Here is a 72,089-nt window from a genome sequence, read left to right on the forward strand (position 1 = left end):
GCATTGCCGACAATACACATAGAAGTTCATTGATAAAAACGGCATGGGAATTCCCCAAAGGGGAACCCCGAACCAAAATTAAAAAAAAAAAATGACGTGGGAGTCCCCCTAAATTCCATACCAGGCCCTTCAGGTCTGGTATGGATTTTAAGGGGAACCCCGTGCCAAAAAAAAAAAAAAAAAACGGCGTGGGGTCCCCCCAAAAATCCATACCAGACCCTTATCCGAGCACGCAACCTGGCAGGCCGCAGGAAAAGAGGGGGGACGAGGCCACATGCCCTCAACATTGGGAGGGTGCTTTGGGGTAGCCCCCCAAAACACCTTGTCCCCATGTTGATGAGGACAAGGGCCTCATCCCCACAACCCTGGCCGGTGGTTGTGGGGGTCTGCGGGCGGGGGGCTTATCGGAATCTGGAAGCCCCCTTTAACAAGGGGACCCCCAGATTCCGACCCCCCCCCCTGTGTGAAATGGTAAGGGGGTACAAAAGTACCCCTACCATTTCACTAAAAAACTGTCAAAAATGTTAAAAATGACAAGAGACAGTTTTTGACAATTCCTTTATTTAAATACTTCTTCTTTCTTCTATCTTCCTTCATCTTCTGGTTCTTCTGGCTCTTCTGGTTCTTCCTCCGGCGTTCTCGTCCAGCATCTCCTCCGCGGCGTCTTCTATCTTCTTTCTCCTCAGGCCGCTCCGCACCCATGGCATGGGGGGGGAGGCTCCCGCTCTTCTCTTCATCTTCTTCATCTTCTTCTCTTCTTCTTTTCTTCTCTTCTTCTCTTTTTCTCTTCTTCATTTTCTTCTCCGGGCCGCTCCGCACCCATGCTGGCATGGAGGGAGGCTCCCGCTGTGTGACGGCGCTCCTCGTTTGACAGTTCTTAAATAACGGGGGGGCGGGGCCACCCGGTGACCCCGCCCCCCTCTGACGCACGGGACATGACGGGACTTCCCTGTGGCATTCCCCGTGACGTCACAGGGAAGTCCCGTCAAGTCACCATGCGTCAGAGGGGGGCAGGGTCACCGGGTGGCCCCGCCCCCCGTTATTTAAGAACTGTCAGACGAGGAGCGCCGTCACACAGCGGGAGCCTCCCTCCATGCCAGCATGGGTGCGGAGCGGCCCAGAGAAGAAAATGAAGAAGAGAAGAAAAGAAGAAGAGAAGAAGAGAAGAAGATGAAGAAGAAGAGAAGAGCGGGAGCCTTCCCCCATGCCATGGGTGCGGAGCGGCCCGAGGAGAAGAAGATAGAAGACGCCGCGGAGGAGATGCTGGACGAGAACGCCGGAGGAAGAACCAGAAGAGCCAGAAGAACCAGAAGAACCAGAAGATGAAGGAAGATAGAAGAAAGAAGAAGTATTTAAATAAAGGAATTGTCAAAAACTGTCTCTTGTCATTTTTAACATTTTTGACAGTTTTTTAGTGAAATGGTAGGGGTACTTTTGTACCCCCTTACCATTTCACACAGGGGGGGGCCGGGATCTGGGGGTCCCCTTGTTAAAGGGGGCTTCCAGATTCCGATAAGCCCCCCGCCCGCAGACCCCCACAACCACCGGCCAGGGTTGTGGGGATGAGGCCCTTGTCCTCATCAACATGGGGACAAGGTGTTTTGGGGGGCTACCCCAAAGCACCCTCCCAATGTTGAGGGCATGTGGCCTGGTACGGTTCAGGAGGGGGGGGCCGCACTCTCGTCCCCCCCTCTTTTCCTGCGGCCTGCCAGGTTGCGTGCTCGGATAAGGGTCTGGTATGGATTTTTGGGGGGACCCCACGCCGTTTTTTTTTTTTTTTTGGCGCGGGGTGCTCATGTAAACATACATGAGACGAATGCAGCTGGCGTTGATGTCTTTTATTTCAAAGCTGTACCTGACAAGCGCAATTTAAAAATTGCCCACTTTTCATCTCACTTCATGTGCCACATTCTTTTTTCTTTAGGAATGCTTAGGGCCCACTTTTGATCTTGCACACGGGCCCACTGATGATGCGCCCCTGGCAAAATGGCTCGGTTCCCCCATCAACACAGCCAGGAGCTATTGTGTTCTCCTGGCAGGAGGCAGGGAAAGCTGTCCCCACCGGGAGAATACAATGAATATTGTTAGCAGCTACAGCTAGAAATAATTGCATGTAAAATCTGACAGGCTGGTTGTACCCAAGTTGATCAATCGATGTGAGTGCATTCAGCCTGTCCATACATGAGAAATGACCCTTCTGAAACAGGATTTTGTGCTAAACCTGTAAGTATGTAAGTAAATAGGGGAACCAGAACCTTCACTTAGTGGAAGAGTGGGTTTGATAATAAAGTTGGCAGTGCCTCCACCCAGGACATGGCCTCTGTGAGGCGGATTCCCTTCCTGGAAAATTAATCAGTAATTTAAACAAAGTAATTGGAAGCAGAAGAACTACTGCAACCAGCATATAACATTAACCATAAATAATCATAAATAGATATACACCAGCATAGAATTAATACAAGCTATATATAAGAGGCAAATACATACATCCAATGAACAAAAAGCTTTATCAGCAAAGGGCCCAACATAAGTCCTGATGGAATAGTTTACATATATGTGGGTAGTATAAATTGTTATTAATAGAGATACCTCCAGATGAATGTTGCAGCAAAGTCCAGTTGCAGGGGCCCCTGAGGATGATTCATCATCTACCTTTGTGTTGCAGCCCTGAAGACAAGTAGCTTAGATTCAGAGGGAACAAACATTTTAGGGCACCACATCCAATTTACATCAATTTACATCTGAGCTTGGAGCACTGGATCAGACATTATTGGCAAAGTGGATATGGACCCAATGGGAGCAAAGCTTAGATCTAATGACTAAATCCCAGTAAAATTGTTTGTGGAACTGAAATGAGGTTGCCTTTGGGAGAATGTAGGGTCCATTTTTGGAATGATTTGAAGAACCCACTAAATTGTATCTATGTATCTATGATGAACATTTCAGGCTCTTATTTCCAGTGCCAAACATGTTAATTATACTTGCATTATAACATAGCTGGTCTTGTGGAGGTCCCCTGTACCACCCCACCCCCCCCCCCGGCAAAGATTCTTTAGTGTTGGATGCTCCCCTCCTCCTTTCTTCCACCTGGGAGATTTTTTTAGGCGGAATTTGCCACTCTAAGGAGAGGAACAGAATCTGATGATTATTACGCCTTGCAGTCCTCCTTCCTGAGGAAGCGGGTTGTTTTCCCATTCAAATGCGCAGAGAGAGCAACAAAGTGGACAAAGAACACCACAGTTACCAATCATGGCATTGATCAGCCTTTGGGGAGCCCTTTATATCAAATAGAGTTTTTATATCATTTTAATCCTTATGTATCAATGTATTTAACTTCATATTTGTCAAAAAATCTGGTAAAGATATTTTTAGTTTGTTGTGCCTATACACCCAAAAAAGTCTACAGTGTCTGCCATTTTTCTCCTCTCCCTTCCAGCTTAGGAGTGGGGATTGCTTCATTTTGACCTGAAAGCAAGATCAGAGGTCCCGGGGGTGGGTGGGGGAATCCTCCAACTGTTGTCCAACCAGCCTGGAATGGAGTTTCTTCCCTGCAGGAACTGTGGTGTGGCACTGGAATTTAGAGTCAGTCTACTACTCTGCTCTTTAGTCCCTCCCTAGTAGTTTCTAATCTCACATTCAACGGAACCTCTAATTACCAGAAGTGGCCTTTGTATACCTAACCTGGCTCCAGCCTATGCTGGTTATTGAGCCCTAAGCTCTGTAGACCTCTGTATTCCCCAGCCAGTATGGAGGGAGTGGGGCCGGGAGCACAAATGACGTGCCCACTCTGATCACCGCTATAACTACAGCCGCTCTGTTCCGACAGGCTACATGGGGTGGGGTCAGCGCGTCAGTGGAGCTCCCGGCACCACCCCCTCTCTGCTGGCTAGATCGGGAATACAGTCTCCCGTGTCCTCTGTGCACTCTGCAAAGCTGTCATCAGGGCCCCAATTCACGGGTAGCGTGGCCCCCTTAAAAAGATTGGGCCCAGGGCAGGTGCCCCGTTTGCCCTGCGCTAAAGACGGCCCTGGATTCTGTAATGAATCACGATTACTGCCCATGGTTTTCATCTAAACATTCAAGCAGTCAGAAGAACTTCATTTTTTTATTTTCATCTGCGCTTAAAAAAAGGACACTGCCCTGCATATAGCAAAGTCTGAACACAGCAGACAACAACAGTATTTGTTTAGAACAGTAAATACTATCATCAAACTGTTGTAGTAGTGTAGTTTACTTCTTAATAAAAGAAAACATTTAATTGTAAACATTAACATAAATGTCTAAACCTTAAATTAAAACCAAGATAGAGGCCAAGCTTACCACCTATATTATTCTTGTGAAAATGGTCAGCCTCACAAAACAAGACATATATCCCTTACGTGGTATAATAAATCCCAGGTGTGCTGCCTATAACCTGTAAATAAACAACCTCTACAAAACAGAGCACTTCCTGACTGGCAAACACATCACAGTGCACCTGGAACAGAGTGGGGGTTATTTACGAAAGGCAAATCCACTTTGCACTACAAGTGCAAACTACAAGTGCAAAGTGCACTTGAAATTGCAATGAAAGTGCAGTTGGAAGTGCAGTCGCTGTAGATCCGAGGGGGACATGCAAGGGAAATAAAAAACAGCATTTTAGCTTGCACATGATTGGATAATAAAATCTGTAGAGCTTCCCCTCATTTCATGTCTACCCCTCAGATTTACAGTGACTGCACTTCTGAGTGCACTTTCAGTGCAATTTCAAGTGCACTTTGCACTTGTATTTTGCACTTGTAGTGCAAAGTGAATTTGCCTCTCGTAAATAACTCCCAGTGTGTTGACACTAGAGCGGCGTTATAAGCTCCTGTCACTCAATCACTTTACAGAAAACGTTACCTGCACTCTACCACGATTACACTTTTAACTAAAGCCAAGCAAGCCATGGTAGAGGAAGGAAAATCCTTGACAGAATAAATCCTCAATTGAAGCTTAAAACCTAGAGTAAATCTTTTTGGGATCAATATACACATACATACAAACACAATACCAGAAAAAAACACAAGCACAAGGGAATCAGAATCATGAGAAATAGTTTGCAGTGGCACATGAGGTCATGTCAGGTGTATGTTTTTTTTTTTAGTGTGTGTATTTGTGATCCAATAAAGATTTACTCAAGGTTTTAAGCTTCAATTTACAATGTATTCTTTCAAGGATGTTCCTTGCTCTACCGTGACTTGGCTTCAGTTGTCTGGAATACACTTTTAGTATTTATTTGGTTGAGGGTTAAATTAACCCCTAGACTAGGGTGATCAGATGTTCCCGATTTCCGGGGACAGTCCCTGGATTGAGCCAACTTTCCCCGGAGATGGTCTGTCCCAGGATTTGTCCCCGGATGGGAGGGGTGGCGGGGGGGCCCAAGACCCAGCATCTCCCCCTTCACCTCTGCCTGTCAGTTCACTATGCAGTGGGGGAGGTGGGAGGTGGCAATCGGCAGCTACGTGGTGTCTGTGGGCGGCAGGATCTCCCTGGGGCTTTTAGTTCTCTTTCTGGGTCTGTACAGTGGAGATGGGAGGGCCTCTGACCCGGGCATGTATCAGTTTCACTCTTCAGTGTAAAAGTGAATCGCTCTGCTTGTACACTCTTGCTGATACATGCCTGGGTCAGAGGCCCCTCCCCTCTCCACTGTATAGACTCAGGAAGAGATCTACAAGCCCCAGGGAGATCCCACCACCCATGGACACCACAGCGCTGCCGATCGCCCCCTCCCACCTCCCCCACTGCACAAGAAAATGAGGTGCAGGGGAGATGCTGACCAGAGACTGTCATCAGCATTGATTGGTGAGTGACCATGGGGTGAAAGTGTGGGGTGGAGTACAGAGATGTGCTGGGGGTTGGGGGTGGAGTGGGTACGCAGCACAGATGTGTTAGGTTCTTTCTCACTGGACTGATCAGGTCCCCCTGTCAGTTTTTCAGGCAGACCCGATCAGACCATCCATTGCTCTCTATGGAGTGGTAGATGTCAGACCTGTGTCTGCTGACACCCGCCTATATCCAGTCCAGTCCACTAAAAACAGACAGATGGGAGATCCATTCCCCATCCATCTGGCAGATCAGATTGGATGGTCTGTTTCCATCCAAAAGCCCCATAGAGAGCAGCGTGCTGTGTCCATGTCCACTCTACATCAGCGGACCGGACACAGACATGTCATCGGTTTGCTCAGCGGTAATCAGGGGAGAGATCCCCCACTGAGCAAACGGATTCCGCTGTGTCAACTTTAATTTAATTCGCCAGGTGCCTGCCATCACACAAGTCCCGCCTCCTGGTTTTCTCCTTTGACAGACAGCACACTTGACCAATGCCAGGGCATCATAGGTAGGAGCCGTTCAGGAGGCGGGACATGTTTGATGGTCCGGGAAATCAAATTAAAGTTGTCACAGCAGAGAGCGAATGCACGGACAGCCGGAGCGGATGCATTCCTGAGCTGCTCTGCACACTCCTGGCAAATACAGCCACAATTAGTGGCCCTGCACTCCTAAGCTTTCTGGCCCTGGAAGCCAGAAGATGGGCTCCTCCATAACCTCTCCAGCTAAAGACGAGCCCATAAATGAACGCTGCTCACTATCCAGCCCTGCAAAGTCTCCCTCGCAAGTTACAGCTCTATCACCTGGCCAGGACTCACATACCTCCTCAGTTTTAGATAGGGAGATGGCAGACATCCTATGTAGCCAATCCAGCAGCCAAGAGCTTGGTCCTGACAGCCCTGCAGACCTTCCTGCTACCCCATCAGCCCAGCCACAATATTCTGGGGACCCAATACTTTTGGTCCGCTTTGCAGATTTCCTACAAAGGGAGCTGGCGAAAGCTACTGACGAATTAGCCTTAGACATAAAACAAGATTTCCAGGAGTTGGGGAACCGACTAGAGAGCATTGAATCAAAGGTGGATGACACTGTTCACAGAGTATCCCAAAACTCGACAATGATAACTGACCTGCAAGACCACCTTGAGGAGGCCTATTGAAAAATTGATGACCTTGAAAACCCCGCTAGGCGCTGTAACTTTCATATAAAGCCATTCCGGAAAATGTGAAAGATATCACTTCCATCACTTATTCACTAATGCAAGCTGCAGAACCTGACATTGATGAAATCCATATAGAAATAGATCGTATTCATAGAGCCCTGGTCCCTTCAAAACCTGACGGCCCCCCCCAGGGATGTTATCGTGAAACCACATTTTTTCAGAGTCAAAGAGGCAGTGATGCACCATGCTAGAGAGTATTCAGATCTGGAAATAGATGGTCACAAAGTTCAAGTGTTTGCAGATATCTCCCAGGCCACCATCCAAAAAAGGCGACCATTCAAGCCCTTGTTGTCACTGTTAATTCAACAAAATATTCGCTATAGATGGAACTACCCCTTCAAGCTCCAGTTCAATTTTAACAGCAAGTCTTACTCCTTTTCTACATTCACTGAAGGTGAAACTATTTTACTGAAGTTGGGCTTCATCTCTCACAGTCCTTCATCCCAGAATCGGCCCGGACCCAGCGGTCCTCCTCCTCCACTCTCCCCTCTCTGGTCACCTTTGCCGACGAAGAAGTCATCTTTTTCCTATCATACATCCTGAGAACTTGTTGCATATTACCAGATGATCCCTTCGTTTGGGGAGGCAGCTTCTCAGTGGTCCAGTTATAGGACATTAGCGGCTGCTCATATCTTTTCTACGAAATTATGTAACATATGACTAATGCCTAACAGTCCTAACCAAGTTGTGTGTTTTGTGTATTGTTGATGTTAACATATCTTGTCTTTAGGTTGGACACTTTAACTCTAACTTGCGTATTGCTAAACCGGTTTTTGGTTATTTCACTGTGTTGCTCTACAAGTTTTCCTGGATGGTGCTATTGGGCCTTAAGTCTTCTATATGTGACTTCACTGCCGGGAGGAGTCTATGCACTCTCCTAATGCCCCGTACACACGGTCGGAATTTCCAACAGAAAAAGTCTGATGGGAGCTTTTCATTGTATATTCCGACCGTGTGTATGCCCCATCGGACTTTTAACGTCGAAAATTCAGACGGACTGAGATAGAGAACATGTTCTATATTTTTCCAATGGAACAAATTCCTATCGGGAAAACCGCTCATCTGTATGCTGTTCTGACGTACCAAAAATGACGCATGCTCTGAAGCAAGTACGAGACGGAAGCGCTCAGTGTGGTAAAACTAACGTTCGTAATGGAGATAGCACATTCCTCACACTGCAAATTCTGTGATCTTTTAATGCAGCACATTCTTTTGTTCCTTATAATGCTAGAATAATGAAGTTGTTTTGCTGCTGATATTCACACAGAGTTCTCATAAACTTATTTCTTTATTATTTCTCGTGATCTCATGAAAAATCTTTTATTTTTTAAAAGCCAGATCTCCATAATAATGTTTAGAATTATTTTTTATAGCCAAATTTTTTTTTTTATCAAGATCTCCTTTTTTTTGCATTATTGCAAATTTTTTTCCTAGTGATCTCCATATATAATTATTTTTTTGCGTGTCAAGTTGGTGAAACCATTGGTGAAACCAGTCAGGACCAGCACTGCTGCAGCTGAGGGACTCTCCTAGCTGCCGGGGGAAGAACTCCTCCAGTGAGAGTGGGGGGGCAGCAAAGGGAAAGGAAAGACAGATTGTTGTCTATTTTGTCTACCGGGCGCTCGAGTTCGGCACATCACGGATCTTGTGGACAGATTACTGGGAGGGGCTGGGGAAGACCCGGCTGTCATGGTGCACGTTGGCACCAATGACAAAGTCAGAGGCAGATGGCGTGTCCTAAAGAACGATTTTAGGGACTTAGGAGCTAAATTGAGGAAAAGGACCTCCAAGGTAGTATTCTCAGGAATACTATTGGTACATCGAGCCACACCAGAAAGGCAGAGGAAGATTAGGGAAGTAAACAAGTGGCTGAAGAGCTGGTGTAGTAAGGAGGGGTTTGGGTTCCTGGAGGACTGGGCCGACTTCTCAGTCGGTAATTGGTACTATAGAAGGGACGGACTGCACCTAAATGAGGAGGGTGCAGATCTGCTGGGAATGAAGATGGCCAAAAAGTTAGAGGGGTTTTTAAACTAGGCGATGGGGGGGAGGGTCCAGAGACAGAGATAGCCAGCGCGGAAGATATTCCAGAGGGTAGTATTGGGGGCATTAGTGGTAGGTTAATCAAAGCACAAAAACACAAGGTGAGTATAGTAGCAAGTCCTAGTTGCAATCTCGAAACACCCAATACGAGGACAATATGCGACCGGTCTAAACTATATGGCATGTTCACCAATGCCAGGAGCATGGCGGACAAGATGGGTGAACAAGAGATACTGTTGTACAAGGAGGATTTGGATTTTGTGGGAATTTCAGAGACCTGGTTCAACAGCTCTCATGATTGGCTGGCAAACATTCAAGGGTATACCCTATACCACAAGGATAGAGAGGGTAAAAATGGGGGAGGGGTATGCCTATATATCAAGAATAATGTACAAGTGAATGTGAGAGATAACATCACCGAGGGAGCTAGAGAGGAGGTGGAATCCTTATAGGTAGAGCTCCAAAGGGATGAAGCTAAGGGGAAAATAATACTGGGAGTATGCTATAGGCCCTCTAACCTGAGGGAGGAAGTGGAGACAGATCTCCTATCACAAATTAGATTAGTAGCAAGGATGGGAAGTGTTATCATAATGGGGGATTTTAATTATTAAGACATAGACTGGGCGGAGGGAGCCGCGCATTCATTTAAGGCTTGCCAGTTCCTTAATGTCTTGCAGGACAATTTTATGGGTCAGATGGTAGATGCACCAACTAGAAATAAAACATTACTGGATCTACTGATTACCAACAATACAGACCTGATCACGGATGTGGAAATATGGGGCAATTTAGGTAACGGCGATCACAGGTCAATTAGTTTCAGTATAAATCACACAAATAGGAAACATAAAGGGAATACAAAGACACTGAATTTCAAAAGAGCCAACTTCCCTAAACTACAAACCTTGCTAAAAGGCATAAATTGGGATAAAATATTGGGAACAAAGAATACGGAGGAGAGATGGGTTTGGTTTAAGAGCATATTAAATAAGGGCATTAGCCAATGTATCCCATTGGGTAATAAATTTAAAAGACCGAACAAAAATCCTGGATGGCTTAACTCCAATGTAAAAATGCATATAAAAGCAAAGGAGAAGGCCTTCAAAAAATACAAGGTTGAGGGATCATCCTTAGCATTCAGACTTTATAAAGAATGTAACAAGAAATGTAAGGGTGCAATTAGGACGGCTAAGATAGAACATGAAAGACACATAGCGGAGGAGAGCAAAAGAAATCCCAAGAAATTCTTTAAGTATGTAAACAGTAAAAAAGGGAGGACAGACCATATTGGCCCCATAAAGAATGAAGAAGGACATCTGGTTACAAAGGATGGGGAGATGGCGAAGGTATTGAATTTATTCTTCTCCTCAGTCTTCACGAGTGAATCGGGGGGCTTCAGTAACCAAAACTGCAGTGTTTATCCTCATGACACAACACAGGAAGCACCTCCATGGTTAACAGAGGACAGAATTAAAATTAGACTTGAGAAACTTAACATTAATAAATCACCGGGACCAGATGGCTTGCATCCGAGGGTACTTAGGGAACTCAGTCAAGTGATTGCCAGACCGTTGTTCCTAATTTTTACAGATAGTCTACTAACTGGAATGGTACCAGCTGATTGGAGAAAAGCCAATGTAGCAACAATATTTAAAAAGGGCCCAAAATACATCCCTGAGAATTACAGACCAGTTAGCCTAACATCAATAGTATGTAAACTCTTGGAGGGGATGATAATGGACTATATACAAGATTTTAGTAATAAGAACGGTATCATTAGCAGTAATCAGCATGGATTCATGAAGAATCGTTCTTGCCAAACCAATCTATTAACCTTCTATGAGGAGGTGAGTTGCCATCTAGATAAAGGAAGGCCCGTAGACGTGGTGTATCTGGATTTTGCAAAAGCGTTTGACACAGTTCCCCATAAACGTTTACTGTACAAAATAAGGTCCGTTGGCATGGACCATAGGGTGAGTACGTGGATTGAAAACTGGCTACAAGGGCGAATTCAGAGGGTGGTGATAAATGGGGAGTACTCAGAATGGTCAGGGGTGGGTAGTGGGGTTCCCCAGGGTTCTGTGCTGGGACCAATTCTATTTAATTTGTTCATAAACGACCTGGAGGATGGGATAAACAGCTTAATCTCTGTATTTGCAGACGATACTAAGCTAAGCAGGGCAATAACTTCTCCACAGGATGTGGAAACCTTGCAAAAAGACCTGAACAAATTAATGGGGTGGGCGACTACATGGCAAATGAGGTTCAATGTAGAAAAATGTAAAATAATGCATTTGGGTGGCAAAAATATGAATGCAATCTATACACTGGGGGGAGAACCTCTGGGGGAATCTAGGATGGAAAAGGACCTGGGGGTCCTAGTAGATGATAGGCTCAGCAATGGCATGCAATGCCAAGCTGCTGCTAACAAAGCAAACAGAATATTGGCATGCATTAAAAGGGGGATCAACTCCAGAGATAAAACGATAATTCTCCCACTCTACAAGGCTCTGGTCCGGCCGCACCTGGAGTATGCTTTCCAGTTCTGGGCACCAGTCCTCAGGAAGGATGTACTGGAAATGGAGCGAGTACAAAGAAGGGCAACAAAGCTAATAAAGGGTCTGGAGGATCTTAGTTATGAGGAAAGGTTGCGAGCACTGAACTTATTCTCTCTGGAGAAGAGACGCTTGAGAGGGGATATGATTTCAATTTTCAAATACCGTACTGGTGACCCCACAATAGGGATAAAACTTTTTCACAGAAGAGAGTTTAATAAGACTCGTGGCCACTCATTACAATTAGAAGAAAAGAGGTTTAACCTTAAACTACGTAGAGGGTTCTTTACTGTAAGAGCGGCAAGGATGTGGAATTCCCTTCCACAGGCGGTGATCTCAGCGGGGAGCATTGATAGCTTCAAGAAACTATTAGATAATCACCTGAATGACCGCAACATACAGGGATATACAATGTAATACTGACACATAATCACACACATAGGTTGGACTTGATGGACTTGTGTCTTTTTTCAACCTCACCTACTATGTAACTATGTAACTATGTAAGTTACCACAATAACATTATTATTTATTTTTTAACCTCAAGGAGGTTGGTGCCCCTTGTTAATTTGACATTGTCATTTTGAAATGTACCTGCCTACTCACAAACAAACTGTCCCTTTTGTAGAAAAACACATAGGCAAGTATTTTCAGAAAATAAAATATCCATTTATTCTGGGTAACAAAATAAAGAGGAAGGCGATGCTGGAGAAACTTTTGGATTTTGCAAAGCCTTTTGGCCCCCAGGGCAGACATCAAGTCTGTGGAAAATAAAATTGTTAGCTTGAGTGCATATAATTTTGAGCCCAATCTGATCCTGGACTCCCAGAGATTAGGACCAGCAGCAGGTGACATGTATGTTCCCAGGCTGTGGTACTACACCAGCCTGCGTCTTCTGTCAGACCAGACTGAACCCAGGCCATCAATTTCTTCTCTTGACTGCAGCCTTCCCTCCACACTTCCCTGCAGCCTTCCTTGGAGGCTGTGACTCTGGAGGTGGACTTGTGGCAGGAGGAGGAGGAGGATGGGCGAGATCACATACCTGGCTGTTCTCACAGAGGAGGCATTGGCCCTCCTCCAATATCTGCAATTTAGTGGCTAGATAGCAGCCATAGGCCTCTTCAGCATCGGGGGGGGGGGGGCTTCTGAGGATATCACTTGCTTCCCTAATGAGGCTCAGTGCTGCCTCCTCCATCATCCTCCTCTTCCTGGGTCTTTTTGTTGTAAGGCAGAGGGGAGGCACCTGTGATTGGGTGAGGCCACTAGGCCCGCCCACCTCCTGGCTGACACTGGGCCTGCCCAACTCCTGGTTGACACTGGGCCTGCCCAACTCCTGGCTGACACGGGGCACGGCCACCTCCTGGCTGACACTTTCCAGACCCTCCTCCTGGCTGAGCTCATCCTGTGAATAAAAAAGGGACCTAGTTTTAGTTTTTGGTTCATCAATCACACACAATTTACAGCTTACGACTTGCAAATTGAATGTTAATAAATAGAAAAGACTATCATTCTGACCCCAGCATTTTTCATTCTTTTCCTAAACATTTTTGGCCCCTACTGTCTATTGATATGTAAATCCCTTTTTTTTAAATCATTAATTTGTTATCAATTATAACATCTAGTTAACATCATTAATATTAGGACAATACATATGTATAAAAATAATATACCTGCATCCACTTCTTCCAGGATGGAAGGCCCAGGTTGTTCCTTGTCAGCCTCGGCTGGGGTTAAGGGAAGGGTGGAGGGAAGAGTAGAAAGTGATTCCCTGGCTTCAGTCTGGTCATCCAGAAACCGCAGTTTGAGTATCTGGAAGTACCACAGCCTGGGTACATACACTTGCCCTGCTGCTGCTCCTGATCTGAGTGATTTCTGGATCTTTTTATGCTCCTTCTTATACATGTTCCTCAAGATCCCAATTTTCTTTTCCAAGAATACGATGGTTGCATCGGGGACCCGAGTCTTCACAAATTCCAGAAGTTTCTCCTAGCTTGTTTATTATAATATAAGCTGTGTTTCACCTCCCACAAATTCCTCATCTCCCTGTATTTGTCTATGCCATGAATTCTGGGTCCTTAAAGTGATTCATATTTGCTGTAAGACAATAAACAAGACAAAAACACTAATATCAGCCTAAACTCTCATAATCTTATCCCAATATAGGCCTCAATCTTGAAGCAGTATAGGCCACTGATGTACCAAAGTTAAGATGTTACCTTAGTTAGAACGTTTGTCGTCCTTCTTCAGCACACCTAACGTACGTATGACACATGCGTGTTAACTTTATATATACTGCGCATGCGTGAAACTCCGCTCGTGTCGCCCGCCCCTGACGTTCTTTCTAGTTTATTCCCCGCCCCTTCTCTTCAGCGCGCAGTAGGAGTGACATGGCGGAGACACAGCAGGTGTGTGTTACTAATTCCAGTAACGAGTATGAAAGCCCAGAGGCAGAAACATTCGATCCCGGAGGCGAAGATTTAAGACCTCAAATATGTCCTTTGGTGAGATGGTGGAGATGGTGGACATCTTGAAGAGGGCCGACTATGATGGGAAGTATGGACCGTGCCTAAACCCAAATGTGAGAAAGGCCAAGATCATGACTAAAGTTGTGAAGAGTCTGCACAGGAATTTTGGGGTACGATGATCAAAGGAGCAATTGAGGAAACGCTGGTCAGACCTGAAACTGAGGGAGCTGGATCAGTACAGAAGGATCAAGAAAGTGCTTCGAAAAAGTAATTATTTCTCCTGTGTTCTTCTTCTTATTATTATTACTTGCATGCTGCTCCATGTGCTTTTATTTACTGTAGGAGATTTTAAAATGGCGACTTTCATGTTCGCGGGCACAGTAATCAGTCGTAGTAAACATTGTTCGCTCATTAAATACGATGTTTTAGGCAGATACAGGTTAAATACATTTGGTCATGCCTATTTGTATGAAAATAAGTTTTGTACATTGCTGTCTAGATGTGTTTGTAAGTAGAGTGAAATGTAAGCTGGATTCAGAGTAAGGAGGGGACACTCAGCAGGTGTTTACACATTTGGACTCAGGAGCAATAGTGTGGGACACCAGAAGAAACTTTTTAGGGTGTCCCACACAGATGCTACAGTGGATACTTGGTGTGTCTCCATGTGTGAAAATTGTCACAAAAAGGTAAATATTCCAGCTTTGGTAACGTAAAAAATCATGTCTTCAGCTTGGAACTCTGCCAAAACAGAGAATTGTACCCCACTTCCAAGCAATGTTTCATATTCCTATTTCTGGACTCAAATATCTGTGTGCTAAGTATACCTTTTGTTTCATTCTCATAGGGGAGCAAAGACTCGGAGGACACCCCATACCTCAAAAAGAAGGGGAACTCAGCACAAAACCACACCCTGAGGATCTGGAGGAAGGAGAGGTGGAGGAAGTGGGTGAACTTCTCACCACAACAGGTGGGTGTCTGACATCCCAGCTTCAGGTAAAATATGTATGCCTGCATATTTATAATACGTGTTTTTCCTAAAATTTTTAGGTGATTTGCTGGTTGTGGAAGAGCAAGCTCAACATTTCACAAGTGCAAGTGCACAAGTCCTAATCCAGGACATCATGATGTGGAATCGTGAAATAGACATCATAAGGAATAAACTCAATGTTCTTGAACAACAAATGAAGAACATGATTGATGTGTTGGGGAGAATCTAAAGATCTTCAAAATGCAACCATTTTAACATTTGTTGTACTAAACAAAAATATTTTTTCTACATTTTAAAAGCCAAATTTTGAAGATGCACACAGTGTGTCAACATGTGCTATCTGCCATCAGGGGAGATCAATGTACGCATTTTTTGGGTGCAACCCCTTCCTCCCAACTGAAGTAGGTGAGAGGAAGGGGTTGCACCCCAAAAACACATCCATTGATCCCCCATGATGGGAGATAGCACATGTTGACATTAGGCATGGGATTAGGAGGGAAATACCCATTTTGACTCCCAAATTGTGTGCATCTTCAAAATTTGGCTTTTACAGGGGTGACATCACCCCATCTGATGAAGGCAATATCAAGACATTTTGGACATACTATAATGTCTGATATTGCCTTCAGTTTTTCTACATTGAACTTTGTAAGTTGCAGAGTTGTGTATGTCATGTTTTTAAACATGCCTGTTTATAACAAAAAAAATTGTAAAAAACTTGAGGAAAAAAAAATATGATTTATTTTACACAAAAATTTTAGAACACACATGTGAATGTGCACAGAGTAAAAAGTTTGCTAATCAACAATGTGTGGCTTCTTCTTTCAATGCTTGGAGGACTGGTTTCAGGCTGTGAAAAGTTAGTGACTCATATAAAAATTTGCATAATTTAATTTACATAATACTCTATAGACAGGCAATGTTATCATACATGCTGTTATATAAGCTGTGTCAGTGAACTCAGAACATATCGGATTTGTTATTCAGTGCTATTTAGTGCCATCTAGTGTTACCCTGGAGAGCACTCTGAAAACTCTGAAAACTCTGAAATTTATTTCAACAGCATTATAAAGCACTATATGGTGTTTTGTATGTTATATTGCTCTAGCAACAACTTGACCATACAAGAATCCAGTTATATCCAGGATCTCAAAAGCTCAGCTCTGTGGTACTATATTATACAATTATACTATCAGCAAATTAAGGAGTTATGCTAAGTATATGAAACTTGCTTCCAGTCCAGATATTTGTTATAATAACCATTACAACTGCTTGTCGGTTTGCTGAACTGTGTGGCTGACTATAGTTCAGTTGTTTTATGAATAGTACGTCAACAGGGGGACACCAAGACCTCCCGCAAGGCAGCGAGGAATAGTGATACACAGCCGGGAATCAAACAACATTTCTCAGCCTTACAGGAACAGAAACAAGATACCAGATTAGCAAGCCTGAAGGGAGTGGGGCCACTAAGAGTGGAACAAGTAAGAGCGGACAAAGCCGTCCCGGGAGAAGGAGGCGGGGGAATGGCGAGTACACCATAAGCACGGTGGGTCAGAGGAGCCCCTGAAATTGTACTTCCCCGGCAGGAGCAGCATGTTATCGAGGAGGATTTAAGGTCCCTAATACAGGCCCTCCCTACGAAAATAGACATCGAGGTCCTCATCCACAAAGTGGAAGAAGCACACCGCATGGAGATGCAACAGGTACACACCGAGATACAACAGATAACAGACCGCCTTACAATAGGTGAGGAAACAGTTTCCTCTTTAGAGGAAAGAGTGGAGGCATTGGAGAGGGAAAGAGAGGCGACGGTGGCACATATGCAGCTGCAGGTTGAAGATCTTGAGGACTGAAGCCGCCGATGCAATTTACGGCTCAGAGGGGTCCCAGAAGCCATAGAACAGGAGAACCTCCAGGAGAAGGTAATGGGTATTTTCCATAAAATATTAGAGGGTAAAATCCCTGCCAACATGGACTTGGATAGGGTGCATAGGGCGATGGGCCCAAGATCATCAGACCCTCAGAGACCCCGAGAAATTATTTGCCGCCTCCACCGATATACACATAGGGAGACCCTGCTCCGGAGGGCATGGGAGGCAGGTACTATTGAAATAGAAGGGACTGTGGTGAAGATATTACCTGATCTATCTCGAGCGACACTGCGACGCAGAGCTCTGCTCTGTCCTGTGTTAAACAGTGTATGGAAAGAAGGGGGCACGTATAGATGGAAGTATCCTTTGGCAGTAGCAATAAGGAAGGGCCTGCTAACATTTACCTTACGAGTACATAGTGACCTCCCAAAATTGTTTGCTTTCTTAAATGTGGAACCGTTTGAGGTACCGAATTGGCGATAACCATTGCCGCAGACAGACATAAAACTAATGCCATATTGATGCCATACAGGAAGACCAGTGGTGAGAGACAATAGTATGTTTGTTTTTTCTGGCATTAGTATGAGAAGGTAGAAGCTTTAGGTACTCCAGGTACTCCAGAAGAAACTGCAAGAACCACCCACATCTTTGTTTTCTTCCTTTTATCCCCGGACATATATACACTTTTTCCTTTTTCCTTTTTTTTTTGGTAGAGAAAGGAAGTGTGTATCCTGAATATTTTGAACACCCCATTTTTTTTGTTTTTTTTTCCATATATTTGGGTTAGTGGGCTGATTGAATTAACAAATCAATTAGAGACTAAGCCAAGGCTACCCATGAAGAGAATGGGGAAGATATATGGACACATGGACATGAAAATAATATAAATATAATTAAAAATACAGGGAATATAAGTAGTATGAAAGGTGAAAGAAGGTGATTGGAAGATTAAGTGAGGAATAAAAGAAATAGGTAGAATCATTGGGAATAATTAATTGAAGGAAGTAGATAAATGGATGTAAGTGAATGGAGGTTGGTTTGGGAAAGGGAGATGGTGTAGGAGGGAGTAGATTAATTAAAAGGGGGGGTAGATAGGTATGGAAGTGAGAGAGGGTAAAAAATGAATTGGTGAAGAGATAGAACAATTAATGGGGGGAATTGGTGGAGTGGTGAGGGTGGGGAATTTAGGGAACATACCCCTTTTTTCCTTTTTTTTAAATTTATCTTAACACATAAGGGGTAAGGGATAATTAGCAAGGTGTGATTTGATTAGGCCGATTTGGAATGTTTTATATTACTGTTTTATTACTGTTTAGGCACTTTTTTTTACTGTTATATCACTGTTATGTCACTGTTTTTTTTCTCACTGTATTCACTGTATGTACAGTACGTACAGTGTTCGTACTTAGGGGAATCAGAACAATAGAAAGGATAGGAGGTAGTTATAACAGTAAGAGGAGGAGATGGGATCAATACACGAGGGGAATGAAACACAGGGGTAGACAATAGTATAAATGGAAGAGAGGGGAAGGGAAGGGAGGGTAGGGAATGGAAGTAGAGGCTGGGAGTATTGGGGGGGAGGGTAAGGGGGGTCAAGAAATTAATTTAATATTTCATTTGGGTAACTGGTGTTTTTTTTTTTGTGTTAGTGGTACACAATGAATAGAATATATAAAAGAATACATAATAATACACACTTGTAGCGGGGGGGGGGGGGGGTACCTGTGCCCTACTCCCTCAACCCCTACTTAATTAAGAGAGTGGTGGGACTAAATGGTCCTCCCATCTTCTTTTTATTGAGCACCCCACTGTAATGTAATTAGGTGAATGTTGAATATAATGGAAGGGAAGGAATGAACAGATAATAAAGAGTCCATGTGCCCATATTGTATAATGGACATATAACATAAGGGGGTAAAATAAGACGTGAGCTGATGTACAAGAGAGAGGGGTGGAGGAATACAGAGGATGTAAGGAATTATTGAATTGGTGAATTGTTACTTTTCTTCCGCTCTGGCCTCACCGCCCCCCTTTTTTTTTGACTCACTAGGAAGTTATAATGGAAATGGTACAGAGAATAAGCAAAGTGCGCTATTTTAATATTGGTGGAGTCGCTCAGAAGGCTCGGACTGGAGCAGCTGTGCTCAACCATAACCTCCTAATAGGCCAGCATTCAAAGTGCCGTAGATCCGGCAATTGAGTGCTAAAAGCAGTAGTGCTTTAGGGATCTTCGGGAGAGTCGAAGGTAAACGACCGTCTCGAGGCCCTTTAGTGGGTAGGGAATTGTTTAAAATTGGGTACAAGTATTGTGGAGTTGGTGGTGGAGTAGGAGAAAATTGAAAACCTTTCTGTAATATCCTTTAACGTTAAGGGACTAAATATCCCAGAAAATAGACGTACATTACTTCAGGATTTAAGGAGACTGCATATAGATATTGCATTAATACAAGAAACACACTTTAGAGAAAATAACCTTCCTCTGTTAAGAAGTAGAGATTATTCTATGGTGTACCACGCTTGTAACGCTGAATCCAAAACCAAGGGAGTATCTATTATAATATTGAATACAGTGGCCTGGAAATATAAAGATTCCATGATAGATGTAAAAGGAAGATATTTGTTCATAAAGGAAACTATTGGTAGGGAGGCAGTGACGCTGGCTTCATACTATGCCCCAAACTCCCAGCAAGATATTTTTGTTAAAAATATATTAGAAAAACTCATGGGGTTCAAAGAAGGACAGTTGATCGTGGGAGGAGATCTAAATGTGCCCCTGATACCCAAAGAAGATACTTCATCAGGAGAATCTTCAGTGACACCTAAAGTAAGGAAGGGGATTTCCCAAGCAATGGCAGAGGCAAGAATGGTAGATGTGTGGCGATTATTCCATCCAAGGGAAAAAGATTATACTTTCTTTTCCAACCCACATAGAGTATACTCACGTATTGATTTTTTTTTGTACCACACAAACAATTACACTCAGTAAGTGAGGCCTCTATTGGTTTCATCACATGGTCAGATCATGCACCAATCTTTTTAAAATACAACTTGACAGACAGACACCATACATCCACAAGGCTATGGAAACTTAATGAGAGCCCTCTTCAGGATCCCATAGTAAGGGAGGACGTCCAGAGGGAAATAGAATGGTTTTTCCAGATGAACGATAATTCAGATAGCCACCTGGGAGTAATCTGGGAAACACATAAAGCAGTAATACGGGGAGTACTGATAAAACATGGAGCAAGAATAAAGAAGGAGAGGGAAGCCAAATTAACTACGCTACTGTCCAAAATCCAAGGCTTAGAGGCACAAGTGGAACGAGAATTATTAAATGCCCGTAGACAAGTAACTGACCTATTACAATATAGAGCCAAAATGGCATTACAATTAGGACTTAAATGTAGCTACGAGTCGGGCAATAAATGTGGCAGGCAACTTGCAGGCGCATTATGTGAAATGCATGCAAGGACGTTTATTTCCTCAGTGAGGAAAAGAGATAGGGAGGAGGCTGGGATGCCTGGACAGATAGCCGAGGTGTTTGGCGAGTTCTACTCTTCACTTTACAATTTGAATATAGACGCACCAGATCGAACAGTAATGGAGGAGTATCTAAAAGCAAGTGGAATGCCGTGCCTGACAACTTATGTGCAGGAGGAGTTGGACTCGCCAACTACTTTAGAAGAGGTACAGAGAGGAATAAGATTAGCAAAAATGGGGAAGGCACCAGGACCAGATGGGCTCTCGGCCCAGTACTTATTCTCATCAATATTGGGACCCTATCTGGTTAAAATTTTTAATGAGCTGGGGGAGGGAGCCTCTTTCCATCCAGAGACATTAAGAGCTATGATAGCGGTGATTCCAAAAGAAGGAAAGGATCCAAAGCAATGTGGAAGTTATAGGCCAATATCCTTATTGAATGCGGATCTAAAGCTATTAAGTAAGATTATAGCCTTAAGACTACAACAGCAATTACCCTTCGTGATCCATCAGGATCAGGTAGGGTTTTTTCCAACAAGAGAAGCAAGGGATAATACCATCAAAACCCTGAATCTGATGCATATAGCAAACTCAACTAAGACTCCATGTGTGTTCCTAGGAACAGACGCGGAGAAGACATTTGATAGGGTGGGATAAGGGTTCATGTTTGCAGTCCTTCGTCACATAAAACTGGGAGGGAAAATGATTAGATGGATTGCAGGCATGTATAAAGAACCTAAAGCTCAAGTGAATGTAAATGGATTAGTCTCCCCCCCATTTGGGATAAGGAATCGGACAAGGCAGGGATGCCCATTGTCCCCTTTATTGTTTGCACTGATATTGGAACCTCTGTTATGTATAATTTGGCTTAATAAGGATATTTGGGGAATAACGGTAGGAGGAACCCAACATAAAGTTGCAGCATATACAGATGATTTGCTCTTCTCAATGACCAATCCCATAATCTCGCTCCCAAACTTATTTAGAGAAATTGAGACCTACAGTACACTATCCTTTTTCAAGATAAATGACTCTAAATCAGAGGCATTGGCGGTAGCTGTCTCGAAAGAAATGATGATGTCATTAAAACCAAATTATAAATTTAAATGGGCAGATCAATTCCTGAAGTACCTAGAGACTTGTGTAGCAGTGGACCCTTCTAAAACATATGAGCTTAATTTCCCGCCAGCGTTAAAAAAGGTGCAAGGTTTATTGGAGAGATGGCATAAGGGATTACATTCCTGGTTTGGAAGAAGCAATATAATTAAGATGAATATTCTACCAAAGATTCTGTACCTCCTTCAGGCAGTCCCAATTGCAATCCCTAGGAAGTTCTTTAGAAATACACAAATATTATTTACAAAATTCATCTGGGCACACAAACATCCTAAGATTAGGAGGACTCTGTTGTCCCTACCAAAACAAAAGGGGGGCTGGCGGTCCCAGCAATATATAAATATTACCAGGCAGTACATCTGGGCCGCCTCTTGGATTGGTGCTGACATGGAGAACTTAAAATCTGGCCAAGATTGGAGCAAGCGCAGAGTGGGGAGTTACTGTATAGGGCCCCTTGGTGTTTCAAGGACTTGGCATCTAAAACTAAGACACACCCAACAATAGGACCTACCCTCCGTGTTTGTTATAACCTCTTATTTAAGGGTAAGTTATCAACACAGAAATCATCCTTAGTACCTATATTGGGCAATCCGCAATTCATATTAGGAACACAAAAAGGACCTTTTGACATCCTGATCAAACGGGGACTGTATCAGGCATCGCATTTTTTGAGATCTGGTAGATGGCCAACAGTGCAGGAATTGGTAGACATAAATGGCCCCTTCCAGTTAGATTTTTGGTCGGCGGTACAACTACGGCATTATCTATGTACTAGGGTACCGCCAAGTCCTCTGGATCGGAATCTGTTACCACTCGAGAAATATTGTATGGAGACTGAACCAATAAAGCATGCTGTCTCCAGAATGTATGCGTTGTTGATTAAACCATCTGAGAACTATCAGTTACCTTTCCTCCGGAAATGGGAAACAGTTTTGTGGAGGACCTTTTCGGAGGAACAAAAAAATATTATGATACATTCAATATTTAAGACAGCAATATGTACCAAAATACAGGAAACTAATTATAAAATCATTTCACAATGGTACAGAACCCCAGATAAACTTCAAAAATGTTTCCCAAATGCATCAGATAGATGCTGGCGATGCCAGGTAGAACAGGGGACTTTGTTACATGTTTTTTGGTCTTGTCCCAGAGTGAGGACATTTTGGAGGGAGGTCCGGGAGATAATTAAAAAATTTAGCGATGTGGAAATACAGGAAGACCCAGCTTTTTTCCTTTTGCATCTGTCAGAGATTCCGGGGAAAATATATAGGAACTCTATTTTGTGTCATTTGGTGAATGCAGCTAAAGCATGCATCCCACTTAAGTGGAAACAGGCACAACCCCCTACAGTGAGTATGTGGCTTAGGAAAGTAAACAGGATGGAAGATCTAGTCTGGACAACTAGAAAAAAAAAGGGAAATTTATTGAAAAACGTGGTTGCAATGGAACTGTTTTATTTCTTCAGAGGAAGGGAAAAAACAAACTGATACAAATTAAAGAGGGGGGGGGGGCAGGGGTAGGGAGGGGGGAAGGAGGAAAGTTAAATGGGTTTTTTTTTTTTTTTTTGGGAGGGGGGTAAGGAAAGGAGGAGGAAATGGACTATAAATAGGAACTGCAGTCGGAATACTGAGAGGTAGTTGCAGTATTAAGGCCGGGTCTGGGGGAAGCGCCCCCTCCTGACGAGGCAAGTAGTAACAATATGGAGGGCGGAAATGAGAGAGGAAGATTACTCTTCTTATTTCTTTGTCTTCTTTGCCTCTTTTGTGACTTCTTTATGTTTATTTGGGTTCATTATTTTATCCATCTTTATTGGATAATATATTAGAAACAGACAGGAGTAGATGGAATGGAATGTAACGAGTTATTATCATGTTTTTTTTATTTATTATTTCTTGTCTGGCTGTATGTGCAGAAATAGAATGTAATATACAGAAGGATTGTTAATGTTTCTCCTGTTATATAAAAGAAAAATAAATAAATTATAAAAAAAAAAAAGTTTGCTAATCAACAATGTGTGGCTTCTTCTTTCAATGCTCAATACCAGTTTTTGAAGTAATTTTGTGTTTACGGTGACAATGGGGCTTATTTACTAAAGGAAAATCCACTTGGCACTACACGGCACTAGGAGAACCTATAGGAGACAGCTAAAAAGAAACACAAGCAATAAAGAAAATTCTAGATGTTATCAGATATTTTTTTTTTTATTAAAAAAAATATTTAGACATTGTCTGGCAAAGCAATGGCCCCCCTACCCGTAAAATAATTGACATATTTCTGGCGAACTTCACAACGCTTTGGGGTGCCAAGCCAGTACGGCCAGTATCCAGGCCCGTCAGGGGATTAGCAGGAAGTCTGGCCTCTGGCCCAACTGAAGCAAGATAATTTTGGGCATTTTTCCTTAAAAAATTGTGCAATATGCAGCAGGATAATATGATGTGGTTGATTTTGTAGTCCACCATATGTACTGCTGTCAGAAACAGGCGGAACTGGCTAGCCATTATCCCGAAGGTATTCTCAGCGACTCTTCTCGCTCTGGCCAGCCGATAGTTAAAAACCCTCCTCTCCAGGGTGAGGGTCCTCTGGGGGAATGGCCTCATCAGGTGCTTGCCCAGACCGAATGCTTCATCAGCAAGAAAGACAAACGGGAGTCCTTCCACGTTGTCCACATCGGGTGGCAATGCCAGGCCACCAGTCTGGAGAAGTCAGGAAAACTCTGTCTGGGCAAAGACTCCTCCATCCGACATCCGGCCATTCTTCCCCATGTCCACATAGAGGAACTCATATTGTGCCGACACCACCGCCATCAACACTATACTATTAAACCCCTTATAATTATAATAGTATGACCCCGAATGGGGTGGTGGCACGATGTGGACATGCTTCCCATCTATAGCCCCTCCACAGTTAGGAAAGTCCCAACGGTCGACAAAATGGGAGGCCACAGTTTGTCATTCCTGTGGCGTTGAAGGAAACTGTGGAGTCAAAGCATGAAAAAAAAATTAGTACTTTTGCACATAAGCATTGCAAGCAGATTACACAAAAACATTCTTGCCCAACATCAGTATGACATTTATTTGAAGGAGTATTTAAATACAAAAATATAAGGCCCACTTATCAGATTCCTTACCCCCTCTGATGGCCCATTGTAAAAATTTTAGGGGGGGGAAGGTTCAAGCTGAGTTTGGGACCCAAAAAAAAGCCTCTGGCACTCTGCCTGAATTTAAGCACACACATAACTTTTGTACACATTTTAGGAGGTGTTTTGGGTGAAGCACTACAATGGAGCTGACAAAATACATTGTTAAGTGACTAGGCTAGGTGTATATGGGCCCGGGATAGCATGCTGGGGAGGTTAGTGAAGGCAAATATGCATGTAGGCCAAAAAAGGAGCATTAAAAGCTTACAGCATGCATGGGGACAAAGGGGACATTCACAGCATATTACAATCATGGTAATTAGGGAATGATGTAAGAAATACAATACATTAGCAAACAATAAATACATAGAATGTGATGTTAAAGGATAAAACTTACCTTAATATAGTCCTTCTGCAGGACCTGAATAATGGCAGAACAGGTCTCTGGAATAATGATCCTCAGAGCCTGGGGGAGATGCCTGTCGAGAACTTCATGTCCTGTAGACTTTTCCCAGTCGCCAAGTACTGCAACGTGGCAACTAGCCTCTGTTCTGGAGTGATGGCTTGCCGCATGCAGGTGTCCTGCCTGCTAATATAAGGGGTGAGCAAAGTCAACAAACGGTGAAAAACGGAGTCCGTCAACCTGAGAAAGTTCCTGAAATCATCAGGATTATTCTCCTGGATCTCACGCAGCAAAGGTATATGAGAGAATTGGTCACGCTGGAGTAACCAATTCTTGGTCCATGAACTCCTTGCCCTGTTCATGGACTGGGCTTGGGTCCAACTATGAACCCCAACACCAAGCCCCCACACAGCACAAACTCTACAACGAGTACGTTCCCGCAACATGGCTGGTCAGAACGAACTAACAGAACGCACTGAAAAACAGCAAGGCCTGTGAAGAGCGAGCTGAAAATCAGAAACGAGCAGACAAGAACGCACTGAAAAACAGATACGAACTGACTGCATGCACTGAAGAACAGATACAAACCCACAAGCACAAACTGAAGAGCAGTAACGATCGGAAAAGCAGTCTGAAAAGCGCGAATCGTCTCTCACCAAACTTCTACTAACTTCTACTAACACGAGATAAACACGAGATTAGCAGAAGGAGCCCAAAGGGCGGCACACTGGGTATTGAACTTCCTTTTTCTAGTGCCATCATACCTGTTGTACGTCACTGCGTTCTTGATGGTCGAAATTTGGTGTGACCGTGTGTATGCAACACAGCTTGAGCGGAATTCCGTCGGAAAAACCTTCAGAGTTTATTCCGATGGCAAAACCGGTCATGTGTACAGGGCATTATTCGAAGGAATCTTCCCATTACCAGGTTTTGGTGAAGACTCCACCGCACTCTGAGCTTTGGCTCTGAGACACTTAACTGTTTGTTGGTTCTTGTTTATGATTTTCTGCATTTCTGTGCTACATTACTTAGAGCTGGGGGTTTCCTGGCCCGCTCATCTCATTCTTATTTCTTTTCTTCTATATCTCTGCTTTAACCTCTTTTATTGTTTCTTTTTGAGGGTCACCCGGAGATTGCCTTCGTTCCTCTGGATTCGGAATTTCGCAGACTGGTGGGTGAGTTTATATACCAATAATTGTACTGACTGTCTCTTATGCCTAGTGTAACAACTGCTTCCCAAAACACCACAGAGGGGGTGTTTTTGGATAGCGCCACATTTTTAATTCTTCACGTGGGTTGTAATACACCATTGTCACGTCACAAGATTTGAAAATATTATTCCCAAAACATCCGCCTGCTCTCCCATAACATTCAAGTTTTTGGGTCACCCTCTAAATGGATTAATAAAGGCCTTCACACATTATCGATCCCTAGGGGTGGACATTGTGGCTCTTCAGGAGACGCACTTTGCTCCCCTATTTACCCTCCTCACTATCTCCGTAAAGACTATCCTTTTTAGACCTTATTAGGGACAAATCTCACTCCATCGTGGTCTGATCCCCTCCTAAGCAAAGTCGCAAATTTGCACAGTTGCTTTATCATTATAATATAGTAGATGCCTGGAGGAAATCTAACCCCACCTCTAGAGATTATTCACATTATTCGAGAGCACATGGACACTACTCTTGTATAGACCATGTGTTTCTCCTCTCAGGACTATTGCCAAAATTAAATTCCGCTAAAATACTATCTACCTCCTGGTCAGACCACGATCACGAGCGAAGACACACTGGCATCTAAATTAATCCCTCCTCAGTGATGAATCTTACTGTTTCGAGATTTCTACTCATTTGAAGACCTATTTCGATATTAATATATCAGAGGACACCTCCCCTGCAAATAGTTGGGCTGCACACAAGGCTTCTATCAGAGTTTTTTTTATTCAATTGTCCTCCAGATTCAAAAAGGCTCGCGGTGAGTTGATATCTGCCAAAACCAAAGAATACGAAGCTCTAGCTACACAACATAAACGCTCCCCATCCCCTAATCTATTCACTAAACTGGAACAATCCCTTTTAGAACTCAACATTTGTCTCACCACGAGGGCCGAGAAACAATTATGTTGGACGAATCATAAGCTCTTTACCTGGCATGATCGCCCATGTTCCTTGCTAGCAAACAAGCTTACCCCTAGACACTCGCACTTGGCACTCCCTAAAATGAGACTTTCAGGAGGCCATCTCTCTCAAGACCCCCAAAAGATTCTTCAGGAGTTTCACATTTTTTATGCTGAATTATATGGGCATCCCCGGGATGCTTCTCTTCCATCCATCAGGGAATTTTTGGGGAATCTCCCCCCCATCAATTGTGAAAGCTCATAAAGACCTTATGGACCAGCTTTTTACATGTGAGGAGATCTGTAATACTATCAAAACATTATCACTTCATAAATCTCCTGGCCCTGATGGCCTTCCTAACCCTTACTACAAAAAATTCTAAGAACAGCTGGCTCCACACATGGCTCTTTACTTAAATTCTCTATGGGATGGAGGTGTTGCCCCTTTGGATGAAAATAAGGCTATTCTGACTCCGATTTTTGTGAAGCGATTTATCCCTTGTGAGACCTCTATGCCTGGCCTGTATAAGATATAATCACTGAGGAGAGTCCTCATCAGATAGCTTGAACTCACCAAATACTGATTCCATCCACAAAGGTGCTTTTATTCTGAATATCAGGTTACAGCAGACGACAGGATACAACAGATGAATAGGTTGCTGTATTTATGCGGTCAAAAGATGATATTGTCTGTAGCTTACTATGAAGAATACATGTGGCATGTTAGCTGCATCCATGACACAGGAAGTACAATCTCAGGAAGAAGGGTGGAGCATTACATACAAAGAAAGTGTGTCATAACATGAGGGAAAAAGAACATGGGAAAACAAGTGCATTACCACAAAAGGTCACTAAATGGCAGCATGTGAACTAAATATAAACGTCCAAAGAAAATGGTTAGGAAAACAATCTATAAATTATATGCCCCGTTGGGACGCACACTCCCCGTTTGGCATGGTAAATGTCACTATATGTATCAGAACGGTAGTTATGCAACTGTAAATAACAAACAGTGCAATTTGCTAGATGTCTTAAAGACCTGAAACACATAAAAAGAACATGCATATAATGCAATAACAATAACTCTTAATTTAAGGCTTCAAGTTATGTCGACTAAAGTTCAAGACACTTTCTTCTTGAAGTCACAGGTAGGATCCAGCAGCGTATGCAAACAAGTTAATTCTCCAAAGGGTAAGAGCAGAATAAGTTCCGTGATAGGTGTGATGAAAGTCTTTATAGTCCCTTGTCTTGAAACCTTCACCTCCACCTTACGCACCTTACCGTCATCACTAGGAACACTCTTTACAATAAGTCCCATGGGTCATTCGATTCTTTCAGCTTGCTGGTCCTTAAGCAGAACAAGATCTCCAACTTGTATGTTAGGGTTCAGCCATTGCCATTTCCTGCGTCCTTGCAGAATAGAAAGATACTCCATCTTCCAAAGATTCCAGAAGCAGTTGGTGAGGTGTTGTACTCATTTCCACTGGTCATAGCACATATTTCCTGTTTTAAAGTTTCCAGGTGGAACAGGCAGACCCAAGCTTCTGGGTAAGAAGAGTAGCTGGGGTAAGGATAGTTGGGGTCTCTCGATCTTTGTTAGGTTCTAGAAGACTGAAAACATCAGCTGTGGTTTCTTCTGGATGATCCAGCAGGAATTCAGGATTCAGGAACCAAGAAGAATTTGCCAAGACACTTGCAGACATTGGCCTGGTGGCATGATCTGCATGGTTAATTTCAGATGGAACATAATGCCATTGTTCAGGTTTAGATTTCCTGATTCTCTCTACATGGTTGCTGACATAGACATAAAAACATTTAGTCTGGTTGTATATGTAGCCCAGAACAACTTTGCTGTCTGTGTAGAATCTGATGTCATTTATCTGAAAGTCTAGCTCACGCAGTATGAAATCTGCTATTTCTACAGATAGCACAGTCCCACAAAGTTCAAGCCTGGGAATCGTGTGTTCAGGCTTAGGTGCTAACTTAGCTTTCCCAAACAGAAACCCTATGTGGGCTTGATTAGAAGAATCTCTTACCTTGAGGTAAGCGACAGCTGCTATGGCCTCAGTAGATGCATCTGAAAAGATGTGAAGCTCTTTCCTCTGACTTGTGGCAAGGGATTCAGAAGTGTAGCAGCGTGGTATACAGATTCCATCTAAGGCATGTAGAGATTGTTTCCAGGATTCCCACTTTGAAAGCTGGTCTATTGGTAGTGGAGCATCCCAATCTTTGAGAACTATCTAAGTAAGGATTTACCTTGTATGGTGATGGGAGCTACGAATCCCACTGGATCGTATAGGCTGTTCACCACTGACAGAACACTACGTTTGGTAAATGGTTTGTCTGCAGCGCTGACTTGAAAACTGAAGGTGTCTTTTAATAAGTCCCACCGTAGGCCCAGACTTCTCTGTACAAGTGGTTTGTCCATTCCCAGATTCAAGTCTTTAAACCCTGTGGCATGATCGCTAGGTTGAAAGGCTTTTATAACAGCAACACTATTTGAGACAACTGGCTCTCTTCTAAACCTCATAAGTACACCTACAAGGTTGTTGGTTAGGTTCGGGCCAGTGAGAAGAACATTGTTCAGGGATACGCCTTGATGCTTGGCACAGGAGTCAAATACTACCCTGATTTGCTTTGGCTTGCGTGGATGATACACTCCGAAGAAAGGCAGGTACCAGCACTCATCGTGTCTTTGAAATGGTGGAGTTGGTTCAGCGTGATCATTGTCAAAGATCCTTTTCATAAAGGTGATGAAATGGTCCTTCATTTCAGGCCTGTTCTTAGTGTTCGTTGAAGTGAGTTGAATCTGGATGGAGCTCGTTCACGATTGGTTGGGAGTTTAACCCTTGCAGCACAAAGAGGTAATGGTGCAACCCAGCTGTTAGACTCATCCTGGAAGAATTCTTTGTCCATTATTTTGATGAACCCTTTGTCTTCGACTGACAAGGCTATATTTGTTGTCATCGCTTGTAGTACAAAACACTGTGGTACCTAGGTTGTCATCACAAAGGTTAGGAGTGACATCAGGTACTTGGATAATGTCAAGAGGCTTTTCCTTTACATCATAATGGCGAGGGCACTGTTTGAAGTGGGATGCACGTCCGTTTCTTAACATGTAAGTTTTGAAGGAGTGGATCTCGGATGACGAACGCATTCTATCCAAGCATATGTCGCCCACGATTACCCAGCCTAGATCAAGTTTTTGTGCATAAGGGGCATCATCGGGTCCATTGCACTGCTTGCATACTTTGTGTACTCTGAGAATGTCTCTTCCTAGCAAGATCAAGATTTCAGCATTCATGTCCATTGCAGGAATTTCATTAACAAGGTGCCTCAAATGAGGATGGTAATATACAGCCTCTGAAGTAGGAATTTCTTCCCTTTCGTCTGGTATCTGGTCACACTTGACTAATGTTGGTAGGGGTATGCCCTCTCCCTTATTGATATGAGAGACCATGAACCCATTGGCCCTTCTGCGGAAGGCCTCTTCATGACCAGGTTCTGAGAGTATATACGGTGATGCGTGTCCCTCTATACCAAAGATCTCAAAGAATTTAGGCTTAACCAGGGATCTGTTGCTCTGTTCATCTAATAAGGCATACATCCTAATAGCTTCCTCAGGTTGACCCTTTGGGTTTATCTTGACTAGGCATATCTTAGCACAGCATTTGTAATCTAAGTCTTCTCCACAGACTTCTGTGCATGAAGAAGAAACGTTAGCTATGGCTGGAGCATGACCTTGTTGCTCCCCACCATGACTTGAGATGGAGCTGGAGGTAGGAGGCTGCTGTAAATTGTCTAAGGGTGGGCCCAGATGCATAGAAGTAATATGTCTGTCGCTACTGCATTCTGTGCACTTGATGACAACTTTAGTCTTTAGCAAAATGTCCATAACAAGCACAGCACCTGTAGCATATTCCAAGTTTCTGAAGAATCTCCCTGTACTCTTGTAGCGTCTTTTCCCTAAGCTCACAACATTTCTTTAGGGGGTGAGGCTTCTTGTGAATAGGGTACTGATGATTAGGGTCTTTATCTCTGTCACCCGAATCACTCTGGTGAGCAGAAGAGGAAACGGGTGGTGAGATGTCTGTCCTTTTAACAGATATTGCTCTATTAAATATTAGCTCTATTGGGCTACGCTTACTGCTCCCCACATTGCTTTTTATTTTATTTTATTGTGATCATTTTTTATTCATATGTCATTGTGGTTTTAATAAACCTACCTTTTTGACCCGCACTATCGGAGCCCCTTCTTCTCTTCCTTTTATATACCGTTGTTGTTAATGAGAGTTGCTGGTGAGGTTCCTTCTAAAATGTCCTTTTCCTGGTCGGGTTGAGTTCACTGAGATTCTTTGGAGCTATCTGTAGAGGACCCTGGACCCCTACTCCCATCGGAGAGTGCCACAGATTCAATCCTTAAGCTTTTATGATTCGGTGTCGCTGACATTCGGGTCCACCTGCTCTGGTAAGAGTATCCATTTTTCCATTTCCCTGGATTCACCAGTGTTGATGTTTCACATTATTCCCTGCACATCAAAGAAGATCCTTACTTTATTGTTTGAGGACTCACATCAGTTTGCCTTCCCATTTCCTGGCTAGGATTGGGTGGCTAGAGACTCGCTGTCACACTTTATACATGTTGGATTTTACACGTATCATGTTAATTATATTGCATTTATTATTTGTGCACATATTGTGTTAAGCGCTACATTTTTTCAAATTGCTCTATTAAAGTCTCTACGATTAGCTGCTATGTTATCATACCTTGATGAAGATGATGATGAAGCAGACAAGTTGGGTTCACTGAAGCTGAAGCTGGGATAATTTCTCATCCATGCTTGATCACTGATGAACCTGCAAAAATATGCGAATGGAGGAAAAGATACGTTAGTCTTTTTGTACCTTGAGCCTTGTTGTGCCCATTTCTCTTGCAGGCCGAATGGCAGTTTAGACACCACTGGATTGACACCATGAGCGGTGTCCAGGAAGTTTAGTCGAGGTAGACGTGGGTCTGTCTTTGCCAACTCCAGCTCCATGAGAAGATCACTCGTATCTTGGAGCTTGCGATAGTCTTTGTTCCCTAATTTTGGGAAGTTTTGCAGTCTCTTGAATAGAGCGCTTTCTATGGCTTCAGGGCTACCATGGGCTTGCTCGAGTCTTGCCAATGCAGCAACAAGACCTGCATCTGGGTGGTCAACGTGCACTGTTCTCAGTCTTTTAACGAGATCTGCAGATTCTGGCCCCAGCCACTTTATGAGCAAATCAAGTTCATCCTTGGTAGTAAGGTTGAGATCAGCAATGTGTCAGAAACCATGAATCAGACCGAGACAGAAGTACAGTTAATCACACTTGTTTAATAATAATAAAAAGGTAAACAGAGTAAGCATAGTCAATACATAGCCAGAGTCCAGTAACCAGATTGGGTAGTCAGCCAATGCCAATGTCAGAGAGCCAGAGATCAACGTAGTAGTACAGCAAGCAGGATCAGAAGCCAGAAGGGACATCAGCCAAGCAAGTCTTCAACAGGAATGCAGGAGAAAGTCTCAGAGATGTGACCAAAGGTGAAGGCAGAGATGAAGTGAGCTGGACGACTTTAAGTAGGCAGGACTGATGAGCAGATCATCAACAGCTGAGTCACTGTGGAGAGAAAGGAGCTGGCAATTAGCCGACAGCTGAGCAGCCAGCTCAGAGAAGAAAGGGCTGAGCCCAGCCCTGACAGTACCCCCTCTTCAATGACCCTTCTCCCTCGGAGGGGAAAATGTCTATGGAAATTACGGAGGAGGACAGGGGCATGTACATCCGAGGATGAGACCCAAGAGCGCTCCTCCGGACCGTACCCCTTCCAATGCACCCGGTACTGTATGCGCCCATGGAACCTATGGGAGTCAACAATGGATTGTACTTCATACTCCTCATGGTTCTCAACCTGTATAGGGTGAGGACGTGGCACCAAGGTGGTAAAGCGTCTGCAGACCAAAGGTTTCAATAAGGAGAAATGAAACACATTAGAGATATGCATACTAGGAGGAAGGTCCAACGCGTAAGCCACTGGGTTAATCCTGCAAAGGATATGGAAAGGCCCAATAAACCAAGGTGCGAACTTCAAAGAAGGAACACGTCGGAGGTTGTGAGATGACAGCCAGACTCTGTCTTCAACCTGGTAGGTAGGGGCAGGCAGGCTTCTGTGGTCAGCATGGAGTCTGTACCTATCGTTAGCATGTCGCAAAGCCTCCTGGACTCGTGCCCAAGTGGAACGAAGACCACGGGGATGCTCTTCTAATGCAGGAATGCTCTACGGAACAAACGAGGCAGGCAACACGGAAGGTTGGAAACCATAATTCGCCATAAACAAGGACAAACGGGAAGCTGAATTCAAGGCACTATTGTGAGCAAACTCTGCCCATGGTAAGAGGTCTGACCAGTTGTTATGATGGTCAGAAATATAGCAACGTAGGAATTGCTCCAAGGACTGATTGGCTCATTCTGTGGCCCCATTAGACTGCGGGTGATATGCAGAGGAGAAAGCAAGCTGAATACCCAACTGTGCACTAAAGGCTCTCCAGACTCAGGACACAAACTGACTACCCCTGTCTGAGACAATCACCTTGGGTAGCCCATGTAAGTGGAAGATCTCCTGAGCAAAAATAGAAGCCAGTTCCTTAGAAGTAGGCAACTTCTTGGCTGGAATACAATGCAACATTTTTAAGAACCGGTCAACCACCATAAGGATAACTGTGTTGCCCTGGGAGTTGGGTAATTCCACAATGAAATCCATAGACAGGTGGGTCCAGGGCCTCTCTCAATTGGTTATGGGTTGTAGGAGGCTGTCACGTACCTGGTAGGAGTCTGAAGGCACTATTGTGAGCAAACTCCGCCCACGGTAAGAGGTCTGACCAGTTGTTATGATGGTCAGAAATATAGCAACGTAGGAATTGCTCCAAGGACTGATTGGCTCTTTCTGTGGCCCCATTAGACTGCGGGTGATACGCAGAGGAGAAAGCAAGCTGAATACCCAACTGTGCACTAACGGCTCTCCAGAATCGGGACACAAACTGACTACCCCTGTCTGAGACAACCACCTTGGGTCAACCACCATAAGGATAACTGTGTTGCCCTGGGAGTTGGGTAACTCCACAATGAAATCCATAGACAGGTGGGTCCAGGGCCTCTCTCAATTGGGTATGGGTTGTAGGAGGCTGTCACGTACCTGGTAGGAGTCTGAAATGACGAGGTCAGCCTCTCTTGTATCTCCAATCCAAGCCCCACTGGAGGTGGAACAGATGGTGGCAAGGATCAGGAGGAACACGAGTGCCTGTGAATGCTCCGTGCAGAACTTGCAGGAAGTGTTGCAGACTGGGAAGTGCAGGCAGGGTTTCTGGTGAAGAACTGGAACCAGCAAAGCTGAGAGGATGGACGGCCAGCACAGGTACTCGGAAACAGCATGGAGCCAAACAGGAGACAGGAGCGAGGTCATCAGGTAAGCCGGGTTCAGCAACGGGCAGGCAGTGAGGTACCAAGGCATAAACAGGAGCAAAGTCAAACAGGAAGCCAGGATCAGGAACCGGTAATCGGAGTAATCAGAGTCCAGAAACAGGGTAAGGAAGGCCAGGGTTCAGCAACAGTAAGTCAAGTCAAACAAACAGGGTTTCAGAATCTCAGGACACAGCTGAAGATCAAGCAGCACTTGTCAGAAGTCAGAGCATCCCTTAAATAGGCTGTCTGGTGCCAATTGTGGCCAGAGGTGTGCTCCTGCGCATGCACGCAGTGCGACGCGCACTGCGCATTGGTGCACAAGGAAATCTGCCGATGCCTGTGAATGCGTGCATGCGCATGTGTGCGCGCCGGGTGCATTCTGACAGTTCTCTTACATTGCCCCCCCCCCTTAAGGGCAGCCTCCGGATGCCCTTCAAGTGTCTTTTCTCTGGGTGGCGTTGAAAAAAGGCTTGCACTAGTTTGGGAGCATGCACATCTGAAGCTAGTTCCCAGGAATTCTCTTCCGACCCATAGCCTTTCCATTTAATGAGGAACTGTGTTTGGTTATGCCTCTTTCTACAGTCCAACACGGCTTCCACCTCAGATTCCTCATTCCCTTCGATGAGCAGCGGAGGAGGAATTTTAGAAACCTGACCTGGAAATGGATTTGGTAATCGGAGTAATCAGAGTCCAGAAACAGGGTAAGGAAGGCCAGGGTTCAGCAACAGTAAGTCAAGTCAAACAAACAGGGTTTCAGAATCTCAGGACACAGCTGAAGATCAAGCAGCACTTGTCAGAAGTCAGAGCATCCCTTAAATAGGCTGTCTGGTGCCAATTGTGGCCAGAGGTGTGCTTCTGCGCATGCACGCAGTGCGACGCGCACGCGCATGCGCATTGGTGCACAAGGAAATCTGCCGATGCCTGTGAATGCGTGCATGCGCATGTGTGCGCGCCGGGTGCATTCTGACAGTTCTCATACATTGCCCCCCCCCTTAAGGGCAGCCTCCGGATGCCCTTCAAGTGTCTTTTCTCTGGGTGGCGTTGAAAAAAGGCTTGCACTAGTTTGGGAGCATGCACATCTGAAGCTAGTTCCCAGGAATTCTCTTCCGACCCATAGCCTTTCCATTTAATGAGGAACTGTGTTTGGTTATGCCTCTTTCTACAGTCCAACACGGCTTCCACCTCAAATTCCTCATTCCCTTCGATGAGCAGCGGAGGAGGAATTTTAGAAACCTGACCTGGAAATGGATTTGGTACAGCTGGTTTCAACAAAGAGACATGGCATACAGGGTGGATCTTTAGACTCTTGGGTAACACCAATTCGAATGCTACTGAATTAATTTTCCTTTTGACTGGGAAGGGTCCCAAAAATTTTGGGCCAAGTTTTCTTGAAGGACAGCTCAGTTTCAAGTTTGTTGTGGAAAGCCAGACCTTGTCTCCAGATTTAAGGTTCAGATTACCTCTCTTCTTCTTGTCGAAGAACTTTTTATTGCTTGCTTGAGTCTTGGAGATTGTATCTTGCAGTAATTGGTTATTAGTACTGAGGAAGTTTAATCTGTTTTGTACAGCAGGTACAGATGATTCAATGGCCAGCTCAGGGAAGAAAGAGGGTTGGTACCCATAATTGGCAAAAAAGGGTGATTGCTTGGTTGCAGAGTGGATGGAATTATTGTATGAAAATTCTGCCAGTGGGAGAAGTGATAGCCAGTCATCTTGTGCAAAAGAGGAAAAACACCGTAAGTACTGCTCGAGGGTTTGATTGGTTCTTTCAGTTTGTCCATTAGTTTGTGGATGGTAGGCTGTGGATAGGCGGAGTTCAATGTTCAGTGCTTGGCATAATGCCCTCCAAAATCTAGACGTAAACTGCACCCCACGATCAGAGATGATGCTATCAGGGACACCATGTAATCTTACAATCTCCTTGATGAAAGCTGAGGTGGTCTCTGTGGCCGAAGGAGTTCCTTGTAGGGGTACAAAATGGGCCATCTTGGTCAGGCGATCCACCACAACAAACACGGTGGTGAAGTCTTCAGATGGGTAAGGAAGGCCAGGGTTCAGCAACAGTAATTCAAGTCAAACAAACAGGGTTTCAGAATCTCAGGACACAGCTGAAGATCAAGCAGCACTTGTCAGAAGTCAGAGCATCCCTTAAATAGGCTGTCTGGTGCCAATTGTGGCCAGAGGTGTGCTCCTGCGCATGCACGCAGTGCGACGCGCACGCGCATGGTGCGCAAGGAAATCTGCCGATGCCCGTGAATGCGTGCATGCGCATGTGTGCGTGTTGGGTGCATTCTGACAGTTCTCTTACATTGCTCCCCCTTAAGGGCAGCCTCCGGATGCCCTTCAAGTGTCTTTTCTCTGGGTGGCTTTGAAAAAAGGCTTGCACTAGTTTGGGAGCATGCACATCTGAAGCTAGTTCCCGGGAATTCTCTTCCGACCCATAGCCTTTCCATTTAATGAGGAACTGTGTTTGGTTATGCCTCTTTCTACAGTCCAACACGGCTTCCACCTCAAATTCCTCATTCCCTTCGATGAGCAGCGGAGGAGGAATTTTAGAAAACTGACCTGGAAATGGATTTGGTACAGCTGGTTTCAACAAAGAGACATGGAATACAGGGTGGATCTTTAGATTCTTGGGTAACACCAACTCGAATGCTACTGCATTAATTTTCCTTTTGACTGGGAAGGGTCCCAAAAATTTTGGGCCAAGTTTTCTTGAAGGACAGCTCAGTTTCAAGTTTGTTGTGGAAAGCCAGACCTTGTCTCCAGGTTTAAGGTTCAGATTACCTCTCTTCTTCTTGTCGAAGAACTTTTTATTGCTTGCTTGAGTCTTGGAAATTGTATCTTGCAGTAATTGGTTATTAGTACTGACGAAGTTTAATCTGTTTTGTACAGCAGGTACAGGTGATTCAATGGCCACCTCAGGTAAGAAAGAGGGGTGGTACCCATAATTGGCAAAAAAGGGTGATTGCTTGGTTGCAGAGTGGATGGAATTATTGTATGAAAATTCTGCCAGTGGGAGAAGTGATAGCCAGTCATCTTGTGCAAAAGAGGAAAAACACCGTAAGTACTGCTCGAGGGTTTGATTGGTTATTTCAGTTTGTCCATTCATTTGTGGATGGTAGGCTGTGGATAGGCGGAGTTCAATGTTCAGTGCTTGGCATAATGCCCTCCAAAATCTAGACGTAAACTGCACCCCACGATCAGAGATGATGCTATCAGGGACACCATGTAATCTTACAATCTCCTTGATGAAAGCTGAGGAGGTCTCTGTGGCCGAAGGAGTTCCTTGTAGGGGTACAAAATGGGCCATCTTGGTCAGGCGATCCACCACAACAAACACGGTGGTGAAGTCTTCAGATGGGTAAGGAAGGCCAGGGTTCAGCAACAGTAATTCAAGTCAAACAAACAGGGTTTCAGAATCTCAGGACACAGCTGAAGATCAAGCAGCACTTGTCAGAAGTCAGAGCATCCCTTAAATAGGCTGTCTGGTGCCAATTGTGGCCAGAGGTGTGCTCCTGCGCATGCACGCAGTGCGACGCGCACGCGCATTGGTGCGCAAGGAAATCTGCCGATGCCCGTGAATGCGTGCATGCGCATGTGTGCGTGTTGGGTGCATTCTGACAGTTCTCTTACATGGCCCCTCCCTTAAGGGCAGCCTCCGGATGCCCTTCAAGTGTCTTTTCTCTGGGTGGCATTGAAAAAAGGCTTGCACTAGTTTGGGAGCATGCACATCTGAAGCTAGTTCCCAGGAATTCTCTTCCGACCCATAGCCTTTCCATTTAATGAGGAACTGTGTTTGGTTATGCCTCTTTCTACAGTCCAACACGGCTTCCACCTCAAATTCCTCATTCCCTTCGATGAGCAGCGGAGGAGGAATTTTAGAAAACTGACCTGGAAATGGATTTGGTACAGCTGGTTTCAACAAAGAGACATGGAATACAGGGTGGATCTTTAGATTCTTGGGTAACACCAACTCGAATGCTACTGCATTAATTTTCCTTTTGACTGGGAAGGGTCCCAAAAATTTTGGGCCAAGTTTTCTTGAAGGACAGCTCAGTTTCCAGTTTGTTGTGGAAAGCCAGACCTTGTCTCCAGGTTTAAGGTTCAGATTACCTCTCTTCTGCTTGTCGAAGAACTTTTTATTGCTTGCTTGAGTCTTGGAGATTGTATCTTGCAGTAATTGGTTATTAGTACTGAGGAAGTTTAATCTGTTTTGTACAGCAGGTACAGATGATTCAATGGCCAGCTCAGGGAAGAAAGAGGGTTGGTACCCATAATTGGCAAAAAAGGGTGATTGCTTGGTTGCAGAGTGGATGGAATTATTGTATGAAAATTCTGCCAGTGGGAGAAGTGATAGCCAGTCATCTTGTGCAAAAGAGGAAAAACACCGTAAGTACTGCTTGAGGGTTTGATTGGTTCTTTCAGTTTGTCCATTAGTTTGTGGATGGTAGGCTGTGGATAGGCGGAGTTCAATGTTCAGTGCTTGGCATAATGCCCTCCACAATCTAGACGTAAACTGCACCCCACGATCAGAGATGATGCTATCAGGGACACCATGTAATCATACAATCTCCTTGATGAAAGCTGAGGCGGTCTCTGTGGCCAAAGGAGTTCCTTGTAGGGGTACAAAATGGGCCATCTTGGTCAGGCGATCCACCACAACAAACACGGTGGTGAAGTCTTTGGATGGGGGGAGCTCCATGATGAAATCCATGGAGATCATGCTCCATGGTTTCTCAGGTACAGGGAGTGGCTCAAGTAGGACCCAAGTTCTGGCTCTGTCCATCTTATTCCGAAGGCATGTTACACAAGAGTTAACATATCTTTTGCAGTCTTGCATCAAGTCTGGCCACCAAAATGCACAAGAGATCAGATCAGCCGTTTTGCGAATTCCAAAGTGGCCCGCTAATGGGTGGTCATGACATCGCCTCAGGACAGCAACTCTGAATTGCTCAGGGATAAAGATTTGCTTCTTATGAAAGTACAGACCATCCCTCAATTGAAGAGCCAGATCTTTGGAAGGTGGTTGGTTTACCACATCTGCTTTTATCTGAGACATCAAATCCGCCTGAAGAAGCAAAACATTTTTGTCTGGAAGAATAGTATCAGGTTCTGAGGATACCACTGGGTTGCTGAACATGCGGGACAAGGCATCCGGTTTACCATTCTTTGAGCCAGGATGATAAGTTATATGGAACATAAAACAAGAGAAGAAAAGTGCCCACCTTGTCTGCCGGGGTCTTAGTCGTCTAGCCGTCCTCATGTATTAGAGATTTTTATGGTCTGTGAAGATGAGGATGGGGCGAGCTGCTTCTTCCAGGAGGTAGCGCCATTCTTCAAGCGCAGCCTTGATAGCCAGCAATTCTCGGTCTCCAACATCATAGTTCCTTTCAGAAGGATTTAATTTCTTAGAGAAAAAGGCCACAGGATGGAGCAAAGATTTGGGACCTTGGCGTTGAGACAAAATAGCCCCCAGTGCACTCTCAGAGGCATCCACCTCCAAAACGTAGGCTAAGGATGGATCAGGATGTTTCAAGAGAGGAGCTGACGTGAATAAAGTTTTTAACTGGTCAAAAACTGTTTGAGCTTCAGGGGTCCATCGGAAAGGAACATGCTGCTTTGTTAACTGAGTGATGGGAGTGATGATGCCAGAAAAGTTCTTGATAAATTTTCTGTAAAAGTTGGCGAATCCCACAAATCTCTGAACAGCTTTCCTCTCGACAGGGGCAGGCCATTTCAGGACGGAAGTGACTTTGTGTGGATCCATGGAGATACCGTCAGCAGAGATGACAAGTGCTAGGAAATGTATGGTTGGTTTTTCAAAGTCACATTTCTCAGCCTTTGTGTAAAGGCGGTGTTCCCTCAGCCGACCCAGTACTTTCTTTACATGAGTCCTATGGGATTCTAGAGTTTCAGAGAATATAAGGATGTCATCCAGATACACGATGACGAATAAATCAAGGAAGTCCCGAAAAACGTCATTAACCAGATGTTGGAATGTGGCAGGGGCGTTGCAGAGTCCGAATGGCATGACTTGATATTCAAAATGACCGAAGCGTGTTCGGAAGCACGTCTTCCATTCATCTCCCTCCCTGATTCTGACAAGATTATATGCACCTCTCAGATCCAATTTGGAGAACACTCGTGCCCCACGCAGCCTTTGAAAAAGCTCAGGGATCAGAGGCAGAGGGTACCGTTTTTTAACAGTGACCCTGTTAAGGTCACGATACTCCACACAGGGCCTCAGGGTATGGTCTTTCTTTTCAACAAAGAAAATACCGGCCCCTGCTGGTGAAGTGGAGGGCCAGATGAACTTTTTTTCAAGGCTTTCATCAATATAAATCCGCAGGGCTTCTAGTTCAGGCTCAGAGAGGGGATAAATTCCCTCCAAATGGGATCTCGGCCCCTGGTAAAAGTTCAATAGGACAATCATATGTTCTATGGGGAGGAAGAGTGTCCGCTCCTTTCTTGTTAATACATCCAGATATTCGTGGTAGGCAGCAGGGACCAGATTAGAGGTTTCATGGTCAGGGAGGATACCCAGGAGGGGTGTGGTATTGAAAGTCTTTTTAGGTAGGCAGTGAATTTGGCAGTAGTCAGAGGAGAAGGAGATGTCTGTGGTAAGCCAATTAATGTGAGGATTATGTGCCTTCAACCATGGAATGCCAAGGATGACCGGGAACATGGGAGAGGCTATGATATCCAAACGGAGGAATTCATGGTGGCTGGAAGAAGTACGGCAGGAAATAGGTAAAGTCTCTTGGGTAACTGGGCCTGATTTAATGCCGGAACTGTCAGCCCGATGAACATGGAATTCCTGATTCTTGGCACATAGAGGCAGCTGATGGAGAGAAGCAAATGCAGAGTCCATAAATCAACTACAGGCCCCAGAGTCTATGATTGCAAGTACAGGAACAGTCTTTTCAGAAAACTGGAGCATAATGGAAAGAGAGACATGAGACCGGTACTTCCCTGAGAGATGCATCATGTGAGGCTGACGGGAGAAAGACCTGCGGGTCTTTGCTGGGCAAGTCTGTATAAAGTGACCCGCCTCCCCACAATAGAGACACAGATTGTCCTGTAATCGATGAAGGCGTTCATCAGGAGGAAGGGATGTTCTTTGAAAACACCTATGAGTAGTGTTATGTCGTTCACTCCTTCTGGGGGATGCAACAGATGAGGATGCAGGGATGTCAGACCTTGAAGCCACAGAAAAGGTTCCTTTGGACCTTTCGGATTGCCATTCACGTAATCGCCGGTCGATCTGAATGGTTAGATCGATCAGGTCTTCCAGGAATGCTGGAACTCCCACTCTGGCAAGCTCATCCTTTAAGGTGTCAGACAGCCCTAGTCGAAACTGGTGACGAAGTGCGGAATGATTCCATTGGGTATCTGCACTCCATACACGAAAGTCAGTTACGTATTCCTCAGCAGGTCTTGGACCTTGCTGTAATTTGCCAAGCATGAATTCGGCAGTCTGCAGGTAGAAGGGGTCTGCATAAAGCTGAGCCATGGCTGAGAAGAAAGAATCCGTAGTTGTCAGGACAGGGTCATGTTGTTCCCGGAGATGATGAGCCCAGGAAAGTAGTTCATCCAATAGTAACGTAATGATAAACCCAACCTTAATGTTTTCAGACGTGAAGGTCCGGGGTAACAGGGAGAAATATAGTTCACAGGAATTCCGGAATGTGCGAAACTTCTTGCGATTTCCGGAGAATCGTTCAGGCATAGGAACCCTGGGTTCAGGAGCGGAAGCAACCTCATAGAAAAAGCCGGGCTCTGTTTGGGTAAATGAATCAGAGACCAAAAGCGGAGCACAGGCCAATGCGACATTCTCATCATGGGGAAATCGCTCTTCCATGTGACTCAGATTTTCTTGTAACTTCTGCACAATATTGGATAATACAGAAATAGATCTGTAAATGTCCTCTGGTGGAGAGGCCTCCCTTTCAGACTCCATTTGTGGCTGCTTGATACTGTCACGTACCTGGTAGGAGTCTGAAATGATGAGGTCAGCCTCTCTTGTATCTCCAATCCAAGCCCCACTGGAGGTGGAACAGATGGTGGCAAGGATCAGGAGGAACACGAGTGCCTGTGAATGCTGCGTGCAGAACTTGCAGGAAGTGTTGCAGACTGGGAAGTGCAGGCAGGGTTTCTGGTGAAGAACTGGAACCAGCAAAGCTGAGAGGATGGACGGCCAGCACAGGTACTCGGAAACAGCGTGGAGCCAAACAGGAGACAGGAGCGAGGTCATCAGGTAAGCCAGGTTCAGCAATGGGCGGGCAGCGAGGTACCAAGGCATAAACAGGAGCAAGGTCAAACAGGAAGCCAGGATCAGGAACCGGTAATCGGAGTAATCAGAGTCCAGAAACAGGGTAAGGAAGGCCAGGGTTCAGCAACAGTAAGTCAAGTCAAACAAACAGGGTTTCAGAATCTCAGGACACAGCTGAACATCAAGCAGCACTTGTCAGAAGTCAGAGCAACCCTTAAATATGCTGTCTGGTGCCAATTGTGGCCAGAGGTGTGCTCCTGCGTGTGCACGCAGTGCTACCCGCCTGCACATGCGCATTGGTGCGCGAGGAAATCTGCCGATACCCGTGAATGCGCGCATGCGCACATGTGTGCGCCGGGCGCATTCTGACAGTTCTCTTACAGAGGCCCACTGGAAGGTGTCGTTGAGTCTTACTCTGAGCACACACAGAACAGGCAGCTACGAAGGCGGTTACATCAGCACGTAGACTAGGCCACCAGAATTGTTGGGAAATGGCCCAAAAGAGTTGATTCTTCCCAGGGTTGCCAGCAGCCTTGGGAGAATGGTAAGTCTGGAGCACGGCAGTACAGACACTCTCGGGAACAAAGCAGCTGTCACAAGGTTTCTCAGGAGGAGCATCGACCTGAGCAGCAAGAATTTTGCCACCCAAAGGAGAAGTAAGACTGGTGCGAACCATAGCCAGAATATGATCAGGAGGAATCACAGGAGCCAGAACCGACTCCATCTTGGAAGTGGAGGAAAATTGTCGTGACAAGGTGTCAGCCCTTACATTCTTAGTACCGGGTAAGAATGAGACAATGTAATTAAAACTCGACGAGAAAAGAGCCCTTCTGGGAGAGAGGTGCTTAGCCTCAGACAAGAATGTGAGATTCTTATGGTCAGTAAGAATGAGAACCGGCACCGTGGTACCTTCAAGGAGACGTCTATTCTTTCACGGCTAAAATGATCGGCAACAGCTCTCTGTCACCAATCTCGTAATTGCACTCTGCCGGTGACAATTTCTTGGCAAAGTAGCCACACGGATGCATAGCGCACTCAGAGTTAGGACGTTGAGACAGAAGGGCGCTAACTCCAGTCTCGGAAGCATCAACTTCTAGGATAAAAGGCAACGTAGGATCAGGGTGTGCCAACACAGGAGCAGAAACAAAGGCAACCTTGAGTCTCTCAAAGGCCTTAATGGACTCCGGAGACCAACTCTGTGGGTTGCCGTATTTCCTGGTTATATCAGTCAGGGGCTTGACCAGAGACAAGAAGTTATGAATAAACTTCCGATAATAGTTGGCAAAGCCAAGAAAACGCTGCAGAGGACGTAAACCCACGGGTCGAGGCCACTGTAGGACCGCTGAAAGTTTCTCTGAGTCCATTGAAAAACCAGCAGTGGAAATGTCACCTGTTCACAATGGAATTCGCACTTTTCCAATTTACAATAGAGATTGTTCTTTCATAGTCTCTGAAGCACATGACAGACATCTGTGTGGTGGCTCTCCAGGGACTTGGAAAATATGAGGATATCCTCGAGATAAACCACCACACATAAATGCAACAAATCTTGTGGACATCGTTAATGAACTCCTGGAGAACTGCCGGAGCATTACAAAAGGCCAAAAGGCATTACAAGATACTCATAATGACCTGATCTGGTATTAAATGCAGTTTTCCACTCATTGCCCTCCTTAATCCTGACGAGATTGTATGCCCCTCTCAAATCAAGCTTTGTGAAAACCGTTGCTCCCTTGAGGCGGTCAAATAACTCCGTACACAACGGAATGGGATAGGCATTCTTAATCGTGAAATGATTGAGACCCCTATAATCGATACAAGGTCTCAGTTCACCACTCTTCTTCTTCACAAAAAAGAAACCAGCACCAGCAGGAGATGAGGATTTGCGGATGAAACCACGAGAAAGTGCGTCTGCAACATACTCCTCCATGGCCTTATCCTCCAAGACCGACAAAGGGTAAACCCGGCCACGAGGGGGTATGGCACCAGGTTGAAGGTCAATTGCGCAATAATACGACCGGTGTGGAGGCAAAGTACTGACTTGACCTTTGTCAAAGACATCGCTAAAAACGCGGTACTCCTCCGTCAGGGAGGAGAGTGAAGAGGTGCACAGACCCTTGCCTACCTTCTGGAAGCATCTCTCACTGCACTGTGGCGAGCAGGACAGAACCAATCAAAAGAAGGGTTGTGCCTCTGTAACCAAGGATAACCAATAACCAGCTGAAACTTAGGTGAGGAAATAACTTGCAATTGGATTATCTCATGGTGAAGGGCCCCTATGGCCATGAACAACGGAAGAGTCTCATGAGTCACATGGGCAGGCTGTAGAGGTCTCCCATCAAGAGCCTCAATGGCAAGTGGAGTGTCACGCAGCTGCAGCGGAATTGAGTGCTTTGATACAAAGGCAGCATCAATGAACAGGCCTGCAGCCCCAGAGTCGATTAGAGCCTGTATCTCGACGGATGACTCCGCCCAAGACAGGGTAACCAAAACCAGGGGCTTATCTTTCTGGGAAACTGGAGACGAAACAACGCCACCTAAGGTCTGTCCATGACAGGGCCTTAAGGTTCGGGCATTCCCTGGGTGGGTAGGACAAGACTTCAAAAAGTGACCAGCCTGGCCACAATAAAGGCACAATCTGTCCCTCCTCTCATCCGCAGAGAGACGCGTGAAGCCCAAGTGCATAGGTTCATCTTCACAGACCGACTCGGTACCAGAAGGCATGGGATGTGAGGGAGACAAGGGTGGGACTGCAAAGCTCGGAGACAAATGTACAGGAGGCTTGCACCAGCGCTCCTTAAAAGAAAGTCTTTCTCTGAGTCTGGAGTCAATGAGGATGGCAAATGTGATCAATCTCTTCAGCTCAGTGGGTATATCTCAGGCTACCATCTCATTCTTGATGTTTCCTGAGAGACCATGAGAGAAGGCAGCCACTAGAGCCTCATTGTTCCAAGCAACCTCTGCTGCCAGAGTACGGAATTCAATGGTGTAATTGGCAACAGTTCTCGTACTTTGTTTGATGGACATGAGGCTCTTGGCAGCAGAATGGCAACGTCAAATACCCTTTTGAAGGAAGCCACAAATTCTGGGTAATTAGGTCCACGGGTTTTTGGATCTCCCATAGAGGGTTTGCCCAGGCCAAGGCTCTCTCAGAAAGCAAAGATATCATGAAATCTACTTTGCTTCTGTCCGTGGGAAAGGCCTGGGGCAGCATCTCAAAGTATATCTCAACCTGGTTGAGAAACCCTCTGCATTGAACTGGACCGCCCCCAAATCGCTGGGGAAGCGGAGCATGCCTCTTATAGAGGTAACACTCTATATATCTAATACTCAAAGGCGGCTGCCTGCACAGAGACTGGAGTAGCAGCAGGGAAGGCCTGCAACACAGGTTGTACCGGAGCAGCCATAGTAGAAGATTCCAGGTTAGCCATGCGACTCAGGAGCGTTTGTAACGCCAAGGCAAACTGATCCATGCGGTGATCCTGGTCATCCAATCTGGAAAAAATATTACGAACAAGTGGACTGACTGTATCTTCTGAATTCATGGCCTTTGCCTACTGTCAAAAACCATGAATCAGACCGAGACAGAAGTACAGTTAATCACACTTGTTTAATAAAAATAAAAAGGTAAACAGAGTAAGCGTAGTCAATACATAGCCAGAGTTCAGTAACCAGATTGGGTAGGCAGCCAATGCCAATGTCAGAGAGCCAGATATCAACGTAGTAGTACAGCAAGCAGGATCAGGAGTAGGAATGAGCCGAACACCCCCCTGTTCGGTTCGCACCAGAACTTGCGAACAGGCAAAAAATTTGTTCAAACACGCGAACACCGTTAAAGTCTATGGGACATCTCTGAGACTTTCTCCTGCATTCCTGTTGAAGACTTGCTTGGCTGATGTCCCTTCTGGCTCCTGATTAGGGATGAGCTTCGAGTTCGAGTCGAACTCATGTTCGACTCGAACATTGGCTGTTCGCCGAACAGCGAACAATTTGGGAAAATTTGAAAGCCGCGGAACACCCTTTAAAAGTCTATGGGAGAAATCAAAAGTGCTAATTTTAAAGGCTTATATGCAAGTTATTGTCATAAAAAGTGTTTGGGGACCTGGGTCCTGCCCCAGGGGACATAGATTAATGCAAAAAAAAGTTTTAAAAACTGCCGTTTTTTCGGGAGCAGTGATTTTAATAATGCTTAAAGTGAAACAATAAAAGTGTAATATTCTTTTAAATTTCATACCTGGGGGGTGTCTATAGTATGCCTGTAAAGTGGCGCATGTTTCCCGTGTTTAGAACAGTCTGACAGCAAAATGACATTTCAAAGGAAAAAAAGTAATTTAAAACTACTCGCGGCTATTAATGAATTGCCGGTCCGACAATACACATAAAAGTTCATTGATAAAAACGGCATGGGAATTCCCCACAGGGAGACCCCGAACCAAAATTAAAAAAAAAAAAAATGACGTGGGGGGTCCCCCTAAATTCCATACCAGGCCCTTCAGGTCTGGTATGTATATTAAGGGAAACCCCGGCCAAAATTTTTTTAAAAATGGCGTGGGGTCCCCCCAAAAATCCATACCAGACCCTTATCCGAGCACGTAATCTGGCAGGCTGCAGGAAAAGAGGGGGGATGAGAGAGCACCCCCCTGAACCGTACCAGGCCACATGCCCTCAACATTGGGAGGGTGCTTTGGGGTAGCCCCCCAAAACACCTTGTCCCCATGTTGCTGGGGACAAGGGCCTCATCCCCACAACCCTTGCTCGGTGGTTGTGGGGGTCTGCGGGTGGGGGGCTTATCGGAATCTGGAAGCCCCCTTTAACAAGGGGACCCCCAGATTCTGGCCCTCCCCCCTGTGTGAAATGGTAAGGGGGTACCCTACCATTTCACAAAAAATGTGTCAAAAATGTTAAAAATGACAAGAGACGGTTTTTGACAATTCCTTTATTTAAATGCTTCTTCTTTCTTCTAGTTTTTTTGTGAAATGGTAGGGGTACTTTTGTACCCCCTTACCATTTCACACGGGAGGGAGGGCCGGGATCTGGGGGTTACCTTGTTAAAGGGGGCTTCCAGATTCCGATATGTCCCCCACCCACAGACCTCTACAACCACCGGACAAGGGTTGTGGGCATGAGGCCCTTGTCCCCATAAACATGGGGACAAGGTGTTTTGGGGGGCTACCCCAAAGCACCCTCCCAATGTTGAGGGCATGTGTCCTGGTACGGTTCAGGACTCAGGTCTCATCCCCCCTCTTTTCCTGCGGCCTGCCAGGTTGCGTGCTCGGATAAGGGTCTGGTATGGATTTTTGGGGGACCCCACGCCATTTTTTAAAAAATTTTGGCGTGGGGTTCCCCTTAAAATCCATACCAGACCTGAAGGGTCTGGTATAGATTTTGAGGGGGACCCCACGCCTTTTTTTTTTTTTTCATTTTGGCCGGGGTTCCCCTTAATATCCATACCAGACCTGAAGGGCCTGGTATGGAATTTAGGGGGACCCCCACGTCATTTTTTTTTTTTTTTTAATTTTTGGTTCGGGGTTTCCCTGTGGGGAATTCTCATGCTGTTTTTATCAATGAACTTTTATGTGTATTGTCGGACCGGCAATTCATTAATAGCCGCGAATAGTTTTGAATTACTTTTTTTCCTTTGAAATGTCATTTTGCTGTCAGACTGTTCTAAACACGGGAAACATCCGCCCCTTTATAGGCATACTATAGACACCCCCCAGGTATGAAATTTAAAGGAATATTACACTTTTATTGTTTCACTTTAAGCATTATTAAAATCGCTGCTCCCGAAAAAATGGACGTTTTTAAAACTTTTTATTTGCATTGATCCTTGTCCCCTGGGCAGGACCCAGGTCCCCAAACACTTTTTATGACAATAACTTACATATAAGCCTTTAAAATGAGCACTTTTGATTTCTCCCATAGACTTTTAAAGGGTGTTCCGCGGCTTTCAAATTTTCCCAAATTGTTCGCTGTCCAGCGAACGGGCGAACAGCCAATGTTCGAGTCAAACATGAGTTCGACTCGAACTCGAAGCTCATCCCTAATCAGGAGCCAGAAGGGACATCAGCCAAGCAAGTCTTCAACAGGAATGCAGGAGAAAGTCTCAGAGATGTGACCAAAGGTGAAGGCAGAGATGAAGTGAGCTGGACGGCTTTAAGTAGGCAGGACTGATGAGCAGATCATCAACAGCTGAGTCACTGTGGAGAGAAAGGAGCTGGCAATTAGCCGACAGCTGAGCGGCCAGCTCGGAGAAGGAAGGGCTGAGCCCAGCCCTCACACAATGGCAGCTTTGAAGATTGATCTCCAGGCCCTGTAGCCTTCCGGACAGTCGTCAAACCTTGAGAGGGTAGTGTTAATGAGCTCATGGTGTACCATATATCTGGCGAAGTCATTCAAGTCTGATCTCTCACTCTTCGATGCCAAAGTAACTTGTGGAACCCCTCACGTGTGAAAGTTCTCTGGTGAAGTAGGGTGAGATTTACCAGGATGAAATGATGTTGCAGGAGTATTTAACTGTGGTGTAGTCCCTAAGGCTTGTGCTGGCTGTGGCTTGAGCTGCAGCTTGTCAATAGAAGTCACCTTGTTGTCAGCAAGAGGTCATGCGGTTTGCTGCATTAATGCACTTGTTTTGTAGACTTGAAGAGGCTCAGGCATTTAGAGTTAAGAGGTCTCTGTGTTGAGGGTCAGAACAGTGTTGTAAGTAAGATGTACAGGAGATAACTCTGTATCATTGCAAACATTATGCTTTAGTACATATTCACTGGTGCGTTTAACTGGGTCTTGCAGTTCCGCTGGGATGGACCAGTCTGAGTCAGCACTTGTTCCCATCGCTTGTTCGAGGACTCTCAGCCTTGCTAGAGCAGCTGCTTCCTCCCTTTCCATTTGCAGAATCTTTAATTGGGAATCTGCCTCTGCTTGTTGAGTTATCGTCTTTGTTTCTATTTCTGCTTCCTTTCTGGTAAAGGAGCTTTGCACTTTCTTTGATTCCGCATCAGCCAGTGTTAATTTTGTCGACTAAAACGACTAAAACATTTTAGTCGACTAAATGAATACTATTTTAGTCTACTAAAATACGACTAAAACTAAAACAATTGAGATGACTAAAATACGACTAAATCTAAAATGGCATTTTAGTCAAAAGACTAAAATGGGACTAAAACTAAAATGGCATTTTAGTCAAAAGACTAAGACTAAAACTAAATTGAAATTTGACTTCAAAATGAACACTGGTCTGTAGCGCATGTTCATACCTCAATACCATAAATAATATATGAGATTTTTCACTCCAGCAGTATATAGTAATATAATGAATTTAGAAATTGTAGAGAAATTTTAACTAATGCATTGCAATTTAATTACACCCTTTAGATTTTAGATGACTAAAATGAGTTTTAGTCGACTAAAATGTACTGGAGATTTTAGTCGACTAAAACGTAGGGCATTTTAGTTGACTAAAATGTACTGGAGATTTAGTCGACTAAAACAATTGCAGAAGACTAAAATGGGACTAAAACTAAAATGCCATTTTAGTCCTAAGACTAAAACTAAATTGAAATTTGCTGTCAAAATTAACACTGGCATCAGCGCAGGCCTCTATTATCTTATTGCTTAAAGTTGAACTTCTGGAGCGAGAGGATCTAGAAGAATGTGCAGTCTGCTTGGCTGATGTGGATCTGTGAGATCTGGTCTCCTGCAGTTGAGCAATGCGGAGTTCTGCCTTACACTGGGCATTTTACACTAAGAGATCCCTTTTTTGGTTCAGTGCATCAGCCCTGGTCAGTTCTGCTGAAGAGTCCTCTATATTACAGTCCTGCAAGAAAGCTGTGTATTTTGCAAACAGCCGCTGGTAGCGTTCAAAAGTGGCAGATAAGCGATCTCTAGAGTCTCTTAGTTCAGCTGGTTGATCATTAAAGTGTGACAAAACTGACATGCAGTTTGAAGTTCTGTCCCATAAGTCTGACAGATTGCTGGAGAACTCAGCTCTTGTGGTTTCATAGTTTTCTCTGAGTTTCTGTGTAGGTTTTATTGTACATTTGGGTCTTACAATCTGTTCGGCAATATCTGCAGAATCTGCTCCCTGTATGTTTACGGGTTCAGAAGCATGATGAATCTGCGTTGGTTCAGCCACAAAAGGGTGCTCAGAGTCTTGTCTCGACATTTTTCACGTATTTGCAAGAAATAGTACTGTCTCTTTAAGAAGATGAACAGCAGCTTAGACAGGTAGGGTAACGCAGTTCAATGTAGAGAAACAGTTTTTTAACATTCACGTGAGGTGCAGTAAACTCGTGCGACCATGTGCTTCACAAGATGGCGGATGGCACTGAGCTTGATTGCAGATCAGGCGCACACATATACCTAGCAGGCTGTGGGAATTCTATACATCTTTTGACTATTCTGACTCCGATTGTTGTGAAGCGATTAATCCCTTGCGAGCTCTCTATGCCTGGCCTGTATAAGATATAATCACTGAGGACAGTCCTCATCAGATAGCTTAAACTCACCAAATACCATCCACAAAGGTGCTTTTATTCTGAACATCAGGTTACAGCAGATGACAGGATACAACAGATGAATAGGTTGTGGTATTTATGCTGTCAAAAGATGATATTGTCTGTAGCTTATTATGCAGAATACATGTGGCCTGTTAGCTGCATCCATGAAGTGAAAACAGAAAGGACAATCTCAGGAAGAAGGGTGGAGCATTACATACAAAGGAAGTGTGTCATAACATCAGAAAAAAAGAACATGGGAAAACAAATGCATTACCACAAAAGGTCACTAGATGGCAGCATGAGAACTAATTATAAACGTCCATAGAAAATGGTTAAGGAAATAATCTATATAAATTCTATGCCCCGTTGGGGCGGCACAAAGGCCTATATTAGTGTTATTCCTAAACCTAACAGGGACCCTACTGACATTCTTAATTACCGCCCAGTTTCACTGATAAATTGCGATTTAAAGATCCTTAAGAAACGTTTGGCCTTGCGCCTTAATACCTTTTTAGCACAATATATCCATAAGGATCAGTCGGGATTTATCGCTTGATCAAATTCATAGAACCGTAACACTGATCTCAGCTGTACGCTCCAATTGGGATGCTCCACTCACCCAGGAACTTTTGCTCCTTTCATTAAACCTCAATAAGGTTTTTGATAGTTTAAATTGGAATTACCTTTTTGTTACTCTAGAGACCCTAGGTTTTGGCTCTACATTCCTTTCCTTGCTGAAGACGTTATATAGCTCCCCAGCAGCCCAAGTCTCCATTAGAGGTCACAAATCATCACTATTCCCTATTAAACGTGGCACAAGACAGGGCTGTCCACTCTCCCCTTTGCTCTTTGCATTGGCAATTATACCCCTGGCTATGGCGATTCATTCCCACCCTAACATTCAAAGTATTCATTGTGGACAACAGGAACATAAATGTGCTTTATTTGCTGATGATGTCCTTATGTATATCACTAACCCTCAAGTGATTCTACCTAATTTGCTATCTTTGTTGGACCATTTCTCACAACTCTCTGGCCTGTCTTTAAATTCTCAAAAAACAATGGCATTTAATGTTTCAATATCCCCTGCTATAGTACAGACCCTTCGGATTACTTATAGTTTTAAGTGGACCCACCACTCCCTCCCATACTTAGGGGTTCAGTTGACATCTTCTATTGAAACTATCTATAAGGCAAATTACCCCCCATTATTTAAAAAACTTAGGGAGGACCTTCGTTGTTGGGAGGACTATTCCCTTTCATGGTTTTGCAGAATCAACTCAATCAAAATGACGTTCTTACCTAGACTCCTTTACTACTCTAGAACTCTACCGGTGGCAATCCCGAGGGGAGATTTACAATGTCTACAAGCTGAAGTCCTGCGCTTCGTGTGGGGTAACAAGAGGCCTCGGATGCAAAAACAAACGCTTTATACCCCAAAATCTGGGGGTGGGCTTGGTCTTCCTAATCTACAGGCATATTTCCAAGCAGCCCAGATTGCCCAATTAGCCTACACTACCGCTAAAGGCTCAGTCCCCCTTTGAGTCTCTATTGAGGCACTTTCTTGCCATCCATTTGCCGAAGGATCATTTATGTGGCTTCCTAGCCGTTTACGCCCGCCTATATTATGTCCCTCTCTATCACATTCTTTAGCAGTTTGGGACAGAACACGTCATCGCAGCCCTTTATCATCCCCACATACACCACTAGCTCCCATTTTTTGTAACCCAGAGTTTCCACCTGGCTTGGTACCAAGATTATTTCAGTGGTGGCTTAATAAGGGGTTATTAAGAATTGGCGACTTTCTTAATGGAGATCAAATTTACACTTTGCAACATTTTAAGGATACGTTGCAAATGCCTCCTAGTGAAATATTCCAATACAATCAAATTGCATTCTTTGCCAGATCTAAACTTAACCTACTGGTGAGTCCCCTTACACTCACAACCTTTGAACTATCTTGCCAAGCCATGGGCTTCCAGAGGAAGCGTGTATCTGCAGTATATGCCTCTCTCACTGAACCGAAACTCAAAACTTGCCTATATGAATCAATGGGAAAGGGTCCTGAACCTTACCTTTGATCTGACTGAGTGGCAGGATATCACTTATAATTTATCTAAAGTTTTCATCAATACAACTCTAATAGAGGCTAATTATAAAACACTCCTGCAGTGGTACCTGGTTCTGACTAGGGTAGCCAAAATGCATCCTTCCACTTCGCCAAATTATTGTCCCTTGTTAATTAGACATAGGGGGGTTTATTTTCCAAAGGCAAATTCATTTTTCACTACAAGTGCAAATTCTACTTGGAATTGCACAGAAAGCATTTTGAAGTGCCTTCACTGTGGATCTGAGGGGCACATGCAAGGAACCCCAAAATAAAACATTTTTCTTGCACATGATTGTATGATAAAATCAGCAGAGCTTCCCCTCATTTCAGCTCTTCCCCTCAGATTTTCAGCGACTGCATTTCCAACAAGTGCACTTGCAGTGCAATTTCTAAAGTGCACTTTTCATTAGTACTTTGCACTTGATTTTAGAAATGATTTTTCCTTTTGGATAAAACACACATAGGGGTTGATTTACTAAAGGTAAATAGACTGTGCACTTTGCAAAGTGCAGTTGCCCTCTGCAAGAGCAGTTGCTCCAGAGCTTAGTAAATGAGCAGAAGCTCTGCTGACTTCCATCATCCAATCATGTGCAAGCAAAAATGGTGATTTGTGAATTTTCCTTGCACAGGATTGGGTACTCTTTGCAAAGTCAAGCCTTACCTCATTTCCTAAGCTCTGGAGCAATTGCACTTGCAGAGGGCAACTGCCCTCTGCAAAGTGCACAGTCTATTTGCTTTTATTAAATCAACCCCATAGTCTTTTTGACCTGTACCTGCCTACTCCCAAACAAAATGTTGTTTTGGACTAAAAACACATAGACAATAATGTAAAGTAACTAAAAAATCATTTTATTTGGGTTAACCAAAAATTAGGAAGGCAACACTGGAGACACTTTTAGAATCTGTGAAGCCTTTCGTCCCCCAGGACACACATCAAGATTTAAGACAATAAAATGGGTATCTTGTGACTAGGGAGCACAGGGAGCACAGTCAGAACAGACAGAAACCAAGCAATCACTTTTGAGTCTTCCGTGAATCCTTCCATGCACGCTTCTCTGTAGCCTTCCCTCCACGCTTTGCTGCAGCCTTCCTTGGAGGCTGGGCCTCTGGTGGTGTACTTGGGGCAGGAGGAGGAGGAGTGGCTTCATCTGCTAGATAAGTTGTAGCAGTAAGCTCCCCTCTCAAGCCCTTCTGATAGGCCTGAAAAATTAAACCCTCACAGAGGAGGCGTTGCCCCTTTTCCAATTCCAGCAATCTGGTGGCCATATATGTCCCATACGCCTCCTCTGCATTGGGTGGTGTGCTGAGGATTTGGCTGGCTTCACGAATGAGGGCTAGGGATTCCTCCTCAGTTTGGGTCATTCTTCTGGGCCTTTTGGTGAGAATGCGGAGGGGAGGCACCTGACACTCCGTGCGGCTTCTACTGGGCCCAGCCATAGCCTCCTCCTCTCTCCCACTGGGCAAGGCCTCCTCCTCTCTCCCACTGGTCAAGGCCTCCTTCTGGCTGAGGTCATCCTGTGTCAAAAAAAGGGACATAGTTGTAATTTTGGGCTACGCAATCACACACAATTTTCAGCTCATGACTTGCAAATATAATTCTATACAAATATTAAAGGCTAGCTATTTGACCCCACCATTATTCCAGCTGATCAACAATATCTGAAGTACATAGGCGTGTGCACAGGGTGTGCCAGGTGTGCCTGGGCACACCCTACTCGCTTTGTGTGGTGCATATTCCCCCCTGTTTAGACCACTGATATTTCATCCACCCAAAAATTGTTACAAAATACAATAATTTATTTAAAAATAAAATAAAAATAATGACACTGTCCACTGCCCTGCTGACACCATCATTACATATACACATGCATATGTATTTGAGCTTTGGGGTGCACACCCTAATGCAAGAGGCTGTGCACACCTATGCAGAAGTATATTTTTGGCCACTACTGTCTAATGATATGTCTACATATTAATATTTGTGATGAAGTCATTTTTTATGAAGCACTTACAAATTTGACATGTTAACATCATTAATAACATTTACACAATCACAAATTCCCCAAAAAAGGATACCTGGCTGAAGCTGGGCGCATCCACTTCATCAAGGCGGGGTGGAAGGGGTCAACGAGGACATGGTATGCATCCTTCTGAATTATATTCAGGACAACGTGATGCTTCCTCATCCCGACATTGAGCTTATGCTGACACCCACTATACGAACCCCCACCATTATGAACAACCCCCCCTTGCCACTCAAAATAGGTTTTTACCCCTCAGAGACACATGGGATGATGAATACAGAGACTACTATAGACACAATTCTGGGTTCAGACATGAACAGTCACCTCATGGTTACTATCCACCTAGCACTAACCAACGCAGTGGACATGTTTTTCACGAGGACCAAAGACCAAGAAAAAGGGGCCCAGACCTAAGAGAGGCACAAGGGGAGGGTGGAGAATCCAAAGGAGGAAAAAGAAGGAGAACTTAAGAGGCCTAGGTGTTTTCAATTTAAGTACCAAGCCATTGACCACAGAAGAGCTTTCTGTACTCGACAAAGGACTTAAATTTGCCCCCCCGAAGAAGCTCGACAGGTTTGGTACTTTCATTGATATCCATAAATATATATGCAAGTTGCATATTCAGCGCTACCTCATTTCTAACCCTGATAGAAATGAGAGTAGTGCTACATCTGGGACCGTTCACTCCGGTCTGTCCAACCCTTCATTGTTTAACCCACCCGTCCCTATGGCGCCAGCCATTAGTATATTTAGGGATCTTGTCCTCAAAGATCTAGCTGAACTTCCTGATAAACACATACGCCGCCATCCTCTGTCCAACACAGGTTTTAGGTCTTTGTGTTCACAAAAGGACCTTGTCATCCGCTCAGCCGACAAGGGTGGTGGCATTGTGGTTCTGGACAAGAAGGATTATGAATCTGAGATGTATAGGATTCTCAATGAACCAGATACATACAAAATAATGCCCAATAATCCCACAACTTTATTTAAGAGAGAGTTGTCTGCTATTGTAAAAAAAGGTTATGACCAAAAGATTTTAAACAAAAAGGAGAGAGAATTTTTGGTACCCTTGGCACCCAGGGTTCCAACCATTTATTATTTGCCAAAGGTGCATAAGAATCCAGTGCAACCTCCTGGTCGGCCTATCGTGAGTGGGATAGATTCTGTCACCTCACGTATAGGCCGGTACATTGATTTTTATTTACAGCCTCTGGTAAGGCGTATGCCATCTTATTTGAAAGATACGGGGGCTACTATACGCCTACTAGAAAGTCTAGAGTTACAAGAGGATCACATCATTGCCACTGCTGATGTTGCTTCCTTGTACACGTGTATAGCCCAAGACAAGGGCCTCGAAGCTGTCCGGTACTTTTTGGAAAAGGAACCTAGCATTGCCCCTTTTCAGTGTTCCTTCATCATGGAACTATTAGAGTTTGCTACCAAGCGAAACTATTTCTGGTTTGACCAGCAATATTATCTCCAATTGTGTGGCGTGGCTATGGGCGCCAAGTTTGCCCCTAGCCTCGCCAAACTATTTATGGCAAAGTGGGAGGAGGATGTCGTCTATACCAATAGGGATCCCTCCCTTACCATGTGGGTACGGTATATTGACGACATCCTCCTCCTATGGAAGGGGAGCACCGAATCACTCGTTTCATTTTTTGAACATCTGAACGATAATGATCGTGGTATCTCCCTATCTCATACGGCCAGTAAGCGCAAGATTAATTTCTTGGACTTAGAAATTGAGATATGCAATGGTAGTTTTCAGTTCCAGACACACTTCAAAACCACAGACCGGAACAGCTTCATACCACCAGACAGCTGTCATCATCGGTCCTGGCTTGATTCTGTGCCACGGAGCCAATTTCTTAGACTCCGAAGAAATTGTTCAAATACTGATACCTTCAATGTGCAATCTGCACTTTTGAAGGCCAAGTTTGTTGATAAAGATTATGACCCTTATCTTGTGGACCGTGAGCTCCAACATGCTCTTGAGACTAATAGGGAATCACTACTTGAAGAAAGGCCCAAAAAAGACCAGAGAGATATCTTCAGGTGGTCCCTACTGACTTCTTTCTCTAATCAACACAGGTAAATTAAAGCTATTCTTTCCAAACATTGGGATATTCTCAAGAATGACCGAGTTTTGGGCACAGTTTTGCCGGATAGGGCGAAGGTTATCTTTAAGGGAGCCCCCACTTTACAAAGCTAAATTGCTCCAAACATCATTAACCCTCCCATACGCCAACCACTTTTCCATGAGATGGAAGGATTCTACTCATGTAGAAAATGTACTGTGTGCCAACACAATTCTGGCATTGGAAGGAAAACTGTGTCGTTCGGGTCATCGGTCACACATAAACAGTTTTGCACTTGCACTACCAGTTACATTGTATACCGAATTACATGTCATTGTGGGAAACAATATGTGGGCCGCACCATCCGCTCATTTGCTATAAGAGTAGTGGAACACATCGCTCTTATTAAGAGCGGGGACACTAAACATACCGTCCCCCGACATTATAAGCTACACCACAATCGTGTTATTGAGGGGACACAATTTGTGGTGATAGATAGATATGTTCCCCCCTGGAGGGGTGGTGCCATGACCAGAGGTGTGTCCCGTTTGGAAACGTTCTGGATTCATGAGCTCCGTACACTTTTCCCACTGGGTATCAATGTTCAATTAGACGTCAATGCTTTTATTAATAAAGCTTGACGCCTTGTTTATTTATTTTTTGACACTCTCTCCTTTTTACTTTTTTTAAGGCCGTATTTTACATGTATGTATTTATTGTATATATCTATAGCATATGTGCATTTGGCGAATATCTTATGTACATCGTTATGGGAATCTACTCCACGATTGCGTATTTATATACGTTTCTAGAAGAGTATTATTGTACTCTCGTTTTTATTTTTTTTTTACACTCTTTTTATATCCTTTTTTAATTCTTTTACATTTTATTTACTTTATTCAACACTAATCATTGCATGCCACGCTCTTGTGGCAATATATATATATATATTTTTTTTTTTCTGTCTTTTTTGGGCGCGTGTTCATGCTTTATACTTATAGTCATCAGACTTATTCACATGTTCGATGCTCTCATGATATACAATTCAAACACTTGTACTTTTTTATGATTATGCACAATCCATATGTATTTATACATTCGAATATCTGGTTCTTTTCAGTTTCCTGATTTGGGGCCACTTCATGCACTTCCGGGCCAATCGTACGATGTAGCGATGTGTGGCTGGGCGGTGACGTTTTCGTCTTCCCAGCATAGGTTCGCCCCTTCACCAGTGTATAGACGATCCATCACGCATGCGCACTACGTGTTATGTTTTGTTGTGCCGCTGGGTGTAGACGTTGTTGTCTTCCCAGCTGAGGTCCGCCCCCTCACTAGCGTCATTAAGGCACTTCATCTCTTCACTACACATGCGAATAACGCGCATGCGCTGTTTCTTTTATCAGACTTAGATGCGCGTGCACATTGTAGCGCCACTATTAGTATCACATCGTTTACAAACAACGGTTTTGATTCCTTTTCATTTGCCACTTCATTCACATACCACACACTTCACGTTTTGGTCACTCACAAGTTTTAATCAGGTATGATTTGTGGTATATACTTTCACTTCCGGTATCCACATTGTAATCAATGTGAGGCGTGGAACGCACGCCGGGCGGCCATCTTGCCCGAATACCGGAAGTGATGATTTTTGCATACGTGGAGCCGATTCCCATTAACATAGATGTATCCCCTATATATATCTTGGTGGCTGCAGTGGGGGGAACCCCTCAGACAACGTCTAAGAAGACAAAACGCATCAGTTAGGACCCCACTGTCGCCACTTCTCTACAGCACTGTCTACTTTTGTATACGGATTCACACTATGTGGCTATTCCTCCTTTTTCTCCATTCGTTATCACCATCACTTGGATTTTAACATCGCTCAGAGGAATACAACAACGTGTTTAGTTCCATAAACCTCGCCCCTCCGGGTCTCTGGCATCACTCTGAGGCATATAGCAACTCGTGCTTCATTCCATAAACATCGCCCCTCCGGGCCACCTACAGCCACTCACCACCTAAGCCTTATCCGAACCAAATTCGGCGTATGCCCCTTTGGGTCCATCCAATCTGGTAAGCCTCTTCATTTTCGGTGGTGGTGTGTCTGTCTTCACTTCAGATGTCACATATCTCTGTTTGAAGTTTTATAGTTCCTGAAGATTCCCTATTAATATATATATATACGGATGACTTTCTCCTACCATTTATCATTGGTTCAATGACATTGGACGTTTCAATATTTTATTAGCGCTACACTCATTGTGTTTTACTTTTTGGCATATATCTTGTTGGTTGTGTTAGCTGCTTTTTTCTTTCCAGGGCAGCGCAGAATTAAGTTGTATATACACTTCACCAAGGCTGAAAAGGCCCAGTTCTTCCTGGGACTCCTCAGCTGGGGTGGAGGTGGATGGAAGGCTGGAGGGAAGAGTGGGGGGAAGGCTGGAGGGAAGGGTGGGGGGAAGGGTCGAAAGTGATTGCCTGGCTTCTGTTTGGTCATCCAGGAATTGCATTTTGTGGCAGTACCACAACTTGGGTACATAAACTTGGTCGGCTGCTGCTCCGGATCTGAGCGACTCCTGGATTTTATTGTGTTCCCGCTTATACATGTTCCGCAAGATACCAATTTTCTTGTCCACAAACTTGAGGTCTGCCTGGGGGACTCGAGTCTTCGCAAATTCTAAAAGTGTGCCCAGTGTTGCCTTCCTTACAGCTCGATTGAAATATAGTGGGTGTTTGACCTCCCATAGGTTTTTGTTTTCCTGATATAAATCAATAAATCTCGACAAAAAGTCAGCCTCTTTTAAGGGATTCATTGTTGCTGAAAGACAAGACACAAGATCAAAACTGTAATGTCAGTCAGAACTCCCAGAATTATTTTGTGAAGAATCTAGGGGACACATATACACACACAAACACACCCCCATGTTTAATCTTACCTTTGTTTCTGACGCTCGCTACTTCCGCACGGACATACATAGGCCATCGTAATAGCTTTATATACACTGCGCATGTGTCATGCTCCGCCTGCATCGCCCGCCCCTGACGTTCTTTAGTACGATTTGTCCCCGCCCCTTCACACTTCGTTGCGCAGTGGGAGTAGATAGAGAAAGATGGCAGAGAAAATCAGTGGAAGTAGCACGGAGGAAAGCCCAGAGCCACAACCATCCACATCCCGGAGGAGATATAAGGCCACCAACATGGCTTTTGAAAAGATGGTGGAGATGGTGTCCATATTGAGAAGGGAGGACTACGATGGGAAAAAAGGACCGTACACACGCCCGAATATGCGGAAAGACAAAATAATGGCCTCAGTTGTCACCGCTCTAGAAGCTAAATTTGGCACTAAACGTTCGAAAGAACAATTGAGGAAGCGGTGGTCTGACATCAAAAGTCGAGAAACAGAACAATATTGGCGAATAAAGAAGCTGCTTAGAAAAAGTAAGTACTTGTTGTGTTTTCCTATTGAGATACTTAACTTGCATGCTGATCCATATTTTTTTCGTTTATACAGCATTGTTCGTAAGGACCGTTCTTTGTAAAAGACATATGATACTAAAGAAAATGACGGGTTTTTTTCGCCAAATACGATGGTACAGGGTTGGACATATACATTTAGGTCTTGATAATGTTTCATATTCCAAAAATTTGTTGATGTGGTGTAGATGTGTTTGAAAATATAATGCTTCTTCAAAAATGATTCAGTGTAATCTAAGGACAGGACACAGCAGCTGGTTCCACATCTGGACTCACGAGCACTAGTATACTATGTGACCATAAAGAAATTTTTGAGGGGTAATACACATAGGAGATCATTGAGGTGTCTGCATCTGTGAAACTTGCATGAAAATGTGTATTGTTTATAATTGTTGTTCATAGGTAATGTTCATCCTGTCTTCTAAATTTTTGAGGACAAAAAAAGGCAATTGTCCAAAACTCATAACCAACGTTTCAGATTATTTTTAAAAATATAAAATACCACTGTGTTTTAACTATACCTTTTGTTGAATTATCATAGGGGAGAAAAGACTCAGACAACAGTTCAAGGATCCCAGGACCCCCCCAAGTCACCAGCCTGAGGCTGAAGATAGCCCAAGCCCAAGACCATGGCCACCCGACGAGCTGGAGGAAGGAGAGGGGGAGGAAGTATGCAAGCTTTCAGCCCCACCAAGTGAGTGACTGACACCCCAGCTTAAGGTAATCTATTTAGGCGTGCATATTTTAACCCTTTTTTTTTCACACATTTTAGGTGAGCTTCTGGTTGTGGAAGGCCAAGCGGCAGAGCCATTCAGCACAGACAGTGCCCAAAGACTGATTGGCCAGATAATGCTGTGGAATGGCCAAATTGATCAAATGCATGACCAAATTCACAGCATGCAACTTCGCCTGGACTCCATGCAACAGGAAATGAAGAACAGATTGATGTTTTGGGCAGAATATAATAACGTTTTGCCTAAAAACATCAGTCATGTTCTTCATTTCCTTGTGAAGTTTGTTTCTTCTTGAAATATTTTGTTAAAGTTTTTTCGTGAAAAAAAAAATTTTATGATGCACACGGTGTGTCATCATGTGCTATCTTCCATCATGGGATATCAATGTACTTGTTTTGTGTTTGCAACCCCTTCATCCTCAAAATTATTTAGTGGTGAGAGGAACAAAGGGATTGCACACACAAAACACGTACATTGCTCACCCATGATGGGAGATAGCACATGTTGACTTGTCCCTTTTGTAATGTTCAATTTTGAGCATCTTAAAAATTAACGATTTACAAGGGTGACATCACTAACACCATTCTTAAAATGTTGAACTTTGTAATTTCTTTTATTTTTTTGTATGTTTTTCAAAACACTGTTGTGAATTTTAAGATTTTAAACAAGGTCTATTTTTGTTTAAATCTGCCTTTAATAACGTTAAAAAAAATATATATTTAAAAAATAAATAAAAAAATAAATAAACCAAAAAAAAAAAAACAAAAAACAAAAACTGTTTCCAATAATGCACCTTTCAATGTGCACACAGTAAAATGTTTTTAGTACTACAATGTGTGTGGCTGATTATTTCTCAATAATATGTTTTGCAAATTTTTGTGTGGTTACAGTGACAAAGGGCCTTATTAACTAAAGGTAAATGCACTTGCCACTACTACAAGTGCACTAGGAGACAGACCAAACTAAATGCAAACAAGAAGAAAAACAAGATATTTTATCCAAAATTATTTATTTTTATTTTTTGTAAAAATTAAAGCTCTTGTTGAATAGCAATGGCCCCCCGACCATTAAAATAATTCACATATCGCTCACGCACTTGACGTACGGTTCGGGGGGCCAAGCCAATACGGCCAATTTCCAGGCCTGTCAGTGTTTGATCTTGTACAAGTCCAGCCTCAGGCCCAACAGAGGTAATATATGTAGCCGAATGTCTACGTAAAAAGTTATGTAGTATGCAGCAAGCAAGTATGACATGATTAATTTTATAGTCCGCCAGATTTATGGCTGAAAGGTACAAATGGAACCGGCTGGCCAGAATCCCAAAGGCATTCTCCACAACTCTTCTTGCTCTGGCCAGCCGGTAATTAAATACCCTCCTCTCAGGGGTGAGTGTCCTTTGGGGGAACGGCCTTATCAAGTGCTCACCGAGAGCAAACGCTTCATCAGCGATAAAAACTGAGGGGAGTCCATCCACATTCTGGTCATCAGGTGGCAATCCCAGGCCACCAGTCTGGAGACGCTGGCACAGCTCGGTCTGTGCAAACACTCCTCCATCAGACATCCGGCCGTTCTTCCCCACATCCACAAACAGAAAGTCCAAATGTGCCGAGACCACCGCCATCAAAACTACACTATGGAACCCCTTGTAGTTATAGAAATAAGACCCCAAATGCGGTGGTGGCACAATACGGACATGCTTCCCGTCAGTCGCCCTGACACAGTTGGGAAAGTCCCAACGGTCAGGGAACTGGGAGGCCACAGTCTGTCATTCCTGTGTACTGGAAGGAAACTGTGGAGTGAAAAAAATAAAAAAATTAAGATAAGTACTTTTAAACATAACTTGGATATCAGATTACACACAAAAACATTAGTGAACAACAGCAGTCAAACATTATCAATATGTGTGTTTGTAATTTAAATTATCAAAAACATAAGGCCCACTTATAAGATTAATCACCCCCTCTGATGGCCCATTGATCAATTTGAATGTGGGGGAAGGGGCACTAATTAGATTAATAAACACGCCTGACAGTTTCAAACATTTGAGGGGGTGGGGGAGGGGTACTAATTAGGTTAATAAACACACCTGACAGTTTCAAACATTTGTGGGGGTGGGGGAGGGGTTCTAATTAGGTTAATAAACACACCTGACAGTTTCAAACATTTGTGGGGGTGGGGGAGGGGTACTAATTAGGTTAAGAAACACACCTGACAGTTTCAAACATTTGAGGGGGTGGGGGAGGGGTTCTAATTAGGGTCAAAAACATACCTGACAGTTTCAAACATTTGAGGGGGTGGGGGAGGGGTACTAATTAGGTTAAGAAACACACCTGACAGTTTCAAACATTTGAGGGGGTGGGGGAGGGGTTCTAATTAGGTTAATAAAAACACCTGACAGTTTCAAACATTTGTGGGGGTGGAGGAGGGGTACTAATTAGGTTAAGAAACACACCTGACAGTTTCAAACATTTGAGGGGGTGGGGAGGGGTTCTAATTAGGGTCAAAAACACACCTGACAGTTTCAAACATTTCAGGGGGTGGGGGAGGGGTACTAATTAGGTTAAGCAACACACCTGACAGTTTCAAACATTTGAGGGGGTGGGGGAGGGTCAAACAGTACAATGGAGCTGACAATATACATTGTTCAAGGGACTATAGGCTAGAGATATAAATGGACCCAGGATTGCATGGTGGGGAGGTTATTGAATGTAAATATGCATGTAGGGCAATAAATGATTAATGTAAAAAACCAGGCATGCATGAAGATAAAGGGGACATTTACAGCATATTCCAAGCATTGTAATTAGGTAAGGAGGACATTTAGACTATACATTAGCAAACATTTAATACATATCATGTCATGTTAAAGGATAAAACTTACCTTCATATAGTCCTTCTGCAGGACCTGGATGATGGCAGAACAAGTCTCTGGGATTATTATTCCCAGAGCCTGGGGGGAGATGCCTGTCGAGAACTTCAAGTCCTGAAGACTTCTCCCAGTCGCCAAGTAACGTAAAGTGGCAACTAGCCTCTGCTCCGCACTCTTGGCTTGCCTCATGCAGGTATCCTGCCTGCTGATATAGGGGGTCAGCATAGCCAGCAGACGCTCAAAAACGGGGTCCGTCATCCGGAGATAATTCCTGAAATCCTCAGGATTATTCTCACGGAGCTCACGGAGCAAAGGCATAAGCGAGAATTGGTCACGCTGGCGCAACCAATTCTTCATCCATGAACTCCTCCTCGCCCTGTTCATGGACTGGACTCGGGTCAAAGTATTAACCCCAACACCAAGTCCCCACGCAGCACGAACTCGAGAACGAGTACGTCCACGCGACATGGCTTCAAAATGGTCGGCTGGTCAAACAAACAAACTTATAGCAAACGCACTGAAGAACAGCAAGGTCTATGAAGAACGACCTGAAAATCAGGAATGAGCGGACCAGAACGGCCTGCTAGGCAGGTTACGAACTGACCAACATGCACTGAAAAGCAGATACAAACCTCACAAGCACAAACTAAACCGATGAAAACGATGGAAATAAGCTGAAGTGTGAAAAGCGCGAATCGTCTCTAACCAAACTTCTACTAACACGAGATAAACACGAGATTAGCAGAAGGAGCCCAAAGGGTGCCGTAGTGGGGCTTGAACTTCCTTTTTATAGTCCCGTCGTACGTGCTGTACGTCACCGTGTTCAAAACCAGCAGACTTTTGCAGTGATTGTGTGTGTCCAAGTCCGTCCCTTTTTAAGTCCGGCACAAGAAGCCGACAAAGTCCGGCGTAAAGTCCGCCGAGCAAAGTCTGCCGTAAGGTCCGCTCGTGTGTATGCGGCATAATGATAAACTTACTCATATACTTTGTAATAATTCCAAAAAATTTGATAAGATATGGGACCCATGGATCGGTTATATCTCGACTCCCTAATGAACTCCGGGATGACCCTCTCCTTTTTCTTCTTTTTCTTCTTCTTCTTCCTCTCCTTCTTTTTCCTCATTATCTACAGGTACGGTACATTTGGTTGCTTATGGGGCCTCACACAGTAGTGAGTCCTATGATAATCTCAGGATCACTACCGGGATTTCTCCGTGGCTCCTTACCCATTACTTCCCCCTCTTCCCCTTTTGCCTATACCATGCCCTTGTTCCTGCTATCCATCATCCATCATACATAGTAATACTCCTAATAACTGATGAGAAGTAATTGTTCGGTTCCATTACTACTTAGGATTATGTTATGTTTTTTGTTTCCCTTTTTTTTTCCGACAATGATTGTTTTGTCTTGTTTTTTGATGCTGATGGATAGTACATTCAACCATTCGGAGGTTAACCTGAGATTATTTTATTTTAATTTTATTTTTTTTTGCTTAAAACATGCTTCTTTGATGTAATGTTGGATGACAGTTATCTTTTGTAGTCATACCTTTCATTTCTCCGTATAACTATGTTAACTTGAGAATTGGCTTAGTTCCAATAATACATCTGTTCCTACCAGACTTTGTTTTTTTTCCAATAAAAATTTTGAAATATAAAGTTGGCACAGAGGGAGACGCCAGCCTGACACTCCCCCAGTGTGTGGCACCTGGGGCAGACCGCCCCCCCCCCCTCTGCCTCAGCACCCTCCAGGATCTGTGTGATGATCTGTCCATTTTCGGCAGAACACTGGCTCTTTTCCCCTCTCTGATCCCCTGCACACATGAGGCTATATTCCTGGACACACATGTGATGTTGCATTGCTGGGAACTGGTGAGGCTGCATTTCTGGGCACAGGTGAAGCTGCATTCCTGGGCACTGGTGAGGCTGTATTACTGGGCACTGGTGAGTCTGCATTCCTGGGCACAGGTGAGGCTGCATTCCTGGGCACTGGTGAGTCTGCATTCCTGGGCACTGGTGAGGCTGCATTGCTGTGCACTAGCGAGGCTGCATTGATGAGCACTGGCAAGGCTACATAGATGGGCACTGGTGAGGCTGAATAGATGGGCACTGGCGAGTCTGCATTCCTGGGCACTGGTGAGACTGCATTGCTAGGCACTGGTGAGGCTGCATTGCTGGGCACTGGTGAGGCTGCATTCCTGGGCACTGGTGAGGCTGTATTACTGGGCACTGGTGAGTCTGCATTCCTGGGCACAGGTGAGGCTGCATTCCTGGGCACTGGTGAGTCTGCATTCCTGGGCACTGGTGAGTCTGCATTGCTGTGCACTAGCGAGGCTGCATTGATGAGCACTGGCAAGGCTACATAGATGGGCACTGGTGAGTCTGCATTGCTGGGCACTGGCGAGTCTGCATTCCTGGGCACTGGTGAGACTGCATTGCTAGGCACTGGTGAGGCTGCATTGCTGGGCACTGATGAGGCTGCATTGCTGGGCACTGGTGAGGCTGAATTGCTGGGCACTGGTGAGGCTGCATTCCTGGGCACAGGTGAGGCTGCATTCCTGGGCACTGGTGAGGCTGCATTCCTGGGCACTGGTGAGGCTGCGTAGATGGGCACTGGTGAGGCTGCATAGATGTGCACTGGTCAAGCTGCATAGATGGGCACTGGTGAGGCTGCATAGATGGGCACTGGTCAGGCTGCATAAATGGGCACAGCTGAGCCCTGCATTCTTTATGTAACACACTCCTGAACTCTGTTTTTTCTCTTCTCTTTTCTCTTCTTTTTCTCTTTTACCACATGCACTGCATATATCATTTGAGGAAAATATGCTTATAAAATAGTTTACCATTTGCAAATAAAAAAAATGTCCCCCGTGTGAATATGGACAATCTTCAAAAACAAACTATTCTCTCTCTCTCTCCAGTGCTATAAAGCTATAACAAATATAAATAACAATACTGGTGTGGTGTGGCAGACTGGCAGTGGGTGGGCACATGGCACTTCCAGGATGTGCCAAAAATCATTAAAAAAAACAAAAAAATTAATTACTGCTCTCAGCATTTGGGGATATGTAGGTTTTTTGTATGAACACTAGTTCACTAGTTGATCAGCATGCTCTGGTTTGAGGGTGCTTCTTTTTGCCGTTACCACATCTCCTGAAGACACACTTGTGCCTGGGACACACAAGTATTGCTTTGACAGCTGAGAGACGAGGGGAAAAATTACCTCATGCTCATGCCACCAGTTCAAAGGGTCCTCAGTGAGAGGCAGAAGTGGGGCTTTACAATATTTTCCCATTTCCTCTTCAGCCTTGGCATATGGGGTCTGGGGTTCTATTGTACCTTTAGTGTCAATGAAAGACTGTCCCAGCAAAGTCATGAGCAGCGATGTGGCCTTTCTTTTGGGAGAAGAATGTCTTTCCTCATTGGGTGTTTCTTCTTCCAGAGTTCCTTTTCCCCTATGGCCACATCCACTTTTATCCTCCTATTACATGTAATCTGTGTTTTAATAGAAAATAACATAAGAGCAGACAGTGTGAAATCGCACAGGAATCGGTGCAGTTCCCGCACCGCATTAATGTGAAGTGGGGCTTACAACAATGTAGCTAGCTAGCTACTAGCTGTTTCAAGAAACATGATGCAATTCAAATTATCTCCAAGGATGCAGCCTCCTCAGTCACTCCTCTGTATATCTCCAATTATTCCTCCTCTGTGAGAATAAAAGACAATCCCTTAAAGCAAGGATCCAGTGCAGAGGCTGTATGAAGGATCTTCCTCTCTGCCCCACTGCTTTTGATGGTATTCTTGATCTCATGAATCATAGGTGTGTCTCCCATGGTGTTTGTCATGCCCTGGAGGAGTTGTGCATTTAGAGGGGCAATGAGAGACACTGTTGGATTGCACCCTTCTGACATCAGCATGGTTGCATCCTTCATTGGCTTTAATGCATTCAGAGCATTTGACACCTCTGTTTAGTTGAGAGTGCAGAGACGTGACCCTCCTGTTCGGTTCGCAGCAGAACATGCGAACAGGCAAAAAATTCGGCAGAACACACAAATACCATTAAAGTCTATGGGACACGAACATGGAAAATCAAAAGTGCTAATTTTAAAAGCTTATATGCAAGTTATTATCATAAAAAGTGTGGGATCCGGGTCCTGCCCCAGGGGACATGTATCAATGCTAAAATATTTTTAAAAACGGCCATTTTTTCGGTAGCAGTGATTTTTAATGTTTAAAGTGAAACAATAAAAATGAAATATTTCTTTAAATATCGTGCCTGGGGGTGTCTATAGTATGCTTGCAAATTGGCGCATTTTTCCTGTGTTTAGAACAGTACCACAGCAAAATTACATTTCTAAAGTAAAAATTGTAATTTAAAACTGATTGCGGCTGTAATGAATTGTCGGGTCTCTGCAATATAGATAAAACTCATTGAAAAAAAGAGCATGGGATCCCCCCTCAGTCCATTACCAGGCCCTTTGGGTCTGGTATGAATATTAAGGGGAACCCTGAACAAAAATGGCGTAGGGGTCCCCCCAAAATCCATACCAGACCCTTATCCGAGCATGCAACCTGGCAGGCCGCAGGAAAAGAGGGGGGACGAGAGAGCGCCCCCCCTCCTGAACCATACCAGGCCACATGCCCTAAACATGGGGAGGGTGCTTTGGGGTCTGACCCCAAAGCACCTTGTCCCCATGTTGATGGGGACAAGGGCCTCATCCCACAACCCCTACCCGGTGGTTGTGGGGGTGTGCGGGCAGGGGGCTTATCAGAATCTGGAAGCCCCCTATAACAAGGGGACCCCCAGATCCCGACCTCCCCCTGTGTGAATTGGTAATGAGGTACCCAATCGTACCCCTACCATTTCACAAAAAAAGTGTCAAAATGGTAAAAAAGACAAGAGACAGCTTGGGACAAGTCCTTTATTAAAAAAAAAAAAAAATGTCCAACGATGTAAGTTCACGCTTGTAACATAAGACTCCATTGTGACTGAAGTCCATGAATCACACGCTATTGCGTCTAGACTTGCTTGGCCCATTGACGCAATTGCCTGTGCTTTGGTTTCGTGCAGGTATAATGTTTTCTGTAAAGTGACGGCGTAATGGGATCTTATAATGCGGCTCTAGCGACTTCAACAGGTGGTGAAACCCAGGGTTCTCCACAACAGAGTAAGGATGTAGGTCCTTAGCTATGAAAGCTGCCACAGATTTGGTTATTCTTCCTTTTTCAGAGTTGGGCAGCAAAGCTGACAGCACTGCATCAATTCCTAGCTGAGTTGGGTCTATTTCCTTGGCACTGACAGTGGCATTGGTAGTGACAGGTGTTAGCATCTCAGAGTGAAAACGGTTAACATGGTTTCTTAAATTAGTTGTATTCCCTAGGTTAGGTATTTCATTTTTGTTTGACAGGCTTTACACACAGCGTGTGTCTTGTTCAATTCATGCTTCCCTGTTTGTTCATAAAATCCAAAATGTGCCCAGATGTTTGCTTTTAAAATTCTAGGTGCATTTTTTATCTCTCACTCTTTTTGGACTCCTTCTGCCACTTTAGCATGCCACGTATGAGACAGGTGATGTCAACAAACTCTGTCAGTGTTAAAAAAAATAAAATAAATAAAAAGCAGAAAAGCAACAAGTGTCCTATAAAAGTTTAATAAATATTTCTGCCATGCCAGCCCCTCTGTTTTATGAATCCATCCTATGCTGTAAGTGTTATGCCCCGTACACACGGTCGGATTTTCCGATGGACATTGTCCGATCGGAGCGTGTTGTCGGAAATTCCGACCGTGTGTGGGCTCCATTGGACATTTTCCATCGGATTTTCCGACATACAAAGTTGGACAGCAGGAGATAAAATTTTCCGACAACAAAATCCGATCGCGTCAATTCCGACCGTGTGTGGCCTGTTCCGACGCACAAAGTGCCATGCATGCTCAGAAGAAATTCCGACACGGGACAGCTCGTTCTGGTAAACTTAGCGTTCGTAATGGATACAGCACTTTCGTCACGCTGCAATGTTCAAAATGGTTTAATACAGCGCACTCTCTTCTTCTTTATAATGTGACAAGAATTAAGTAGTTTTGATGCTCATATTCACATACACTTCTCACAAACTTCTTTCGTTACTATTTATCGGGATTCCCTCAATATATTTTGATTTCTCACATCTGACAACATATTTTTTTTATTTTTTTGACTTTAATGTAGAATCTTTTTTTGTGTTTCTCTTTTTTAATTTTTTTTTTGGTGATTTTGATTTGTACTCCCAAAAATGTTTGTGTGTTTTTTGTGACAAGTTCCCACAACACCATTGATATGTTGTTCTATTTAATCTGTAGGAGATTGTTTGGTGTTGTTGTCCCTTGTTAATTTCACATTTTATGTTAGAAATGTACCTGAATCGTCATCAACAAACTGTCCTTTTTGGATGAAAACACACACAGGAGAGTAGAATTTACCTAAAAATATTAAATTAAGGGGTCACAACTATAAACAAAGAGGGAGGCAACGCTGGAGAAACTGCAGAAGTGGGTGAAGTCTTGGACCCCCAGGGCAGACATCAATTATTTAAAAGCAAAATTGGTGGCCTGAGGAGTCCATATCTAAGGGAGGGCAGTCTGGTCCAGAAGTCCCAGAGATCCGGAAAGCAGCAGATGACATCTGTGTCCCCAGGCTGTGGTCATACGAGAGACTGCAGCTTTTGTCAGACCAGACTGAACCCAGGGCAATCACTCTTTGGTCTTCCTTCCACGCTTCCTTCCAGCCTTTGGCTGTGGTGGTGGAGTTGTGGCAGCAGGAGGAGGAGGAGGATCGTCGATCTCAATGACATCCGTCTTGTGTGTCAGTTCCCCACTCTCCCCCTTATGTAGGACTTTATAAATCAGGTCCTCAGAGATCTTGCGTTGGCCCTCCTGCATGCCCTGCAATTTGGTGGCAGCCATGCAGGCAAAGGCCTCTTCAGGACTGGGGAAGGCTCTGAGGGATGCAGAAGCCTCCTGGATCAGCCTGTATGCTGAATCCTGCACAGGACTGGGAGTGGCCTTCCTGGCCCTTTTGTATGGCAGACGGAGGGGAGGAACCTGAGACTCAGTCAGGCTGCGACTTGTCCCAGGCTTCTCTTGGCTGACACTTAGCCCCGCCTCCTCCTGGCTGCCACTAATCCCCGCCTCCTCCTGACTGCCACATTCCACAGCCTCCTCCTGGCTGAGGTCTTTCTGTGTATGAAAAAGGGACATAGTTTTAGTTTTTTTTACATCAATCACACACAATTTTCACCTCCTGACTGCTGCAAATTGAATGTTAACAAAT

The sequence above is a fragment of the Aquarana catesbeiana genome, linkage group LG07 (assembly GCF_042186555.1).
Source record: "Aquarana catesbeiana isolate 2022-GZ linkage group LG07, ASM4218655v1, whole genome shotgun sequence".
Classification (NCBI taxonomy): Eukaryota; Metazoa; Chordata; class Amphibia; order Anura; family Ranidae; genus Aquarana; species Aquarana catesbeiana.